The sequence below is a fragment of the Lissotriton helveticus genome, chromosome 6, assembly GCF_964261635.1.
Source record: "Lissotriton helveticus chromosome 6, aLisHel1.1, whole genome shotgun sequence".
In the NCBI taxonomy this organism is placed as follows: Eukaryota; Metazoa; Chordata; class Amphibia; order Caudata; family Salamandridae; genus Lissotriton; species Lissotriton helveticus.
The window spans coordinates 1,583,623,491-1,583,695,579 of record NC_136067.1 but is presented as its reverse complement, the minus strand read 5'-3'; positions in this window follow the sequence as shown (position 1 = coordinate 1,583,695,579).

The window sequence follows — 72,089 nt, the reverse complement described above, 5'->3', positions numbered from 1 at the left end:
TGAGGCGAGAATATCCAGTCAGGGAAATTAATGAGCCGGAGACCTGCCGAGGTGGGAATCGAACCCTGGTCCCTGGCCAGAGCTCTGCATCAAGGTCTGCCTGCTCTAACCATTGAGCCACACTTCTCCTCTCCAAATAGAACGAAAACACTGATGAAGCAGAACCCGGTCTTTCCTGTCTTCTCATAAAATATAAATCAACAAGAACAACCATTTTAAAAAAACAGCCTTCAGTATAGCCAATAAAAATGCTCTCTGGCTATGCTCCAATACTTACATAACTTAAACCTTTGCCCTAAATATCTCTTAACCCAGCTATAGATTAGAAACTTTGAGAAAAAAAAGCAGCCCCTTGCAGTATGATGCGTCCCACTGTACATCCTATTTGTTTACGTGTACCTCTATTAGATAAATGTACTAAAAAAAATAAACACAATCTAAAGGATTACTCATCTGCTTAAATTTCGATCGTGACCCAAGTGCACCATTGCCACCATGAATCAAAGAAGAAAACAGCAATCAGACTAAGAAAAATGCATTGAGTTTGTTCATCAAAAACAAGCATTTGCAAAGTCAATACACCTTTTTTGTGAAGGGAAGGGTTTAGTAATATATGGGTGACTTAGTGGGATGTCCTCAGCTGTCTTACAAGTACAATACAATAATGAATTAACAACTTGGGCTACAACTTACCTGATACTGCCTTTGCTGCCAAGAGGAGGAGGAGGAGGAGGCTGCCACCGGCAAGAGTCACCCACACTATCTTTGAAAGCCGCCACCGGCCAGAGTCAGTACCGCCACACTTCGTGCCGCTGCCCCGGGACCACAACTCCCGGTAGGCTCAGTGGCGGCGCGTACTACTGATGACGCGCCAGCGCCAGGAGGCGCATATCATCGGCGCAGAGCCCCGCCTCGCGGGACGCGCGCGGGCAGCGCCGGGCGGAGCCCGGGCCAAGGGCGGGCCCGTTTAAGCCCGTTCAAGACCGGACAAGAACGGGACGGGCCACCCCACTAATACCTGGAGCTCTAGAATAACAAGGTTAGTGCTCCAAATATATCATTGGGCAGATATATACAATTGGTTGTGCAGCAACACTAGCCTTCCACCTGTTGTAACTAAACATGGCTGCTACGTACGAAGAGGGGACAATTGGAAGGAAATCCACTGGGGGCACACTAATGGGCACTTTAGATAATTTTCTGATCAGAGTGTCATCAGCCTTGGCAAAGGACATAGAGCTCACAGAGAAAAGGCTCTCCCTGGACATTGCCTTTGATAAAAGATCTTCCCTGGGCACCCTGGCAACAAGCAGATCGCCACGGAGTCATCATGCGGACATAGAGGGGACGCTTCCGCCATCGGGAGTGGAGGCAAGATCCTTATCGCCCCAGACAGTAATCATCCTTGATACATGCAAAGCTTTGTTTAATAGTAACGTCTCCAAAGGGGACGAAAACAGAGCCCCAACATCTAATATAAGAACACGCTTAGCATCCCAAGCAAAACAAGGAACGGCACGACAGACTGGGGGTGCACCAGTAAAAAGGAAACGACCTGGGGCACAACCTCATACAGGGGGAAGGAAGGCAAACAGTGCAAAAAACTCTGTTACTAAAGAGGACCCGGTGGTAATTCCACCACACAGCCCTATGCAGCCTGGACCTCATGGTAAAGATGGCCATAATAAAAATTCGATTTCTGTGGGGGTGGATCTCCATCCAGATTTGGGCCCTCTGTTTTGGAAAAAACTGGAGGGCACTATTAAGAAGATATGCCATCTAATCCATGACCGGTTGGACTCAATAGAAAATAGACTGGTATGTCTTGAACTGTCTCTCTCACAAGCTCAAAAGAAGGCAGGACAAAGGAACAGTATTACTGCTGCTCGCCCGATAACATCATCTGTGCATAACACAACTGACCTTAGCTCTAGTGGTACGATGATTGAGGGGGACAAAGTAAGCCAGGCTAGTAAAGGGGTGCCCCCTGCTATCTCTCAGCCTCCGGTACTGGCAGGGGACGGGAGTATAACGCATTCTAATAGATGTCCCCAAGCTAAGAATGTAACTAAAGCCTTACCTCCGGCTCCAAATAAAGTAGGGTCTGAGTCATCATTGATAGGGAATAATAGAACTACTCAGGGCAATGATAGAAGGAGGGAAGTTAGACAACTAAATCCGCCCCACCTACCCCTGGTATATGATGAAGGCCACTTACCCTACATCTATCTCCCTCCTCAATCAGCCCCTTATGTAGTAGTATTGACTGGGGTCCCACCAGTAGCTCAGGGGAAGCAGGAATCTTATCTGGATCTCAAGCATAAGTGTATTTTTTGGCTTAATCAGTTCCGTCCATTACCAACTAATATGCGAGCAGAGATCATGGGTGTTAGAAGAGTCAATTGGATTGGAAGAAGATGTAAGACTGCTGCAGGGGACTGTATTATTATTAATTTTAGAAATTGCGGATGTGTTAATCACATCTGTAATTGGCTTTACAATGAACACTCCCCTGGAATTCAGGCTCTTCCACTTGCTTACTTCTATGGCCCTCCAGTTCCTTCTGAGAGAGATATTTTCCAGCAGGGTACCACACCAAATTACTGCCCATTGGGGAATGTAAGGCTGTTCAATAGATTTGAGGCTCTCTCTGGGCTGGGGGATTGCGACTGACATCATGCAAATTTAAGTTCCACCTTATGTAGTACAGTAGAGATTAACAGGGACTAGGGAGAACTATATCTGAGCCTAAACTTAGTACCCACCCAGGGGAACAACGTAGTGAGGGAGGGCAACGCTGGTTATAATGCTATAGCCATGGCTAATACTGTGGGGGAGGGTAATGCTGGTTATAATGTTACAGCCACTGCTAATACTGTGTTGGATAATGGATCTTGTTCTTTGGAATCCCAGAACATTGTATATCATAGGTCAAGTGATGATTCTACTGGGGGCAACTTGATTTTAGTCTCCAAAGAGCCAGTATACTATACTTCCTTCATCTCATGGAATGTGGCAGGAGTGGGGACTAAACGTATTTCGCCTGATTGGCAGGAATTTATTGACTATTTTGACATATGCCTGTTCCAGGAGGTGTGGGCAACTGAGGCTATATATAAAGTGGGATATTTGAATTTCTTTGTTCCAGCGGTCAAAAAAAGTCAGGGTCGCCCTATGGGGGGTTTGGTCATATGGGTTAGACAGAGTCTCAAATGTCAAATTCAGCAGCTTCCGGTGTTGGATAGTGACATCTTAGTTATTAGACTTAGATTCCCAAATGACTTAACAATTGATATTTATAATGTATATGCAAGGGGACTTCCAGGCGGCAAGAAATCTGATGTGGTTACAAAGTTAGAAGCATTGTTACAGGCTGCTCCCCCTAACATACTGCCATTAATCGCGGGGGATTTTAATACTAGGTTTGAGCCCCTCGGTTTGGACGATACTAACTTAACAGAGGAGGAGGACCGCAGGTGGGGAATTCCACAACTAGGTATCAATCCCATAAAAAAATGGACAGAGGCCGCGATACAGATGGAGGGCCTCTGTATGGGAAATCAGCTAAGGGCTGCTAATGGGCGCACATTGTCAGACAAAATGGGGAAGGCAACGTTCGACAATGGTGTAAGGGCAAGCAATATTGATTACTTGCTTGTCCCACTTAAGTTGTGGTGTACTCTCCTAGATATGGAGGTGGTTGCTCGCGTTGAGAGTGACCACAACCCTCTTTCGGCTTCGTTTAATCTGGGACTTCAGGAAAGGAATGAGGTACCGGGAGGATCAACTTTGCCTGATTTGGTATTGTCAAACGATGAGCGCCACCTTAAGTGGTGCCAGGTTGTGGGGCATCAGGAAATTATTTCTGATATTAATGAGGACCTGGAAGGAGCACTAGAAGCTATTGAGGAGGCCACTTTGTCTGGTCCATCTCATCAACCCCTGATGGGGATTCATAATAGCCTGTTTGCTAAACTAAAAAAATACTTTTGCAAATCTAACTTTTGCAAACCTAATTTACACAGCACACCCCAGACTAGAAAAGAAGAAAGCTGGTATAATGATCTCTGCCGTCAAGCTAGGGGAGATCTAGGTCTTGCTTTAAAAACTAAAGACATAGGGAAAATAAAATTGGCCCGCAGAAACTATAGACAAACTCAATACGAAGCAAAAAAGGAATGGGAATATAACTGGTGGTAAGATCTAAAAACGGCATGTAAGTTCAAAAACCCCAAATTCTTTTGGAACATTTTTAAATGGGACAGGGGAGGGCTTAGAGAGAGCCCTCAAAATAATGTTGACCAAAACTCATGGGTTGAGTATTTTAGCCCACAATATGCCTGCAGTGTAACTGATAGTAGCGAGGGGGTTTTCATCCACGCCTTTTATAAAGAAGCCACTTTCACCTTACGAGAAGTGGACAGGGCACTAGACCTAGTTAATGAGGGTCGTGCTACAGGCATGGACTGTGTGCCCGTAGACGTATTTTTGAATAACAGAGCCCGATGGAGGATGTATATCCTGTACATGGCAAATGCGATAGCACAAGGGATGGAGGTACCCCAATCATGGAAAGGCGCAGAGATAGTGCCAGTGTATAAAAAAGGGGATAAGTCGTCAGCAGCTAATTATAGACCGATAAGTCTGATCGACTCGATCCAAAAGATTGTGGGCCGACTTGTATTGGGCAAAATCCAGTCCTGGATGGATGATGATAACATCCTTAGTCACCTCCAGGCTGGCTTTCGTCCGAAAACAAGCACTATAGATTAGGTCTTTCGGTTTATCATGCTATACTGGCGTACGGTGATCCTGAAGAAAGGCACCCTGTATGCGGTCTTTGTAGATTTTAGGGCGGCTTTCGACCTTGTTCCGCGAAAAATTCTGTGGCAAGTCCTTGCAGGGATGGGGATGACGCCTGAGCTGCTGAGCCTAATCGTCCGCCTACATGAGGATACATTTGCCCGGGTTCGGTGGGGTGGTCGGGGAGAGGTAACGGAAACCTTCCCGGTTGAGCGGGGAGTGAGACAAGGCTGTGTCATTGCACCGACCTTGTTTTCGCTCTTCGTGAACGGGGTGGCTGAGTTCCTCTCCCTGATCCCGACTAATGCCCCGGCTATGTGTGGTGAACAGGTCCCGATCCTTATGTTCGCCGCCGACACATTGATTATGTCAAAAACGCCAAGTGGGCTCCAGCGAGCTTTAAAGCGCTTTAAAATGTTCTGTCTGAAGAGAGGTCTTGAAATAAACACGGCAAAAACAAAGTTTATGGTCCTTAATGGCCATAGACCATCTGGGTCTGCTAAACCTTTCAGAGGAGCGATGTATATGAATGGCGCCCCGCTAGAGCGGGTTGATGCCTTCACCTATCTGGGGGTCACACTCCAGAGAGATTTGGGGTGGACGAGCCAATTAGATATCGCAGTATTAAAACATCACCAACAGGCTGGCATCCTTCTGAAAAAGTTTAGCTCATCAACAACAAAGCCCATTAGCCCACTATTGGAAATCTATAGGATGAAGGTGTTAAGCTCGACATTGTACGGAGCTGAGCTATGGGGATTTCAGAATTTGGAAAAATTTGACGCTAGCAGAAAACTAATTTTTGCGTAAAGCAATTAGCGTCCCGATAAGTACTCCCCTAACACCTCTAATGTGGGATCTTGGACAAAAAGCGGTCCAGGACCTTGCCTCTTTACGGCCTTTGTTGTATTGGCGCCGACTGTGGACTACAGAGGAACTTCAACACTATGCACAGGGCTTAAGGGAGATTATGACAAAAGATGGCTGCCAAAAAATCCATTGGCTGAAGTCCATTCGGTCCCTACTAATCAGGTTGGGACTGAGAGATCTATGGGACGATCCGATAAATGCTGCATTCCCTTCCAACAAAATTCTGAAATTAAGTTATTGGGAGAGGGTAAATGCAGAAGCATGCATAAGGGGCTTTTCCTCACACCTAACAGGCCGTTTCTTAGAGTTTAAGGCCCAACCGAAACTGGAATTGTATTGGGATGCCATAGAGAAAAATCAGGATCGTAAACTCTATTTCCAATTTAGAGTAGGCTCCCTTCCAGTTAGGTCTTTTACAGCCAATTGGGCGGGGGGAAACGGTAGGGATAAATGTCCTAAGTGTGGTGAAGAACGAGAAACAACAAGCCATTTCCTCTTCTTCTGCCCTTTATATTCTGCACCTAGAGCTATGTGGGTCAAGCCTATCTGCAGAATGATTGACACACACAGGCATGCAGAGGCTCTAAGAATTTTGAGTACTGACCCCAGCCCTTTAATTGCTATTGCTATGGCTAAATTTATGAAATGGGCCTGGGTAATTCGTTTGCGCCTTATTGCGGAAGGACTCTGATTACTGATTATTGATTAATTACTATTGATCATTGTTTGTGTAATTCTGTGGTCCTACTCAACTTGTGTAATGTATGTGCAATATCCCCTGTTCCGTTAAAAATGATGGATTCTATTTTATGATTTTAGATTTTATCCATTTATAATAATTGATATTCGGCAATTGTCTATAGTAGTTTAATCTATTCTTAGATATTTATTGAATTGTTCTTATTGATTTTATATTGAAATACTGTGGTTTTATGTACGCTTTTATGACTTAATTGTCGAATAAAGTATGATGAATGAATTATTATGATGTTTTCCACATCATTCTAAATGGGGTTTGATTGGAAATTAAAATTGAGCCAACCTCCATGTTGACCAAATGTTGGATCAAACTTTCCCTTAAGAGTATCAACACCTGGGCTAGGACTAGTGGGTATTATGTGTTTTTTGCCTAGGATGAGGGTGATGCTGACTTGATAGGCCCCTCAACATTGTATAAGGTATTCTTTTAACCTGACTTGCAACGTAAGCCCAATGAAACTGCACAACACACTTAAAAAACATGATCTCACTTAGGTCCCAACCAGTACGAGCCAGGAGTAGAATTCCCCTTACTATTGCAATTAGTATCTTTAGACTCAGACCAGCAATTGTAGCCTGACGAAAGTGCTCAGATCACTCTGTCATCTAGTTGTCCAGATACCATGGCTGGCTCTCTGGCGCTTTAACTCTTAGACCCAATTGTTACCTTAGGTATACTGGCATCAATGGTGCTATTGTGGTATTGTGGTATTTGTCCAATATTCTTTCTTATTATTTAAAGCACATTGCATTTTATGTTTTATCATGAATCTTGCTGATGAGATCCTTGGCAGAACTGTAACATAAGATGTAATGACTAAACGCTTGTGTGTGTCGTATTGTATTAGAAGATGTATGCCTTGATTTGATTATCCGTGATATGAATGACACTGTCCTGTATTAACTAAGTATTAATTACTCTGCTAATTGTTATGGTTGTAAATAATTAGAGCCAATACAATTTTGCCATCTATCTTTCAGGGCAGAATTAAATAATCCCCAGGAATCCAATAGGGAAAATGTAGAAATGGTATTTGTAATAGAGTTATGTTCTTTATGAGGGGTATAGCTAGTGGATACATTTCTGTCAAGGAAAGCATCTAATAGCTGAGTGGGACCACATACATTAATTAATGCAAGAGTAGTATCATCAATTTTGAGGGTGACAATAATCCAATGTCCTTCAGAATCGTGCTCGTGGGATAGGAGTGATATATTTAAATGTTTGTGACTCAATATAACTGCTCCACTTTTTTTAGAAATTGATGGAGAAGAAAAAATCTCACCAATATTGATTTTTTAAATTACAACATCTACTACGGAGAGGTGTGTTTCCTGTAGTAATGCTAGATGCCTCTTTAGCTTGGACAAATGGAACAAAACCTGTTGACATTTAAAAGGATTTTTTTAAACCTCTGACATTCACGTAGATATTCTAAGATTCATTGTAGGTGTGAACATCTAAATACTTTTGACTCAATATAAAAAAAATCTTAAAATATTACTGGAAAGGAGAAAGAAGGAGGAAATGAGAAAGCGAAGACTGATGATAGAGAAGAAGATAAAGAAAGGAGGAAATCATGATAACTGAGAACTTAGTGGAAAAACAGGATATAACAGGGAAAAATGACTAATGAAAGGAAGATAGCAGGCCTTGAGATATGGGGACCAAGATAAGTATTACCAAAAAATGGTCAGAATACAGAAATACCATACATAGTGACACATGTCACAATGGATTGTAGACATACCATTGATGATAGGGAATAGTAAGTGGGTATCTATACACTGGCAACAAAAGGAGTGTGAAGATTGGAGACATAACAAGGAATCCACACAAAAGTCAACTTTTGTAACACAAAAGAAAGAAAAAAAGCATAAACAAAGTCATTGGAAAATAGAAAATCAAAAACAATAATGTAGGGGGCACCTCAAAACTCTAAATACAATGTAGGTACAACCATGAGATAATCAATTAATTGGTCAAATTACAAAAGGAAAAAATCATCATCTCAATACATCTATATTATATTTCTTCAATGTATATATAGCCATTCGTTGTATGGTTCTTGAAAATAGTCAAACAGACTAAGAACAAACCTGAGATAGGAAACTTACTAGTTAACAGTTGAATTGATCATGTTCATAAAAAGAGAAACTATAGTTTTATGTTATCGATGAAGTTTTGTAAATGAGGAGGGACTTCAAATGTATAGAATTTAACCTTGTGTGCTATCTTGAAAGAGCACAGGTATGTCAAACCATATAAAACATTCATTGACTTTAAATGAGGACAGAAATTAAGGTATTGTTGTCTTCTAGCAGCTTTAGAATTGGAAACATCTTGTGAGAAAAAAAAACTTTATTCCCAAACTATTGCAAATTTCCAATCTTTTTGGCAGCCAAACTGGCCTGCATCAGCTCAGTAAACTGCAAGAAAAGAATAACAATACCCCAAGGACTGTGAGAGAGGATAAAGACATTTTAAGCCCAAATGATGTGCTTGCTGAATGCTAAGAGGAACCTGATCCGTCATATGAGCATTGGAAGGAATAGTGTTTTGCAAGAATGATATTATATTGGGGTCTTCAGAGCTTTCTGATATACCATATAGTCTGCCGTTATTTTTCCTATTCCTATTCTCCAAATCCTATGTTTCTTTTTTAGTTTGCTCATTTTCTCGTACCATGTAGGAAACGACTGGTATAGAATCTTCAACTCCACTTAACCTTTGTTCAAAGGCTGAAATTGGATTAATATGAGAAAAACCTTTATCCTCTATGCATTGAAGGTAAGCATTGGTTCCAACCACAACCGTTTTTAGACTTTGGTGTTGATGCAGCGCCCCTATAGAAAAACTGTCTCAACAACGCTACCCAACACCATAATACTCACCATTAATCATAAATTACTCGTAAGGCCCATTAACCAACGAGACAATTTTTGGGCAACTGAATCATGTGACCTAATTAATCAAAACCTATTCACAAACTATTTACACATTTATATACATCTGCAGTTTATCATCTCTTACCATGGTTTTTATGCAAATAACATTTTAATTAAGTCACTTAGGTAAATGGATCAACTGATGGTAACTAGACCATGAATAAACAAGACCAGCTTGTTGTTTCAAAATCTAATTTATTTACTTCATTAATCAAAGAAAGAGCATTTTCGATGTAGTCTTTATTTATTAGCAAATAAGCAGTATTTTAATGAGGAATAAACATATTAGTCTGACATTTCAAAGAATCATTAATCAACATGAATTAAAGCAAATAAAACAGTTTACCCAAACCTAAGTTCTATTTCCCTGTCTAAACTGGCTCCATCTAAAATGAAAAAGTCATTAAGGCCTATTATCCTTACGTGCGCCAAATGTCCGTCAGCACGTCACGCCCTTCAGGATTCAGAAAGCGAGAAGCGCCCTCCTGCCCATGGGGGAAATTTTTATACCTTTCTGTCTAGCTAAAGTAACTAATTCTTGCATTCTTTTCTGAAAATCCAAACTCATGATTGGCTGAGACCTGTCAGACCACCATTAGGTCATTCACTCCTGACCAAGTCCGGGCCTCATCATAAGCCCCTATTGTTCATAAATTCTCCATCCTTTCGGCTTCCTCGAAAATGTTACATTCGCTCAGGCACAAAACATTACTTCCTAATCTTGGCAGGCAATTCAAACTTCCTGTCCTTGGTTTTTTCTTCAAGAACACATTCAACTCGACCAAAACGGCTTCTGCATTAAATGTTGTTTGTTCAGCAAAAAGCTCTTCTTTTCTGCGCATGAGTGAAACTTTCACTCTGTTCAAGTTTTCTCATTCTTTCCAGCACTGCCAACCATTTCTTAGGCCCATTCGAAAACTATTATTTAAACAAACACAAGACAATAATTAATTAAAGAATTAAAACTTATTCTGTTTCCAACCCCCTTTGCTAAATATTAACCCATTAATCAATGTTACCTAGCTGAAGCTGAAGCACATAGAGTTTACAAACTTATGCCACATAAAAGACGAAAAGACATAACATATGCACACAAAATAAGCACATGCTATTAATTAAACAGCCACAATTAATACTGACAAAGACAATAGACAAGATTAATTTATTATTTTACACAAACCTGCAATTTGCAACATAAAGCACATAGGTTAATCCCTTATGTCGTGTAATGCATTTTAAACTAGTTTGATTAGTACATTTCACTCACAAACTCTGAATAATACGGTTATATTATGGAAGTTTAACTTCACGAGTCAGAACAAAATATCATTCTGAACCTCGCTCCATCAGTGTCTTCCATAATAACTTCCAGAGTCACTGGAGAAGATGATTTAGAAGGAGAATCGCGTTTTAGGTCTTTTAATGGAAGTTGAACTTGTGGATTTTTCAAAACAGTGCCTGTGCCTAGAGAAGACACATGGCAAGACCTCCCTGAAACTCTTCCACCATCCATGATGATTGGAAGAAACCTAGTGTCACTATCGTTTGGATGGTGATTAATCCAGATGAGATTTGCTGATCTGAAGAAGAAAGATGAAGGTTTATTGCCACCTCCTGCTTTGCATGATTTCCCCATAACAGTGTGAATATTAGTTATAGCATAGGAGGTGTTAGCAAAACCTAAAGACTTATTTGTGAAGTGATTGCATTTGAACTCTCCCGGAGGCTGAACTGGCTTCAGTAGAAGGCTTAGTTAAAAGGTTGAAAAATGGGTAAACAACCTTTACAACACAACTTTTACCACGCAGTGCCTTTACAACGCAACTTTTACAACGCAAACCATTACAATGCATTGCGCTAGGGGGCGCTCTAGGATAGGGAATAGGTTTAATGTACTATCCAACACCTTCCCTACTATCCACGGGGACTGGAGTTGGAATAGTAAATTAAACAATTCACTATCCAGCGTCTAAAAGCACTATGCGTTGTGCTGGTATGCGTTGTAAAAACCACGTTGTAAAAGCATGCGATGTAAAAGCATGCATTGTAATGTCATACATCCTGAAAAATGGTTTAAGAATCATATAAAGGAACCCATTAAACATAAATTGAAAAACGTAAGTACAGCAATACTATTCTGGTGAACCAAATACCAGTAAAAGAGAAACTATAGAACAATGTGCTAGGTAAATGATGATGCAATTTTATGTATTGTGGTAGAAAACCATCCAGAATTGATTTATAATAAATAAAAATAAAAACATACTAGCAGCATAATGGGATCAAGCCTGCATCTTGTGAAAAAGGTATGATAAAGGCCTCAGAATGAGCATGAGGAAATTACCTCAAATCAAGATGGCTGTACTGTAAAATGTGCACTGAGGGACAAAGCTGTTTCAGTCCACAGTCAGCAAAAAAGGGAGATGGTAATCATCACTCTGTATGACACTCATGTTTCAGTGACCATAGCAGATATGATTTTAAATTAAAGTGGTGACATTTTGCATCTTCATGGTCTTGTGGGGGCGAATCGGGAGTGTCAGAAACCTGTGGCAATCTTGCACGACATGTAGCCCTCTCTTCGATGTTCACCATGAATACATTCAGGTTCAGGAATATGTGCGCATCAGCACAGCAAACATTGTGGGATACCAGAAGCTTCTCATTAATCTTTATAAAACAGAGTTTTTAGCTGCACTTGAGGCCCAAAAAGACGGGGAACTCTTGAGAACTCAAAAAAATGTTGTATCATAATGTTGCCTTCCCTCACAGCGACACTTGATGTAGGTGCTGCATATAGGTTAGTGTAGGTTATGGTCAGCCTAACTGAAAATGAGCTAAGAAGCAGGTAGTTAGGGGAACAGACCATTGCATGGTTGATAGAGGTTTCTGAGACCACATTGTGACATGTAACGGGAGCAATACAGTACTGAAAAGGGAGAGTTCCCCGTAATTTGGAGGATAGTAGGAATTTAGGCCATTTAACAATGCCCTTTGTGGCAAGCATAGTGCACAACCAGGAGACTTGATAGGGTGAGGAAATGAGACATTGAGAGGGCATGGCAAAGGATCGCCAATTGCCAAGGAGATCATTCTGGGCAGGGAAAAGTATGGGGAAAGTCAATGTTCTTGTGCACATCGACAGGGAAAATATATGCATGCATTGCCATATGGGTCTCATCAATGTCCTCTTTGTCAGACACATGGATTCACATTATAGAGTTTTTAATGCACCACTTGTGAAAAATGTCTAAACCACCTCTTCACGGCCACACCATGCTGCTGATCTTACCTTCCCTTATAGTTTTGTCATCATTTTTCTTTCAATTACTGCTTAACGTTCACATTTTTATTGGTGCACGTCTAGAGTGACCCTGTGTGAACATTTTCCTCTGCAGCTATTTGCGAGGGCAAAGAAAATCTGGGTGTCATTTGTGTACATCTGGGAGAACAAATGCCATGTTTTTATCAGTTGTTGAAATGTAAAGTGGAGAAGGGGTTTTGTTTCCTGGAACATGATTATGGCCCTTCTGGCTAATCTCAAATGTAAACTGTGATGAAGAGCACAGTGCAGTATGAATTAAATCATTCGTGTACTGTTGCTAGTACATTCTCACAAGGTCACACCATATATCCAACAGTGACAGGAGGTTGATGCATATAATAGTTTCCCAGCAACAGAACTATATGCAGGAAAAATAAGAAATTCAAGGTAACAGCGATTGTGTAATTCTATTAAAGTGGTGTGACTGTTTTCTGTAAATAGTATGCAGTTTTCGATTTCTTAACATTTCCGTTGCAGAGAGTGTACTTTTATTTTCAAGGATGATCTGTTTACCTTGGAAATCTCTCTAATTTTTAAATCACATTTAACCTTCAGAATTCTAAAAAATGGGCTGAAGGTTTATCCGACCAGTGTTGAAAAACTGACCAATGGAAGGCAAATCTGGTCTAGGGGAAGATTAATATGTGATTTGATGCAAACGTATACAATCCAACTATTAATGCAGCTTTATTTTAGAGAGTTAGTGTAAGAAAGGAACCCATCTGGTATGGCCAACAACAACAACAACAAAAAACAGGATGTAATTCTAACACTAGCCTAAGGGATGTAATGAAAGAGAAATATATTAGAAATCGATCCTGAAACTACTGGGTCATTCTTTGTCTAATAAACGTCTTGAATTACCACTCTGGGCTATGGTACACTTATCCACTTTCCTAAATAAGTAATATAAGTTAACCCTTATAAGGTAATCTCAAATGACTCCAGTCATGTGCTTCCTTCAGACTTATCATCTCTATTATTATACGGGGTTACTTAATGCCCATTCAACAGAATTAATCTCTTCTTACTAATTTTTCTCTTTTCCATTTTCAATGGCTTTTAGTCTGAAATACAGGTGAGTATAATACACCATTCACAGTCATGTCAAACCGAAATATGCATTGTGATAGTAGAAAATACAACACACCCTCATGTTATAAAATACAACACACACTCATATTAATAATCAGTTACCAGATATGAATTTACAATGACTCATAATAGTAATAACATCATAGGGAGTAAAAGAAAGACTCGGAGGTTGACAGAATGTGGTTTATTAGTTATGCTGCTACTGAATGAAATGTTTGAACAATGACCATGTGCATTATGGAATGCTCGGTGTCTGAGGGTCTGTAGATAAAATAATGGCTCTGCACCTCAGGGTATTAAGTGTTATTAAATTGGATGGCTGTCGTACCACACTTCTCAGTGAAGAATTGGCACACTCAATGCACAAGAATGAGACACAGTATGCATTACGCTTTCTGGCGTTCTCATTCCAAATGTTAGTAGGGTGACCATTTTTCATTAGCAGTTTGATAAGATCCCTTAAGGATTTTATTAGTTATAGGTGTTCTTCTATATGCGCCATGATGAATATAAGATCACATGTAGATTTGGGGGCACTACTTAAGAAAAGTGTCAAAAACGTGGCTCTCGCAAAACATAGTACCACCTACTTTTTGAGGCATATTTGATAAAAAGCGTACTGCAGGTTTGATCAAATGCTGGGGTTCAGGAGGAGTTTAGTTTAATGTTATTCTTGGCTGAGAATACACGTACAAGGCGTCTTTATAAAAATAGGTGAAATTGATCCTGTAAAATGAAAGGTGCAAGGAGATTGAACGTGCCCATATCTTTGGTGAATAAAGTATATTCTCCAGAGCTGGAACAATTTAATATACTCATGATTATAAAATTGTATTCTTTCAGGTTGTAGGGCTTATTTACAAGCCAATTGCGCCGCCGGTGCATCACTTATTTTTAATGGCTTTTAAATATGGCCCCCTTTCACACAATACCCTGCGCGGAAGGGCATTCCATGGGTGTTGCTGTGGGTGTTCTCACGCAACATCCATGGAATCTGAAGAATTCACTGATTTACAAGGTTTTGTAAACCAGAAAATGCATCAGATTTCCACGCCGCCCCAGGGGAGGCATAAGGGAGGCGCAACGAGGAGAAATACATTTATTTATCCTCGTGTTTCCTTTTTCTATGTGTGCTTCTGCTTGTGCTTAAGAATTATAAATCTGCCCCTAAGGCCCTTTTCATGCAGGGAACACTTTTGCAGCTGCAAATTTTGCGATCACAGACAAGCAATAGTATAACGTTCCCCAGTTAGTAGGTGTGCAAACTCTGCCAATTTAAACTGGAATAGAGAATCGCACAAATTGTTATTCCTCATTCCTACCCATTCAGGCAACACCCATGCACAATTTACTCCTGCTATTTACATTTAGTTTGTTTCTGTTACAAATTGTGGGTTCAAACTCCCACAAACTGAGGACAGAAAGTAACCTTGTTTTAAGATCAAACATGTTTACACACAAAATAGAATTTAGTGGCTCATAGTAATTGCGCCTAACCACAAAATGTTGTGAAAAAATGTCAAAGGAGCTGGTAAATAGGGACTTTAAAAGGCACATCACATTGGCCAGAGTTCCCAACACAATAATCGCGACCGCCTCTACCTGAAACAGTTATGATACATCATCCTGGCTCATATCACACAAGCAATTTATACATTTCAGGTTTTGAAAATTTGAAATAATTGAAAAGAAAGTTACAGGAATACATCTTATAACTTTCCTGCAAAGCTGCTTCATTATATATTACATCAGAAAGGTAATTTAGAGCAGTCTGTATACATACGAATCGGCCGCAACACAAAAGCTAAAACCGTGTTAGTCACGGACACGGTTCAAGCTATTTACCTCCAGGGATTAAAACTGAATGGCCGCCCATTAACAATCCTCCTTTTGAATGTCTATTTTAATTGCAAAGACAAACCAAGACACTCTGAGAGGAGAATACTGGTAGACACACTTGAAGATTTGCTCAATAATCATTCAAATAGTGGGATCATATTGGCCGGGGACTTTAACACCCAGAATCTGGGGACAGCAAATGATGCCCTACTGCACAAGGATTGGGCTGGGCTCTTATTAAATACATTTTCAAACACATACAGCTTGAGGCCAATACAAAATCCACTACTCACCAACTAAGTCACGAATAATGCTTCAAACGGGAAAACCAAACCTCCAATTGATTACATCTTCATGTGCAATCGTTTGTATGGTCAAGCAGCTGCACTACGAAACCCAGTGCTGCAGACTAGTGACCATCTCCCATTAGCCACAGCTATTTCGCTGCAAACTGCAAGTCTCCTGTACATTCCCCTCGTAGGTCACTCCAATGGGGAGGAAACTCACGTACTTCTGAGAAGGCTAAAATGGAACAAAATAGACACAACTAGCCTGTTAAACTGGAAAAGTAATTGGTCCATGTTTGCGAAAGATTTCATGACTGGCAATATAGCCGAGAACTGGACTAACTTGGCACCAGAGCTATATCGCCTCTTGTCAGGCAAAAGGCCATACCCTCAGCAAGACTATGAAGAAATAGAGTGCTGCCAATTTCAACCAAGATGTGAAAAAATCGCACAAAGTAAGCTGGCCTTGAGACAAACCAACCGTGAACTTAAGAGCGAGGGTAATGACAAAACACTTAAACATCGGCTGCCAGCAAGAAAAGCTCACAGGAAAAACCTATGGGACCACAAAAGGCAACTGCAGGACTCGTAATGGTTGCATATCTTCAGCCTGCTGACGTCCAGTAGACAGGCTGAATTTTGGTCATTCATCAACAGGCTGACAGGTCATGGGCACGACCGGTGCAATGGGGTCGCCAGCCACACATGGATCTCCCATGTGACTACATTGTACTGCAGTGCTCCAGATTATAGACCAGCACATCATCAAAGAGTTCCTAGTAACACCAGTTCGATCAACTGCTGCATAAAGATTACGGAAGAACCATTTGAAACTTTTTAAGTAGGAAATCGGGTATCTCCAATACTAAAAAACATCAGAAAGGACGGGGCCCCGGGACCCAAACGGCCTGCCTGGAAGCCTCTTCAAAGAAGACAGTGATTTTTGGGGAACCTTATTTACTCCGCTTTATCAGTTTTGCCAGTATAACTTAATGGTGCCCGAAGCTTGGAAAGGCTCCTTGCTTCAACCGATTCATAAAAAGGGCGACACTGGAGACCCAGCCAATTATAGGTTGATAGCCCTTTTGGACATTGAGGCAAAAGGATATGCAAGCCTCCTTCTGCAAGACCTGCAAAGCTGGGCTAATGATAATGAAATTCTTCCAGTATACCAGTCCGGCTTTAGGCCAGGAGGTTCGACATTAGACAACATCCTAGCCCTTGCCTACCTGGTAGAACAGTCTGCCAAGGAAAAACAGCCCCCACTCTTTGCATGCTTTGTGGATTATTCTGCAGCATTCGATGGCGTCAACAGGAATTTGCTGTGGAGGAAATTACAAGATTGGGGGATTCTGATTACCCTGTTGAAAGCAATCACTGCTCTCTACACCGGAACTTGGGTACGAGTGAAAGTAACTAAGAACTCTGTGACCAAAAAAATCTACACAGACCGTGGTCTAAAACAAGGGTGCGTACTGGCACTCTTGCTTTTCAACCTCTATACTGCAGACCTCGGCAAAACAATTTCCAAAGCAAATTTGTAATCTCCGAAAGTTGGGTCTACCAGACTGTTTTTACTGCAGTATGCAGACGACATGGTGCTTATGGACCATACCAAAACAGGCATGCAACGAATACTGGATACATTAAACATCTATAACAATGAAAATTACCTAAGAGCAAATGTAGGGAAAACAAAGGTTGTAATCTTTGGAAAGTATACGAATAAACAAAATAAACTGTGGAGAATGGGTAACCTGAAAATAGAAACAACAACTAAATACAATTACTTAGGGGTTTGGATCATCAGCAGTGGGAAGTCTGCAGCACACACTGCATCCATTGAAGCAAAAGACAAAGTAGTGACATATGCCCTTTGCAAACTGAATTCCAAACTAAGCAGTTCGACCCATTAGAAAGGTTATAAGAGCCAAATGACTCCCCTCGATTACATACGGCCAACTAGCATTTCCCGCTGCATCAATCAACATCATGGAACGTGCCAATTGCCGGGCATTTAAACAGATCTTCCATATACCTGCCCATGCCCGGAATACCTTGGTACGCCTTGAATTTGGGCTAAACAAACAGCGCTATGAACATTGGGCATCGTATGTTCGGTACAACCGAGGGGTTTGTGCTGCCCCCCCCCCAACACAATGAAGGCAATCTTGAAGGAAATCTTTGTGAAAAGTAACAACTCGTGGGCCAACGGCCTTCTAACTGCTTGCACTGAATTGCACCTAGACTTGTCCAACTGGCAGGATTTTATTTACCAACCTGGAACCTTAAAAAACATTCTAAAGAAACAAGTTAGATTGCTATCCAAGGAAGAGGACCTGAAGGAACTGGAGTACTCCAGCAGCAACATCAGGCTACTAGCCAGTTCCTTCCACGATAAACTGAGCCAGCCATACCTTGACTCTGCCCTGAATAAGTCAATTTTAAAGCAAATAATGTCAGTGAGATTGATGGTACTACCGATAAAAGACATCAACAGCCCTTGGAAAACATTAGAGGTTGTTACTACTTGCAGATTGTGTCACCAGTATGAGGAATCAATGGCCCACATGGTCTGTATATGTCACCGTTTGAATTATGCACGTCGCGCTTTACTGAAATCCTTGTTTTTAAAATATGGGATACACACCTGTTTAGATGCCATGAAACTTCTCTTTAAGCTGGAGATCCCAATGGAACTAGCAAAATTAGAGAAATTTGCCCACAAGGTGAAAGAACTATTACATAATGACTCAGTCAAAGACTAGAGACAAACTGTAGTTTTAAACGTGCGGTTCCCTTTTTGTCTTTTTTTCTTAGATTAGTAACTACCAGAATGTTTTAAAGAAATGATTATGTCTTATATATTACTAACAGTTCTGTTAAATGAAATTATCATGTTTTATTTATGCTCAAAAAGTGTCTGGATGGAGTGTTCTCCAACAAGCCTTTTTTCTTTTGTCAACAATTTTAATTAATTGAAACAATAAACAAATACTAATACACCAATACTAATACTAATTTAGAGCAGTCTTAGGGCCTGATCCACAAAACTGGCTTCTTGCAGCACATTTACAGCAACAAGCCTCCCCCTTGCACAACAGAGGGCATTCATCACATAAAAAGAATGTCTCCCAACTCACTATTGAGGCAGGAATCAGATTGTGACTATGTGACAACTAGCAAATGCTGGGATGGAGACCCAGTATTCCAGTTGACAGAGTGTCTGAATGGTGACCACGAACCCCTAAGGAGACAGGGGTCACCATAGTAGGGTGTGGCTCTCTGTTACTGTGAACTTAGAGACAGCCTGCAAGGTGTCTGTAGGAACGCTGTCTGCCACCAGCTCACAAAGTCTTCAGGCAGCTCATGTAATTTTGACAGCTTACACTTTGTCAACTTTGACTGCAGGTAGGTGCTAATTATATCATACTTTGGGCCTAGAAAATCCCCACAAATAGCGTGTGCATTACATTAAGAATCACAAGGAGGGGTGAAGCTAAGTACTGTCCCAGAAGCAGCTCCTTTTGGACCTCAGTCTAAGGTGAGCACAACATCGCTGACTTTACCAGCAGTCCCAAAGGCCTGGGATGGAGGAATGCTTCATATGCATTTCCACAGTGGCATAATGCAAAATGATGCCCTCTCCCCTGCAGAATGTTATGAGGTACCCAGGTGCCTCACAGTTCTCACAGATATTTATTATTCATGGGCTTCATGGGGCCCCAGCAGAGGGGTTCCCCCTCCCTAGGCCACAGGGACCTGCATTACGCCTCTGCCATGGACATGAGGACACAGGGTACCTTTTTGCTGGGCCCCCCACACCACAGGGGCTGAGGGGGCCTCTGTTATGCCCCTGGGTGGCGGCCAGCAGACAGCTGTAGCATGGCCTGCAGTGTGGTCTGTCATTCCCAGCAGTGGGGAGGAGCAGAGGAAGTAGGTGTGACCAGACAAGGGTTACCTGCTGGGCCTGGCTAGGAGTCCTTTACTGAGTTGTATCTCCATTCTCTCTAGTGCCTGGGGCAATGCACTAACTGGATGCACCTGAGGGCACTGCACATGCCACATTGAGGGTGAAGCCAAAGGCACCCCTTTCCAGGCTGAGGGAGGTTTGAAGTGAGGCACAGGTTGAGACCTTCTGGGTGGGGAAGGTGAGTGGATGAACACAGGCAAAACAGGGATGGGAGAACCCCCACTTTAGGGTCTGGCAACCTTCACATATAGCAGGGTTAACACGATTAACAGAGATCTCAGGAGAACACTTAAGTGTAAACTCTAACTCCCGACAGTAAAGGGGAATGAAGGGAGAGAGCTGTAATTGTTAGTGACAGGTGAGCGCAGTGGGTACATCAGAAATAAATGTGTTATGGGGTGAGTATTAGACACTCCCCCTTTTAAAGGAGAAAACTGACATAGAGCTTACTGTAATAATTGTTGTAAACTTCAACCCCCAAAGACATTGCAGAAAATGACTAAGGGTAACAGAGACAATTAGAAAATTAACCTATCACTTAAGAAGGACACTGCACATGACATAACTCAAGAAGATCTTGCAACTAACAAAGATCCATTGCTTCCTACCCTGAAAATAGCAATGGATAGAGTAACGCTAAGGATGGGTTTAATGGATATGTTTCAGCTGGTGCTAACATCCAGCAACATAGTTGAGAGGGACTCATATGAGCACCCCTAACACAATGTACTCCCATGTGACCACACTGTTCTGAGATACAGTAAGGACGAAATACCTCAAGTACAAATAGACAATCCCCTCATTAGCTACACTGATGCCTCTGACAAAGCATGTACAGAAAAGGGTAGCTCGTTTCTTCACCACTTCCACCACTCAATATGATAGACTGTTAACTCAACCACCACATTTCAGGATACGTAATCGACTACTACTCCAAGCTTACCAAAGAGGGCCTCCTTAGCAGCCCATGAGCTAAGTCAGGAAGTCAAAGTAAACATGATAAAAAAACTTGCAGTCCTGGACAGAGCTTGTCTTTAAAATAGCTTATTTCCGAAGGGATGTTGACCCTGTAGGAACATTGTTGGATGCCACAACCAAGATTGAATGCTAAGAGAGAACTCAACTGTCTCGGAAATCAGACTTAGCTCCCCTGAGACCTCAAGATGGCAACGTGTACATGAGAGGATTAGAGGAGGAATCACAGGGAACAGAAAATGAAACATTCCGTGTTTAATGAATCCATCAAGTGAGCCCATAACAACCAGGTGGAATGAGATGTCCAAGAGACACTTCCACCAAATCCCACAGTTACAAAGAAAATTTAAAGGTCCTGTTGGCCACAAAGAAGAAAAGAAGAGTACCATTCCAAACTTATAATTGCACTACCTACCAGAACAACTCAATCCACTGACAGAAAAGCTCTGTAATGAACACATCAGAATACTCAAATACTGCTGACGCCTAATGTGCGCACCTCGTTGCTTTTAATGTGGCAATGCACATTATGCACGTTTACTATTTGCACCTCAACGTGTATGAGATTACCAAGCGATAGGAGATATCCCCTGATGAAGGGCCCAGCCCAAAATGCATTGGGCTTGCCAAAAAGGAATGCGTTAAGGACACTTTATTATGAAGGTGTAATGTAAAAAGAACATTACCGACGGTTGAAGAACAAAATAAAACAGGAGAAAAAGAAAAGAAAAGTAAATAAATTGAAAATTAGATCACATTGGATTAACGTTTCATTTCTTTTAACAAAATTGAGAGAGTGTAGATTGGGGACGTTTTCGCCTTTTTAGGAAAACGCATTGCATCTAAATACAAATACATCTTGCGCCTAGGAGGCGATAGCCATCAGCACCCAATAACTAGTACATTTGATTAAAAATTTGATGCAACAGAGAGTGCGATTGTCTTAATATTTTCTGATAATTGTTAGCCTTGTTAAAGGGCACAGAGTCCTAAAGCCCACAAAAACAGCATGATTCCAAAACACAGGAGAAGATTCATTTTTTATGTAATATCTCGAGTGGAGTCTGTGGTGGATGGCATCATTCTAATGGGGGACTTTAATTTAGTTTCAGACTCAAACAAAGATAAATCAGGCTTCAACACTCTTCCTTACCCCTCAGACAGTGGGCCAATAGAATTATCTCTTGCTTGAGATCTTAGAGCAACACCACAAGGAAAATGATTTTTCCATCCTGCTCTATGCAGAGACCTGATTCCAAGAGAAGAACTGAAACCACACATTGTAGAATACTTCCAACTTAAAACCGCTGGGAGAAATGTGTTATTCATGCACATGGGGCACCTCTATATTGGTCCTTCAAAGCATTGGTACTTGGGCATGTGCTAACCTAAAAAGGCTGATAGACAGGGAATACAACTTCTTAGAGGAAAAATTAATAAAAAATGGAAAGGGCCCATAAAGAAAACCCCACTATAACCCTATAATGTAAAGTCTTTTTTTTAAAGGCTAAATTGAATGCCACAATTAACTACACCTTCTTCCTTCGCAGAAAACTACATGTGATCAGGGTAATAAAGTGGGCAGTCATCTTGCATGGTAACTAAGTCATAAACTAGAGAAGAACTATATAGAAGGCATACTACACCCCATTAGAAAGTTTTTCGCAAAAGAAGAACTTAAGTTGGCCTTTGTTAAAGTCCCAAGGAATCACCTACATAGCAAGCAAAGACAATGGGGAATACCATGGCAACAATTTCAAACAATACCGATGCTTTAAATCAACACATCAGTAAAAGTGAAGGGGATGTTGATCAAGTAGTCTCACCAAGAAAGGGCTAAATTAACAATGCTTAGTGGGACGCTTTCGTGAAAGTCTTCCTCCTCCACGTTGGCTCCTCACTTGACAGACCTCTTTAACATACTATTATAAGAATAGATAGTGACCCCTTCTATGGAAGCAGTCCATGTTACCTGAATACCACAACCTGGGAAAGAGACCAAAACGTACCCTTTGTATAGACTTATAGCACTACTTAATGCAGGTACTAAACTGTACACCAAGATTCTGGATACCATACTGAACACTTTCTTTTAAAGTTGATACATCCAGATCAATTGGGTTTTATCAGTGAAGACAGTACAACATTACATCCACAAAATAGTTTACCTGGTCTAAAAGGTAAAATCAAAGGCAATGGTGACAGTACTAGCAGGATTAGATGCTAAAAAAGCATTCAACCAAGTGGACAGGTGGTTCTATTAAAAAACATTACACAAATCTGGGTTTCGACTGACCTTTATCACTATGGTGATGATTAGCTATCAGGCTCCTAACTCTGTAATAACAGCGAATTGGAAACTCTCACATCCATTCAGTTTAGGTCCAGGCACTGCACAGCAATGCTAACTTTGACCCTGCTCTTTTCTCTAAGTATTGAACCTTTCTTAGCTAAACTAAGAAAGAAGAGGAATGTATAAACAATGCTGTTTGTTTAAGAAGTTAAAATCACATTATGAGCTGATGGTATTCTTTTAATCTTGACAACACATATATAGTATAACCAAAGTCCAGAATTGTGGAATGTGAAGCAATTATTGGCTTAAAAAAATATCATAGTCAGAGATTTTGAACCTCACACAGTACATATCGAGGAGTCCAGATAAAGCCAGACCCAGAGGCTCTATATTGGGCATACTACCCACAACTCTTGGCAACTTTTTGCAGTGACTATAGAATAAAGTCTCCCATCTTCCTATCATGAGAGGAGAGAATTAACATTGTGACGATAAATGTATTACCAAGGGTCCTACATTATTTCTAGGTACTTCCAATTATGATCCCTGGAGAAGTATTCAAAGAACTTAAAAGATTACACTAAACTTAGTTTGGCAAGGAAACAAGACCAGATTAGCATAAACAATTATATATCTGCCCAAATTGGCAGCAGGATTAGCCGTAGCAAACTTTCTATTTCTGATATGTTCTGAGACCCAGATGTAATAACGTAAGTGAATTTGCAACCTAGAAAAATGATCAATTCCATTACACCCACTCTGTGACATTGGGTGATGATCTCAAACAACAAAGAATCTGCCACCAACCAGCTATTGCCTATAGAGGAACAACAAAAAAGCTTTAAGTATGAAGGGGCTGATCACTAGCTTATACAATCTGCTTCTAAATGCTACAACACCAGCCCTTTATGCATGCCTCATGTGTATACTACAACAGCATCTTGAGCATAGAGTAAGAGGATGAGCAATAGAAACCTCTATCGCAGGACATCTCTAAAAAGTCCAATAGCATATTTAGAAGGGTAGTGCGCTATAAAGTTGTTCATGGCTGTTATGTTTACCCATATAAATAACACAACTATCCACACATTAGTGAAATATTTTGATGGGGCTTGTTGGAGACTATAACTAAATATGCTGGTATTTCCCACTTATCAAACCATTTTGAGCAGAAATCTTGCCTTCTATGAAAAGGCTATTCTATTGCCTACGATTCGGCCTTTGTGCTTTTAGTCCACTGCTTCCCTGTACTGAAATACCAAACAAAGGTGGACCACCTTCCACTGTGGAACTGTTTTGGGGGTGCAGCAAGAACCACTCAAGCCACATATTGAAAAAAACAAACTAACCCAATCAAATTTAACTATGGCATCTCAGACTATGGAGAATATTAGCAATGGAGAGATTGTTAAATATGTGTTCTGATAATTACAACTTTGAAGTTGATTAGGGCCCTTTACTTGAGTGCCTATCAAAAGGGTTTATTTCTCTTATAATTGTAAACTTAGGTACAAGGGAGACATATAATCATATAATATGTGGAGAGGTCGACAAATAGACGAACACGTTAATATGTTTAAAAACAATGATCGCGAAAAGGATTGTAAAGTAAAATTATTAAACGGAAATGGAAATACATTTAAAACACAAAGGGAAGTCAAATATCAAAGATCAGGAAACAGTAGCCAGTGGCAGGGCATACTGAAGGAAGATTGAAACATACTACAAGATGGTCGCAGCGATAATGGTAAATTGTAGAAATGTGAAAATGTACTTTAGATAATCGATACTAATGGAGCAATTAAGAGCCAATTAAGAATAGTATCAAGAGAAGACTGATAGTTCCAAACAATCAATTGCAGATGGAGAGGAGAGCAGGGTGGATGTATGACGTTACAACGCATACTTTTACCACGCATATTTTTACAACGCGGTTTTTACCACGCATACCTTTACAACACATAGCGCTTAGAGGTGCTGGATAGTGGTAAGTATAATTTTCTATTCCAACTCCAGTCCCCGTGGACACTAGGAAAGGTGTTGGATAGAAAATTAAACTTATTCCCTATCCTAGAGCGCCCCCCAGCGCAATGCGTTGTAATGGTTTGCGTTGTAATGCCAGCGTTGTAATGGTATTGCGTGGTAAAAAATGCGTGGTAAAGGTTATATACCGAGCAGGGTGGATGCCTAGAGAAGACTCCCCTTACTCACAAGTAAGTCCTTAGTAGATATGAGGCGAGTGACCATCCAATTCCTAGGGGGGTCAAGGAGTAGGAGCAGTTTTTCATCAGGTTATGCTTTCCTCATAGCTTATGACTCTACAAGCAAAAGAGGAGGCACCCCAAATTTAGGAAAAAAGGTGGTGGAGAGGATAAGGCTAGAACCTTTCTCATTAAGGTAAGAGTGCCAATAATGATATGGGCCTAAAATTTAAATGTAGGTGAAAAGAGTTAATTTTGAAAAATGATTAGAGGTGATGATTGGGTAACATAAGTTTTGCCCTTTTATAATGCATTTTTATAGTACAAGAGAGGGAGGCGAAAAGGCAGAGACCATTCTGCAAATAATCTTCAGAAAACATTAAGGTAAGGGGCAAATAAGAAATCTAAAATATATACAACATCTGAATCAAGAGATAGACTTGTCTTACCATACAAAAATCTAGTTGGCAGGAAAGAATAATCCTAAACAACGACAGAAGCAAGTTGGCTAAAATTGACAAGTCAGCGACAGACCAAACGCGATTTTGTACCAAGGTATTAAGACCTATACCTTTGATGGGAATTCTTGGAATGACTTAGATGTGCGATAACCTAGATATGAGTCAGTAGGTTCAAATTTGTCTCATAAAATGTAATATAAATTAAAAAAAAATTTTGGCAGCTGGTCGGAACAGAAGCAAGCCATTAATGACGAAAAGTCTAAGTGACACAACAGTGGAAATTATTAATTAAAGGTATTAATTAGAGGTATTTAAAATTACGATTCTTCGCTGTAATAATAACACGACACAGTGTATCCCTCCTATTAAAATAAACTTATCAAGAGACGGTTAATTAACTAGTTTTTCTCTTCTTGTAGTATTTTACCCAAAAGTATTGCAGGACTGCAACAATACCTGTAGCCGATTGATTGAGTCTTGATAACAGTACTTATCCAGGTATGCAATTGTAGTTTATTCAATTGACATATATTAATAATATTTCAACAAAAGTACTATCCAATAGCTTTGTTTAAGGAAAGTGACAGAAACAGGAGAGTCCACAGGTTACCAAATACCAGGATGATTATTTTTGTACATATGTTTAATGTTTAATGTCCTAGATGAGGTTTGACACCAGAAAAGAAACATGTTTAGTATGAATAAGAAATAAAACATTTAAGGAACACATCATTGTCTAGTGAAAATGTGAGGAACCACAGTGAATTTACTTGTCAATGTTGAAGGATTTTGGGGCAATAGAAAAGAATGAGCAACGCAAATGTGGTAGATCACTTTCATGTATCTCTTGAGAGCAAGTAAAGGAATGTTAAAATAAAACACCAGTTGTGTGTAATAATGTATTAATATGTTTACATTTCTGTTTAGATGTTTTTAAACTTGAAATAGTTGTCCTGCAGAAGGTGACGATCTTTTAGAACACCGAAATGCCGCGTCGACAGTCTTTTCAAATAATTTTTATTTTATTTTGTATTTTATGTTTTATTTAATAGAAAATTATGTTTTTAATATTAGTGTATCAATAATGATGATATAAGAACTAACTGGTAATAAAATAGGTAAATATCACATTCCTTTGCATTTGCATTGTTGTTTGGTTCTCTCAACCATGAGGTGGGGTATAAAATTGTTTGTGTAAATTTGATAACCTGTTTTTGACTCTATCCTACGTGTGGGTATTCTCTTTGTAAAAATAGTGGGTCTGGAAGAAATGATCTCTTTCCAACTATAAATAAAGGAAAAGGGAATCTTGTTTTTGTTCCTTTGTTACTGTGCCACTGGATTCATGTTCGCCTGGCTGATGACGGCTGATTAGCCAGAAACCGGTCCCAGAATGCTTGTTTCCGGTCCAGGGAAGACATGGCTTGGCAGTTCCGGCTGGACTGTTCCCATGAGGCACAAGATCAGACTGATTTGCATATGGCCATGTCTGTACTGGGGTGGCGGAGTGAGATAAAGAATTATGATGGATTAAACTCAGATCAGTTGACTGGGGGTGAGTGCTTGCAATGTTTAACACTCCGTCCATCATCCCCTTTGGTTTTGCGGTGGTGACGTGAGGTGGGGGAGGGGCCAGGTGGGGGGTAGTAAGCTAGGGAATACAGCCAAATGCAGGTAAGTAAACATATAAATAAATAAAACGAATTTCGCTGCGTGCACTGCATCGAATTTGGCGATGCAGTGTGTGCAACGAAATTCGTTTTTATTTATTTATATGTTTACTAACCTGCATTTGGCCATATTCCATAGCTCACTACCCCCCACCTTGCCCCTCCCCTGCCCCACATCACTGCCCGGCAGCACTCCCACCACCGACCGCTGCTGGAAGTGAGTCAGCCCGCAATTGCAGAGAAGTGTCTAGTTTTCACATCATTCATAGTCCTACTTATATGTGGTATAATGGCCCTCATATATTTAATACTGTTTGTTGAAATCCACGTTTTGTTCTCTTCAAACCAAGCACATCATTTGTCCCACTCATAATAAATTCCAGGAAACACCAAAACAAAATTATCTGGTAGATCGAAATAAGTAGTCTTACATATAATAGATTCCTCTCAAAAGCATCTCTCACCAACCAGAAAATCAGCATTTATAACATAATTCCTTTCATACTCACTTTTCCCTGCATATTCAGCCTTCCCAATTGTTGTAGGTTCACTACGAACTATACACATCTCACCATCCCTCTCATGTTCTATTCTTAATCTAGAATGAAATTTCAGCAATTTAAATTCTTCTTCAGCTTTACTCTGCTCTCTTATTTTTCTTTCAACGCTCACAATTTTAACTCTTCTCTCGCTGTATTCTTTTACAAACTCACACTCCTGATTACATATAGAACCCACATACTTCAAGTTAGTGCTTTTAGTTTTCTGCTTAATTTGGGCAATTGTATTCCAAAATGTGTCATATTTAAGACTCTTATTTACATCCTCATCTTCAGAAATATTCAAATAGTCAGAAATAGGCCAGCAAAATGCTGAAATCTACCATGTAAAGATACAAAAATATTTTTAAGGTAAAAATATTAGCAGAGACATACACCATAAAATATTAATAGTTGTAAATAGATATGCCCTTTACCAGCAGTAAAGGGAAGAAAGTTGCACTCATAACAGTTTTTAACATTCATTGAGCCTCATTTACGAGGTTTTGGCGCAGGGCAGCGCTGCAAGGAATCTTGCTGCACTGCCCTGCATCAAAAAAAGAGAAGAAATGTGCCATATCTATAAGATACGATGCATGCCTGTCCTTTTCCCCTGAACTGGTGCATAATGGGCTGCCATGCGCCAAATCAGGCACCCTTTGGTCATGGTGCAAGGGTGCCTGTGTTGTTGGTGTGACTATTTTTGTGCAGGAAGGGAAGTGTTTTCCTCTTTCTATGTGTGCTGCAGAATTCAGCACACATAGAAACAGGAAAAAACAAGGAAAAATAAAAGTATTTCTTCTCATTGCATCTCCCCTACGCCTCCCTTTGGGAGGTGTAGAAATATAATACATTTTCAGGTTTAATAAACTTTGTAAATGTGGGAATATGGGAAACCCCACAGCAACACCCATGGAACGCCCCTTTCACACATAAGTACTGTGTGAAAGGGGACCATATTTACAAGGCCAGGAAAAGACACACTTTGTGTGGCCTTCTATATATGGGTCAGCACTATGCGCCACTAGAGCATCTGAAAATGTGACACTCCTGTGGCGGAAGTGGTCTAGTAAATGAGGCCCATAATTGTACTGTTCTTTCAACACTTTATTGGAAAAATTATCATGAAATCCACTAGCTAGATTTTCCCTGCATGTCAGTGCACTATGTTTATTATCATTACGCACTGTAGATAAGTGAACCTTTGTGGAGACATATCTCATCGGAGACTATTAATATCATTGATAGGGTAATAAGATTAATAATATTGCATTATCTGCTATTTGCCATGAGAAAACTCAAAAAGTTAATACACATTTTCTTTAAAACAATAATAAACCTTTCATATTTTCTTCTTTCAAAAGAAAATCAAAATAAACTTCAAAAGAGTTTTGTTTTTTTTCTCAGTTCATTTCAAACAATATTCTCGAAAGATTTGTCTTCTCTATATTTTGGTTGAAAATGCTCACAGTTTGGGTCAGCATTTGACAGTTTCTTAACATATTTAGGATTGTTCTTTTTCAAGTACACGTTCAGGTTCAGTTTAAAAGGTGTATGGCTACAGTTTATTGGACTGTGGATATCTTGCTCTGACTCTTCTTTTTCTTCATCCTCAGACACTGATGCTAAATATACCCATGCATGTGATGCATTCTTTCTATTTGGAGTTCATTTTCTGGCCAGTCATTTGGTAACTGGTGATTTACTTTCACTGTTTTCTGAATCTAGTTCAACTACTTTACATTCTTCATTGATTGGCTTTAATCTTTAAGTGCTTTCTTTTACAGGTTCTCTTTAGTGACCTGTTCATTTCAGCCCTTTCCCTTTATTTTTCCCTACTGCAGAATCTTTTCTACTTACCGATGGGTTCAAACCCTGAACAGCATCAGCAAAACCAATGCTTAATCTGAGGAGGTGGTTACCTGTGCTGGGCACTGACACTTAATTGTCAATGCCTGCAATTATGACAGTCTGAAACATGGTGGTGCTGTCTGTATAGTTTAGAGATGAGCACAAAAGTAGTTATTCATTAATCCAATATACATTCAAAATTACTAATACCTGCTGCCCAAACCATTCTTATAGTGTGAGGGCCTGGATGTCTGCTGCTTAGTAGTTGAGTTGGTAGGGTCATTGGCAGCGTTGGCAGTGAAAATGGGGGTGCAATCTGCAGTGGCCTCCTGGTGAGGGCCCTGACAATTATTTATTTTACAAATTAAACACTGCAGCCTGACTCACTGTGAGCTGTTTTTATGTTCTGTGGTTTTTTTGTGGCCTGAATTTTCAAGGGAAGTCTTTCTTTGTTTGGATAAGAGACCAGGTCTTCTTGCTGCCATTCTTGCCTTTGACTTTGACATTGTAACAGCTCTTCACTCTAATCTTCTCTTTGAAACTAGACATCACTACTACTGGTAACTTCCTTAGGATCTGGATCTTCACTTTCCTCAACCAAAAGCCATAACTTTGTTGTCTTCACCAGTCAAATGTTCATCCCCCTCTGGATCCATGCTGCAAACTTTAGTGTGACTGTCTGAATCAGTAGTTGTTTTCACCACTTCTCCATCCATACTCTTCACTCTTTTGGGATGAGCAGGGTGGATCCACTGTGGAATTTCTGCGCACTTCTCGGCAGTGTCAGTTGCTAGTATCACTTGATAAGGGCCACTTTACCTTTCCGCAAGGCAACACTTGCAAACCTGTTTTTTAATAACTTCCCAATCACCTGGGTTTAATGTTTGGCATTGAGTGCCTTTGTCGGTGTTGTTCCCAAATCCACCTTGTGAGAAACAGATTTCATCATGTCAGCAAGGCTTTACAGTAAACTAGAAGAATGTCATCTGCAACTGAGACAAGTGTTGATGAAGGAGTATGAACCAATCTCATTGCTTTGCCCAGCAATACTTCATGTGGTGAGAGACCAGTCGTTTTGTTATGGGCATGATGCTCAACAAAACAAGAAGAAAAGTATCTGGTCACTTAAAACCTGTGGAAGAACATTCTTTAGCCAATATGTACTATATGGTTCATTAATTCTCTCAACTACTCTGGTAGATTGGGGACGATAACTACAATGGAACCTCTGGTCAATTTGGAAAGCAGTGCAAATCAATTGTAAAATCTCATTTTTAAAATGGGAGCCATAATCTCTCTCAATAGAGATTGGCAAGCCAAATCTTGGTATTAGTTCCCTTAAAAAAAGTTTGACAGCTGTAAGTCTGTCTGATCTCTGGGTGGCTTAGGCCTCAATCCATTTAAAAAACAGGCATCCAACCTTTAAAATGTATTTGAGATCATTGTAAGGAGGTATTTAAACAAAATCTGCTTGAAGAATTGTATATCGGCCCTGTGATTTGCCGGTATGATTTATTATAAGATTTAGGGCCATATATATCAAGCACAATTGCATTTGCAAACGCCGAAATTCTCAGAATTCTGCCAAATGTTATTTATTAAGGCAAAATAAGGAATCGTAAATTTTGCGGTTCCTTAAATGCAATGTAAGAAGCACCAAAAAAGTGCAATTTGGCCTTAAGGAATCGCAAATTACCACCAACTTCAAGTTGGTGGTAATTTGCGATTTCTTTGAAAAATGCACTTTTTTGCATTTTTCAAAGTGCAATGTGAAGCACATACATGCCTTTAGGGCATGTATGTGCACCACTTGTGCACCCATGCTTATTTCAGGGGTGCATCAGGGTGTCCTTTTGACACCCTTGAACCCTTGAAATTATTCTCAATTTGCGATTATCAAATTGCGAATCGCACATTGAGAATAACTTCCCATTCATTTCTATGGGCCTCCTGGCCTATAGAAATGAATGGGAAAGTATTCCTTAATTGCGATTCACATTTTGCTAATTGCAATTAAGGAATAATAAGAAATCTAAAAACAATTGCGATATTTTCCATACATCGCTATTTGCAATTCTCAAATAGCGATTTCTAATAAATCGCTATTTGAGAATCGCAAATCAGGATGTTGATACATATGGCCCCTATTCTTTTTCACTGATTATGCCTTTGACATGGTAAACAATGAACGCACAAATCCTCTGCAGCATTTCTAACATAATGTTACACAGATTCAAGCAATACACACATTCAGGAGTGGAATACAAATCCTAATAATTGTTCTTGGAACCTAATCTTTCCCATTTTCTTTTCACATCCTCTGGAACTTTTTCCTGGAGATTTCTTAATTCATTTAAAGAAGTCTGAACTGACCTTAGCCAGAAACAATTAACATTTTCTGTGTTCTCCATAGAATTTACATTTGCTTCATTTTGTTCTGTTTCTTGATACATTATTTCAGTTTCAAGTGTACAATATCTTGCCATCTGATCAGTGTACTCATTTCTGAGAGTGCCCATACCTTTCCCAGTCTTACGGGCAATGCACCTGACCACACCAATCTCTTTTGGTTGCTGTATTGCTTTCAATAAACTATTCCTGATGGGAGCTCTACTGGAAGTCATAAATCCCCTTGGTTACAACAGTTGCCCAAATCATGGGCCACTCCAAAACCATACTGACAAGCTGTATAAATTGCTTCATTCAAATGTTATGACAGGGAACAAGCTCCTGTCATGGCAACCAACCCTGACATTTGTGCTGAAGTTACATTCGGCAGATATGATGCCTCAAGGAGTTCAGAAGGGGAACATACTGCACAGGCAGTCTGAGTCCGGTGCTCAGGCTGATCTGTAAGCAATCTCTGTAGAGTGGAATAGTGCCAACATGCTGAAAAAAAGCAACATTAATGGATCTCCTGAAAAAAGTCTCACTAGACCCAGCATGTCCAAAGAACTATAGACCTATCTCACTGCTACCCTATCCAGTGAAAATCACAGAGCAACTAGTCAGTAAGCAATCATCTCCCAGTTTCTCAAAGCCAACGGGAAACAGGAGGATGTGCAATTTGGCTTTCGCCCAGGACATGGGACAGAGACAGCCTTAGTGACCGTATTGGATGATCTCCGAATGCGGGTGGACAGGGGACAATTAGCAATTTTGATTTTGCTGGACCTGTCTGCCGCATTTGATAAGTCAATCTTGAGTACTACTGGCCAGGCTCGCTGGAGCGGGTGTGGGAGGGCTGGCACTGGCGTGGCTTCAATCTTACCTCTCAGAGAGACAACAGGCGGTTGCTCTTCCCCCGTACCAATCACAGTTTATGAATGTCCAGCATGGTGTGCCAAGGGGTCTGACATCAGCCCTATTTTCTTTAACATCTATATGAGGCCTTAGGTTGCTGTCATCAAATCACATAATATCAGCCTTGTGAATTATGCTGATGACACCCAATTTATTCTATCTCTAGAAAGCCACCAGTCACTCTCACTGGAAAAATGTCATGAATGTTTGAAAGACACTGCATCATGGCTACAAAATAACCACTTGCAATTCAACTCGGAAAAAACTGAGATCCTGTGTTGCTCAGCTGGGAAGGTCCCCCTTCCACTACCTACTGGGTTTTAGCTACTACCGGTGACAGCTCCACTGATTACCGCCAAGGTAGTACGCAATCTAGGATTCAGCTTTGATGATAATTTGAGTGTAGAGTCTCAAGTAAACAAGATTCTTGGTGGCTCGTTCGCTCTGAGAGAGTGCTCCGAAGGATCCTTCCACTGCTCCCTAAAAAGACCAGATCCTTGTTAGCAGGAAGTATTGTCCTGAGCTGGCTGGATTACTGCAACGCATTGGTGCTGGAGTCTCCTAAATATCTAATAGGGAGACTCCAGAGAATACAGTCGATGGCGGCCAAGCTAGTTTTAATGAGATCACGCCATTCATCGGCTTCTCAGGCCCTCGCTGAGCTCCATTGGCTTCCAGTTATGCAGAGGATACAGTTCAAGTCGCTCTGCATAGTCGTTAAGGCACTGCATGGCCTTGGGCCCAAGCCATTACAGAGTAGATTTGACAGATCAGGAGGAAGGGCTTTCAGCATTGCAGCAGCTTCGGTCTGGAACAAACTTCCAGCCGATCATAGACAGATGGAAAATCTGCTGCTGTTCACGAAGAAGCTAAAGACTTGGCTCTTTCCTAGTGCTTAAGTCTGTGGCTATGGCCTTTTAGTGTCACTGACCCTGTGCCCTTCAATATACTCAGAGGTTGGCTGAACTCACATGTCTAAGCGCCAGGATACCCGTAGGGTCACAGTGCGCTCTATAAATGCTGATTACAATTACAATTACAGTTACAATTATACTACTCCCTAGTGGCCTCTCAAACAAGAACCATCAACAAACAAAGTTAGATTAGCTATTTCAATAAGACTTTCTTTAATATCTAGACTTGGTTTGGTTCATAATTCTGTAACACTGATACAGTGATACAGTAGAGCTCAGGTTCATCATCACAATCATTCCGGTCTCTATCTTCTGTGAGAGCAAAATTGGTACCCCAAATTTTGGACACCACAACATTTACCTCAATCAGAGTTCTCACATTTCACTTGATCAGAGATGGTGTTAAACCTCCATTTCTCGAGGCAATATTTCCCGAGTGAAGGCACCTTCTAAGCACCAAAATCAGAAAAAATAATGTTAATTATAATGTGAAGGATTGAATGGGCCCAAACATCAAATCAAATATACACCCCAGGTTTGTTTTACATAGTACAAAAATAACACAATACAGAGTCAATGCCATTAAAACTCTCAATTCAGAGGTATAGAGAGAAAGTAAACATCTGAACCTATTGTAAGTCCTCCTTAATGTGCAGCAAAATCAGGAAAAAACAGACTGCATTCCTAGTAGAACAGGAAAATCTTTTAGGTCACCCCCAAAACCAACGATGTTTTATACATTATTTTCAAATATTTAATGACAAAATCTGTACACTCACTGTTGTGTGAGCAAATAGAGCATTTCATTAACAAATCAGAGCACATGATAAAAAAATGTCATATTACCTTAACTCCCAAGCACCCCCCCTTACGTAAATAATTATTCAGCACCTTTCATGCTAATGCTAATGTAATGATACTCGAACAAAATAAGATACATTAACAATAATATGTAATATGAATGAGTAGGAAGGTTGTAGCTGAATTAGAGAGAGTTAACCAAGGAGAGAGGCACAATAACAGTGGAAATAAACCAGTAAATTACAGCTTGACTGTGTGCTGTGGGGCATGTGGGGGGTGAAATGTGGGCGGGTGAGGAAAGCAAGATGAGTGACAAATATTAATTCTATCTTGAACAAGCTGTTGTTTCTTATACAATGTAGCCTAGTTAACCTATGTCAGGAGAACACACTTCTACACATCATGGAACGTGTTCCAACAGCCCTTCATCTATATATTCATGTTAAATCAGGTATGAAAATGTATTCAGCATGTTGGTAATGGTGCAGAAAAATATAAACCCTTAAAATTCTTTTACAGAAGCACCTAGCTGGACACTGCATTCCTTAGAGACCTGTATTCTAACAAAGTGATGCTGTTACTTCCTAGTGTTTTAATTTGTTTGGGTTGGGGGAGGAAGAGGGATGGAACAGGGTGAAGGCTGAATCATCCATATAAAATGACCTCCCACAATGATTTTGAGGATGATGTGCTATGCATGGAAGTCATTGTGGATAATGTATAACATTAGGTATGTTCTCAAGCTTCAATACAAATGATATGCTCATAAAAAGTTCAGAATACCACAGTAATTCCCCATTCTGGAAACCTGTAGTATGGAATCCTGAGGTATAGATAATTGTGAAGGATGTTGGCTCATGTTCTCAGTACTCTGTCATCACTCCAAACTCAAAAAAACATATTGTAGTCCCTGAAGACATGTTAAACTGCACAGATATTTCCAAGCTTCATGCAACGCAAGGCCCTATAATCAATCATCTCCTCACAGTTCTTGCTCATTTGTTTAATGACATACGTTTCATGATGCAACATAAGCATATAGCACTCCTGTACTAATTCTTAGTGCTTAAGCATGGCCTCAGACTAAATTAAAATGAATAAAACATACTTAATGTGTCCTGATAGAAAAACATTTGTGCTCGGAAATAGCATTCACTCTTCGCAGCAGACACTTTTGCTAAACTCCAGCTATCATGTAATATCCCTTCCATTAGAGTGTACAAGATAAAAAACTATGGTGGTGGTGTACTTAGATGACCCTTTGTTATTGTCATCAATGGGTATAAATGCACCTCATGTTTTTGCGGACATGAGGTGCATTTATACCCTTAATTACTAACATGCTGCACGCGATGAATGATGTCCTCTTAGCAGTACAACTACACCTGGTATTTATCTCATCATATTTTCCTGATTAGAAATAACCACATCATTGCTCTTGTACTAGTGAGTTGGTCATTGATTCTCTAAATATCGTTCCCATTCTCTTAGCTTGGGACGATCAGAGAAAGAATAACCGTGGGCTTCTGCAGTTTCCAATTGGTTATTTTTGCTGTTCTTCTGTTCATTCCAGTGATAAGGTTGTGGGAATGTTGATTGCTTTGACTGGGCCAACACTGTGTTGATGTGGATCAACATACAATTGTTGTTAGTTTTCGTAGGCCTACTTCCAGGCCTTTTGATTTGTTGAGACCTTGTAATAGTGCCAAGAGCGAGACTACATTTGCAATGTACTATACAGGTGACTAGTTACTAGGACTACAGTGGGCACTGGGACATGCCAATAATCCCTGACTCTCCTGTACACCTTACCTGACGAAAGGCGTTCAGGCCTTAAATGCATTGGGTGGATATTAATCATGGTTACCCAGAACAAACTGTGCAATCTAACGTACATATGAATGATGTCTGGATGGGCATTTCTTGTGCATTTAAAGTTGGCAATTTGGCTGTTTCATTAAGAGTGAATACATCATGATGAACATGGAATAAAAATGGATTACTCAGTTTAAATGTAGGATTCTTGTCCGTTGACTGTTTGCATTTTTGCATTGTGTGGCTTGAATCTGGCTTGTGGTGACAGTCCAGATACTTTTAATATAGGCATACGTGTGCTAACGGGTCAGAGCATGCATCAAGTCTGCACACAAACACTTGCACTAGAGCATTTTTAAATGTGGTCAAGATTGAGAAATTTGGTGTTTATTGTATCACTACGTTTGATAAAAAAATATATTTTGCCAGGTTGTAATGGCAGTTTAAACTGCACACACAGGCTTCAATGACAGGCTTAGTGCTAGTCCAAAGAAGCCCCAGGGCATCCCCTTCCTTCTGGTTCACCAGCAAGTCCAACCTCTTCTGTCCCTGAAAGGGAGGCAGAAGCCTTGTACCACTAGCTCTGGAGACAAAGTTCAGCGAAAGCCTCCAGAAGCTCAGTTTCAGTTTGTCCTCTTATTACAGACAGGAGTTCATATCAGGTGTGGGTTAATTCTTCTCCTTCTTCTTTTCAAAGGTTCTTGCCTATACAGAGATCAAAAAAAATTCCACTTTGTGGGAACCCTACCAAATCCAGAAATACCACATCACACCTCCACCAATTTTCACTCTCTCACACACATATATATTTTTATAATTTTTATTAAAAGTTGGGAGTCGTCGACCTGTCGCAACTTCAGCGTGACTTTGTCAGTAGTGAATCAGATATGTAGAAACTTTAAGAGTTTTGTTTAAGGTAAATAGTTTACTAATAAATTAATAAAAGTAGTATAATTAAAGACAAAAAACAGTTTAAAGGTCATTTTAATAAATTTTCTGGAGTCAAGACTAGTGCCGTCACATACATATATTGACACTTAAAAGTTTTGTTTAAGGTAAGGTAAAAGGTTTACTAATAGGGTAATAAAAGTAGAGAAATTATAGAGAACAAATATTTTAAAGGCTGTTTTAATACATTTTGAGGATTCGCTACGCCACAGCAATGTAAGCACAGTGGCATTGCGAATCACATGTGACACAGTAACAAATGGATTTGAAAGGCTAAACACCTTTCTATAATTAATACAGGAAGGTCCTACCCCATTTCTCCATCTTTTTGGTGTGTCTGTGTTTTTTGACACCTTTGTATTCTGTCTATGAATTGTTCTTTTTGGTGTTTAGCTCCCTATTTTTTGGTGACAAAGATGGCATATGCTGCTCCTGAGACTCCAGAGGACCATGGCAACTCCTCCCAGGAAGATGAGCCTGTGAAACCGAAGAAGGAGAGCAATGAGTAGACCTTCTTCTTCCTACCACCAGGAGAAAAAAAGGTGAATGCAAGGAAAATTACTTACACGATTTTTAATAAGACTTTCTCTAGAGGGTGTGAAAAAAGGTACTCTTTTCGTACTTCATCTATGATAAAGCACCTAAGAACAATCCACTCCACACATCTCGTGCAAGTGGAGAGAGAGAGAGTCCAGCCACCAAGCAACATCTGCTGGAGATGGTGCACAACCAGGCACCTCATCTGCTCCTGCACTTTTCTATGATCCTACAGCCAGTGTTTTGGAGTTTGCAGGTGTAGGACATTTTTTTATAAAATGTAAGAAAATATCCCTGCTCTAGTTGACAGCATTAACACCTATAAGTGTTAGATTTATTTGCCCAGCTGTTGATACCTGTTTTGTGCTTTTTTGTTAATAAGCACTATGTTTCAAACTTTTCAAAAAAACACAACATTGTTAGAAATTACAATTACATGTAATAAAACTTTAAAAATAAGGAAAAAAAATCAATGGTTCTTTTTAGAACCACCAATTCTAGTTTACAAATGATTAATTACATGTTATATGTATGTTTGTAACAGTGTGAATAACCCTTGTTCTGTCTGTCGGTGTGTGACTTAGTGCATAGTTGATTGACTGGGTGTGTGAAAACTTGTTTAGAAAGTCCAAATCCCTACAGGGAATGGACTTTACAGTGGAACACAGACTTGGAACAGATCATGCCAATGCAGATGGATTTTCCAGTTTCTCAGTCTTAGACGATGAAGACTACCTAAGGGAAGGTTAGCTTCATCTTCTTTATGTTTTTTTTGGAGGGGGGTCATGTAGGAAAGTGCCTCTTTTGACATGGTTAGCCCTCATTTTTTGCTTGATGCCTGATGTCATTTCGAGCTGTAAATGTACTGCGTCCCTGCTAACCACATTGCCTGTGCCAGATCTCTTTCCAAAACATGAACCATGATTAGCACAACTTCAAATACCCCTTTAAGTCCCTAGTAAATGGTACACCTGGCTGGTACCTAGGGCATGGGTACTGAATGCCCGACAAATGGGTAGGAATTTTGACAACCCAGTGACCCCTCACTAAGACCATGCAAACTACCACTGCATGCTGCATGTCTTGGTGCAAAGAGACTGAAGAGTCTACATGGCACACAGCCCTGTGTGCTAGGCCCCCATACACTACATGAGGTATAGGAAAGTTACCCCTACTGTAGGCCTTACAGCCCTAAGGCAGGATGCACTATATCCCATGTGTGGACATATCTGCATGAACAGATATGACCCTGCAATATCCAAGCCATTCTTGGATATTGTAAGTGCACAAGGAAGCCACAGAGAGTACATGAGCTGGATACTAGTCATTGCAAGTGTCCTAGCTCCATGATAGCTTCACTGTTCCCTAAGATGCTTGAATCCAAACATATTGTGTTAATAAATCCTCTCTTATGCCAGTGTTAGATTTCTTAATAAATGCACACAGGAGACTTTTTAGAGGGTCCCCTGGAAAACTGCCAAGCACTGGTGCGGTCTGTGACTAGTCATAGCCAGACTGCCACCACCAGACATGTTTCTGACCTAATGGGGTGAGAGCCCGTGCTCTCAGAGGCCAGACACAAAGCCTTCCCCACACCTCCTCCAGGCCGGAATGGTCTTCCAGAGCAGGAATCTTCAAAGGTGGTGCTGCCTTTGAAGTGCAAACCAGTCTTCTCCAAATAGTGGGGAATACCAACCCCCCTGTCCTGCTCTACAAAAAGCAGGAAGACAGGTCATGGAAATTAGTTAGACGAGGAGGAGTGTCCACATTCAGCCAGCACCAACCCTAAGGTGTGGTGTACAATGTGGACCCCTCTCTTTTAATTCCCCCATCTTGAGATGGTGGTAAAACAACCTATAAGGGCTAGGGGAGTGCCTCTTTACACGGGGATTAGTAACTTGGAGGGCATAGACACTCTAAAGGTAGGTATGGCTAATATCTGTGTCTCCCTTTAACACCACAAAATTAAGAATTTCGGTGGCATCCCTGGGCCTTGAACCTGAGATTCAATGGATTCACTTCTTTTATTTCCCTAGTTCAGAAAGTCCAAACTGCAAATGCCATTTGATTGTTTTGTTGGCAGATGGGGCAATGACAGTCCACATGGGTTTTATTTTTTCTGCACTACGATACCCAGAAATCACTGCATTTGGGGTTTGGACATTCCGAACTATGGAAATAAAAGAAGTGATTTTTTTTATTAGTGCAATTGTCATTTGATTCATGGAATGCCTCTGATGAGGGCATTGCCCCAAAACGCGGCACACGTCAAGCATGTTTTGGCAGGGGATGGACTTCCACAAACTGCTTTCTTTGAGGATCAACCAGCTGGGAGAGCATTTCTCTTGGGGCAACCTTTTTTTAAACATATACTGGATGCCCAAAACGCGTCATGGAATGAGGAGTGAGAAATAAAATCTGCCATTGGAATGGTCCTGGTGGTCCGTTTTTCTTCAGTTTGCCGTAAGGAGGTGCTGGGAGTTGTATTGCACAAATATATATATATTACCTACTGGCGGTCGCCAGTAGGTATATATAGTTAGGATTTTTTCTCTATGGGTTTTTTGAAGATTCTATGTCTAATAACTTTGGCGTTTGTGGACGGAATTGGCTGAAATTTTCAGGAAAATGGCACATTTTGTTTCTGAGCAGCCCCTGAAAATTGGGGGGGGGGGTTCGTCCAGGGGGGGTCGAGAAAAAAGGGGGGTCCCAAAACATGTTTTTAACATTGAGTTTTCCATAGGGCGGTTGGCCTCACTTTTAGCCCGAACGGCTGAATGGATTTGCACGAAACTTGGCAAAATTGTAGGGACTGGTAGCCCGATGTGCCTTTTGTAGGTCTCAATATATGTGCTCCAGTGGATTTTGAGAAATTAACGTTTAAAAAAAGATATATATCTGTAACAGCGGACCGGGCAGCGCTCCAGTTCGCGTACTTTTCGCGCAACGGAGCTTTGTGAAGCGAAGCTGATTGGTTCTCCGGCGTCTGTCAACATTCCAAACAGTCCGTAGCGGCCGCCATCTTGTCTCTCGGTAGGATCGAGAGACAAGAGGAGGCGAAAGGGAAGGGGCAAATGACGATAAGGGGGCATAGTAGATCCTCCCTGACCTCTTAGGTTTGATGTACCATTTTGCCAAGTTTGGTGTAATTCCGTTCAGCCATTCAGGCTGTAGACGTATCTAAATGTCAATAATCGAACGGCTGAATGGATTTGCACGAAACTTGGCAAAATATTAGGGACTGGTAGCCCGATGTGCCTTTGCTAGGTCTCAATATATGTGCTCCAGTGGATTTTGAGAAATTAACGTTCAAAAAAAGATATATATCTGTAACAGCGCTCCGCTTCGCGTACTTTTCGCGTTACGGAGCTTTGCGAAGCTGATTGGTTCTCCGGCGTCTGTCAACATTCCAAACAGTCCGTAGCGGCCGCCATCTTGTCTCTCGGTAGGATCGAGAGACAAGAGGAGGCCAAAGCGAAGGGGGAAATTACCATAAGGGGGCATAGTAGATCCTTCCTGACCTCTTAGGTTTGATGTACCATTTTGCCAAGTTTGGTGTAATTCCGTTCAGCCATTCAGGCTGTAGACGTATGTAAATGTCCTATGGAAAATTGCATGGGGAAAACACATTTGAAAGTGTTGAAATTTAGAACCAATTAAAATGTTACTTTGGTTTTGTATTTGTGTGTGATGAAAGTTAATTGGTTATGTATATATGTCAAATGAGAGGAAACCACAGCCATTTTGTGATACTACTGTCTGAGGTACATTTGTGAGGAATTTTTGGTGGTGAATTTCTGGTGTTTGATTTACACAGTACTAACACTTCTCCTACTTTTAAAAAGGTGAGGTGTTAATTTGTAAGGGGAACTATGTTGTACACTTGAAGATAATTTGAAAAAAAAATTCTGTTATTTATTTGCAGTCCTTTCTGTTATACTAAATACTTGATAAAGTTAGTTTTATATTATGTATTACTAAAAACGATAAATGAAAGTGATTCTTTTTTTCTGCAATTTACAGCAAGCAATTTCAAAATAAAATGGCTCACAATGAAGAGACCGTGGCAATTTCTTTTGAATTGTCCACTACATTGATTGAAATTGAGAGCACCAATAATGAAATATTGTTACATGGAGGAGATGACTTGTATGATTCCATTAGATTGATTGAAATGGACAGCACCAATAATGAAATATTGTCACAAGGAGGAGATGACTTGAATGATTCCACTACATTGATTGAAATTGAGAGCACCAATAATGAAATATTGTCACAAGGAGGAGATGACTTGTATGATTCCATTAGATTGATTGAAATGGACAGCACCAATAATGAAATATTGTCACAAGGAGGAGATGACTTGAATGATTCCACTACATTGATTGAAATTGAGAGCACCAATAATGAAATATTGTCACGAGGAGATGACTTGAATGATTCCACTACATTGATTGAAATTGAGAGCACCAATAATGAAATATTGTCACAAGGAGGAGATGACTTGAATGATTCCACTACATTGATTGAAATTGACAGCACCAATAATGAAATATTGTCACAAGGAGGAGATGACTTGAATGATTTTTTTGATCAATCTGTTGATGGCGAATTTATCGAATGTTTGGAGACCATAGAGTTACAAGAATCATCATTGCAGACTTTTCATGAGGAAATTGCTGATGAGGACATGTTACTAGTTCTTTCAAATTTAGAAAATTCTGAAGAATAAATGTATATTTAGAAATCAAAAATTGTTTGAGACATTATTCATTTTTATTTTTAATTTATGAGGTTGTAGCGAAGTGATTGTAGTATAAAATGAGACTTATAGTATAGAGTGCAACATTTTTATGTTACATGGTAAGTTTACTCATATTTACTTCCCTTCTGCCACTATATTATCTCCAATGTGTATTTGACATCTCTTCTTCATCTCCGGCCTCCTTTCTCTCACTGTGTGTCTCCGATGCATCTTATCGCTGCTATTTTGTGTAATTACAGAAGAGAGTAAAATAAAATAGTTCGGAACGTGAAAAGGGGGCAAAGTAGAGTACCCCTCACCCCGTAGGCCTTTTCAGGCGGTCCCAAAAGGATCAGTTTCTGCTTTCCTGAGAGATTACGGTATGAGTTCCATATACCACAATAATTTGCATTACAACATGCAAGATATCTATCTCCTATTACCAACTTTTGGAGATATTCGCGCTAAGCGCGAATATCTCAAAAAAGTTATACCTGCCCTGAGCAGTTCTTAGCCATGTTATCCAATGGGAGGTGGATAACATGGCTAAGAGCATTAGCTCGGTAATGCATGAATATCGCTGACTTTTTAGCGATATTCATGCATTGCGGCCGTTTTAAATCGCATTTGCGATAAACCTTGATAATAGCAAGGTTTATCTTCGATAATTTCTGACGATGCTTAGTGGTAAAAAATTCGTTGGTAAGCATCGTTAGCGATAAATATCGCTTAACTTTGGTAATATGCACCAACGTCTGTTAACGTTCGATTCGAAGGAAATGAGGAAGTGTTGAAAAACATTGTTTGCGCCATCTTGCCTTTTTTGAAATGGCACACTTTTGTCGTGCACGGCAGCCATTTTAGATGCCTTGACCAGACCCACTCTCTGCACGCTGTCGATTCGTAGCATGGCTCCCCACCCTCGCAAGCATCTTCCCCAGGCACTGGTCACCCCCGCTCTCTGTCTTATGCATGGACAATAAACCTCCCCCCATCTGCGCTGCTCTTCCCTGAGAATCACACTCTGTGCCCGCCCGACACCTCCCTTTCGCCCTATTCACTACCGCACCCTCTGACACTCCTCTTCCTCTGTGTCCGATTGTCAGGGCTATCAGCTAGCCCTGCAGATGTAGTTTATGGCTCCAGCTGTAAAGAATCACCCCTCTTTAAAGGAGTTATAGTAGATCAAGGCCCACACCCGATGAGATCCGTCACACCACACGTGTTCCTACTATCTGAAAACCATCCTGTATTGTGATTGTGGAGGGGACCGAGCTTGAAGCGGAAGATTCCAGGAATGACTCTTTGTACATCAAAGTTTTTACAATTATGTGTCACATTAAAAATATATAGCACTCCAACAAAGTAGTAGGAATATAAAACTTTAATAACATATAAATATATACAACAAAACAAAAACAGTAAAAACATTTAAACAACGAAGAGACCGTGGCAATTTCTTTTGAATTCCTGATGAGGACATGTTACTAGTTCTTTCAAATTATGAAAATTCAGAAGATGTTGCCTGGGGGTGGGTCGTCAGTAGCAGTCTGTTGTGCGAATAGTTCCAAGGCAGCAGAACGCGCTGAAATCTAGATGGCACGAAAGTGATGTCTAGTAAGTTGCCGCCCAGCAAATACCGGCGTGGGGCGCCACGGGGGTGAGTGAGTCCAGTAGGCACCACAGCTATTCTTACCGGCATTGCAGAATTACTGCTGGGGACAATGCCTGTGCTGTAGCAGGGTCACAGCAGAAACAAAAAGGATTCTGTTGAAGATGTTGTTGGTTTTCAATTTGAAAACAGTTCTGGTGTCAACTGCTATGCTAATGTAGTGGTTAATGTTTTGTTTTCTCTAGAAAATGTAAAAGAGGGGGAGGCAGTCCAAAGTTCCGTTAAAAGGGCAAAGGAAAGGATCGGTGGTTTGAACTATCAGTCAAAAAGGGGAGGGGGTGCAACAATTTTTCCTACCAGGTCACACTGTGCTTTCACCGGAACTGAGGTCTGCAGGATTCTAGTAATTCAAAGTGAGGCTGGCGCCAGCATGGGAGCGCCGACGTCCCGCGGATACAGTTTCGTCACTCCACGGGCGATTATGGCAGTCATTCCCCATCGGGGGTGTCTGCGGGGGTCGGAGACTCCCGCGGCTCCTGTAGAATCTTCAAGGTCGTGGAGGACTACGGTGGTGGAGTCAACCAGTGACCGGGCCATTTCTTTATGCTGGGCCCGCTCTTGCCAGGTCGACCGCCATTTTGAGAGTTCGGTAGCTACTGGCGATCGCGGGGTCAAATGAGCGGACGGGCTCCACCCTGCCGGGCGAGACGTTGCAGCATCGCCACAGTGGAAGAACCCTTTTCCGGGCGCTTGGAGCGCCGAGGGTGCAGGTGGGAAGCCTCCACTGGGGAGGCGGGAGAGGCCTGTTCGCATCGTCTCTCCCTCCCAGTGCACCCCACGGCGTCTCGCTTGAGATTTGTTATGGCCGGACCAGGCGATGAGGACGAGGGGGGGGGGTCGGAGGCATGTGCAAGACATCCCCCCCCAGTGTTGTCGCAGCCATTATTCAAGAGAGAAGAAGTGTCCCGTCCGTCTTCGGGCCGGGCTTCCGGTGGATGTCGGCCGGACGCCCCTGGCTCTGGCCCCATGAACGGGTTTCTTGGTTTATCGGCTGCAGTCGGATCTCGTCGGCCTCGGCCCCCCGACCGTTGGTGGCCGGACCGGAAGAGCATGTGGCGGGACTACCTGCAACTCTCAAGGGCCACCGCGGCCGGACTGGGAGAGAGAGGGGAGGGTCGAGGAGACATTCCCCCCCCCCTGAAACTCTTCAGCGTTGTAAAGGCAATCCCCTGGCCGGGTCCCGCTGGCCTCGGCCTCTCCTCCGGCTACAACCTACGTTAGGATCTCCTGGCCGAGGCGTGGCAGCAGGATCCGCCTTATATGGGCTGCTCCCGGCTGGGCGTAGCCGCAACCCTGCCCCACCTTGGAAGTTTCCAGAGTGGGGGCGGATGTTCTACTGACTTGCATTTTCCCTAGTCTATCGATTTTTTTGGCGTGGCAGGCGGTGGGACAGCGAGGGGTGATTTGGTTTCTCTTACTGTTTTTCTGGTCTCTCACCACTGGCATATTTCTAACGTTTTCTTGTTTCTAGGACATTAATAGGTTTTATCATTACGTTATGTTATCGTTTCTTTGTTCGTTGTTTAATAAAAGTTTATGTTCATCAGTGGCCTACTGATTTTCGTTTTCCTATTCTTTTTTTCCAGGTTGTTTCATGCTAAAGTTTCTGTTAACAGGATACAGTGATCACTTCGTTATTATTGCATATGTCCTTTTCACTAGGGGTGCTCTCTGGTCGGGCCAGATGACGTATCTCTAGTAAATGGTCCAGGTGAAACAGGTGCATCAATCAGTGGGGAGTAGATGTAAATGTAAATGTAAATGTATTTCGATTTATATAGCGCACTAATCACCCAGGGGTCTCAAGGCGCTTGCTTAGGGAACCCGTCCTGGTATTCCCCTGTGAGATACCCAGGCAGGGTATTCACAAGGTGAAAGCCAGGCATCCCGCCGCGAGGGGCCGTAGTGGAGATTAAGCAAGCTATTGCCCAGAGTCGCAGAGTGTGATCCCGTGAGTCGAGTAGGCACCGGAGCGAGAGAATTGTCGAGTCCGTGGTAGGCATATAGGTAGATAGGCATGACAGATTACAACGGGGGAGAAAGGTCCGCATTACGTACCCTTTCACTATTTGCAAAGATTTTCCTACGTATATTTGCAAACAGGGAATACCTCCAAAAAGAACCAATTCCCAAACAGTCAATGTTTGGGGAAACAATCAATCAATGAGGAACGAAATAGGCATGACGTGTTAAAGGTTTGCGTTACCTACCCTTCACTATCTGCAAAGGGAGAGAGAATATTCCTATTCTTCCTCGTTTGCAGGCAGAGAAGATTCTTAAGAGAACCAACTTCGAACAATTCAATGCTCGATTCAAACAATCAAGAAGGGGTACTGTGAACACAAATGAACGCCGCTTATGTACATACACATTGGTATTATCAACAGGTTGTTCCTAATGTTTCTATTTTAGGGAGGTCAAAAAGAGATCCCATTAGTGGCCTACTGATTTTGCTCGATTCCTTTTCTTTTTTTACACGATTTTTAGCTATCTGCAAAGACTAAACAGAGTATTGCGACTCTGTGCTTGTTTGTAAATAGAGAATGAACCAAAGAGAACAATCAATCAAATGGAGAGAGAAGCAGGCACGACGGATTACAACGGGGGCAAAGGCCTGCGTTAACTACCCTTCACTATCTGCAAAGAGAGAGTACTCCTAATAGAAATGAGGGGTGGGGGGCAGCATTCAAAGCAAATCAGTGTGCATAAACACGAAAATGTTTTTACTTACCACGTACTTGACATTCGACAGCTTATGATATTTGCTATTAAAAAACCATTGAAATTCACTGAAAAAACCATAGGTTATAGACCATATATAGTTAGGAATTAGCATTTAAAAAACCTTATTTTACTCACACAAAACCATTGAAATTCCATATATAGTTAGTTGCACTAACTATATATCGCGCACCCGCAATCCACTGCTGATCATGTCACATATTACATCATTCATGACATGGTCAGTGACATCACTGATGACATCACTGATGACATCACTGATGACATCATCCAGTGACTGTGTGTTTCTGTAAAGTTTAAATATGTTAGATATATTGAAGAATGAGTGGATGTATAAGTGTCTCGATGAAGGATTTAGTAGGTGCGTGACTGACTGTATGAGTGAGTGAATAAATGTGACGTACTAAATGCATGGGTTAGTGACTAAACTGCCTGAATGTTTGCTTCAGTATGTCTGTTGTGATGTAAACTGCTGCATGTGTGGATCATTAGCTATACGAGAGGCTACATATGTTATTGATTGGTTGCCCAAGTATTTGTATGGGAGATTGAGTTTGTGTGGGGGTGGCTGGGAGGTGTGTGACTCTGTGCATAGATGTGTGAGCAGTTGATTCACTAGGTGTATGAGTTCAAGAGTGCATGTGGAAACAGCTACATGGGTGGTTGACTGTGTGCATGAGTGTATTGATGAGTGAATGGATATGTCAATGCTACATGTCATAGTAAGTACATATGTAAAACACAGTACATGTGAGAGTTGGCATATATAAATAACTGTGCATGAGAGCCACTGAATGTGTGAGTGGCTGTATGGATCATTGTGAACTTGTATCAGGGATTGTATAAGAGAGTAAATATGTGTTAGTATATGTTTGAATAAGTAAGGTGTGTATAACTGTATAGTTGAGGAAATAGAGGTGTGATTGATTCTTTGCATGACTGACTAGGTGTGTGAGTAACTCCATGGATGAGTAACAGTGTGTGAGTGTCTGTATACACTGAGTGTATCTAAGGTTTTATTAGAGTCTGAAGAGGTTTATCGTATTAGCACAAGAATGATGTCAAATGAGATGTCATCAGTGATGTCATCAGTGATGTCATGTGAGATGTCATCAGTGATGTCATCAGTGATGTCACTGACCATGTCATGAATGATGTAATATGTGACATGATCAGCAGTGGATTGCGGGTGCGCGATATATAGTTAGTGCAACTAACTATATATGGAATTTCAATGGTTTTGTGTGAGTAAAATAAGGTTTTTTAAATGCTAATTCCTAACTATATATGGTCTATAACCTATGGTTTTTTCAGTGAATATATATATATATATATATATATATATATATATATATATATATATATATATATATATATATATATATATATATATATATATATTACCTACTGGTGATAGCCAGTAGGTATATGTAGTTAGGATTGTTTTCCATAGGGTAATCGCAACATTCTATTGGGAATAACTTTGGCGCCGGTTGAGGAATCTTCCTGAAATTTTCCTTAACTTTGCCTCGCGGCCCTCCGGTCCTTCCCTGAAAGTTTGGGGGGATCCGTCAAGCGGGAGCCGAGATAAAAGGGGGGTCCCAAAACGTGTTTTCCCCATGTTAATTTCCATAGGGCGGTTGGACTCACTTTTAGCCCGAACGGCTGAATGGTTTTCCACCAAACTTGGCAAAATTGTAGGGACTGGTAGCTCGATGTGCCTTTGCTATGTCTCAAGATATATGCTCCAGTGGTTTTTACGAAAATTAACTTTGAAAAAATATATATTGGGCTACATTGGGCTATATATATGTTAGAGCCCAAATGTAGCCCAATGTAGCCCGATGTAGCCCAATGTAGCCCAAAGATGGCCACCAGAGACAAAAAAAAACAAATGTAGCCCAAATATCAGCCAGATGTAGCCCAACTATAGCCCAATGACAGAATGTCACAGAGTGTTCTAAAGAACAACTAGAGCGCTAACAGTCTTACTTATGACAAAAGTAAGGCACACCTAAATTCACTGAAACAAACATAGGTTTCAGGCCTTATATAGTTAGGAATTAGGCACAAGAAAGCAGAAAAACAAACGTGTAGAATACAAAAAGGGGGCAGGGTAGAAACACCCTGAACCCTTAGGGCTGCTCAGGTGGTCCCACTAGGATATTAATATATTTAAACGTTATTCGCTAATAAAATTAGCATTTAAAAAACCTTTGAAATTCACTGAAAAAACCATAGGTTTCAGGCCTTATATAGTTAGGAATTAGCATTTAAAAAACCTTTGCAATTCACTGAAAAAACCATAGGTTTCAGGCCTTATATAGTTAGGAATTAGCATTTAAAAAACCTTGCGAATTCACTGAAAAAACCATAGGTTTCAGGCCTTATATAGTTAGGAATTTGCATTTAAAAAACCTTTGAAATTCACTGAAAAATCTATAGGTTTCAGGCCTTATATAGTTAGGAATTAGCATTTAAAAAAACCTTTGAAATTCACTGAAAAAACCATAGGTTTCAGGAGTTATATATTTAGGAATTAGCTTTTAAAAAACCTTTGAAATTCACTCAAAAAACTATAAGTTTTAGTGGTGTTATAGTTAGCTGGACATTTTACTCCTACAAAACCATTGAAATTGCTCCTATATAGTCAGTTGTACTAACTATATTTCGCGCACCCGCAATCCACTGCTGATGATGTCACATCTTAGATCATTCATGACATGGTCAGTGACATCACTGATGACATCTCAAATGACATCACTGATGACATCATCCACGTGACAATCACATACACCTTTTCAAACACTATTACAATTTTTCATCACTCTTTGTAAAATACAGAGTATCATATTTAAATCCATTGTCACAGCAATACAAGTATCTAAAAATCCACTCAGTGATTCATAGATGTATACACACATCTAATCACTTACCTATGGATTCACTCATACATGCTGTCAATGAACAATAGAACACTATCAAAAATACTTATACATCTATATCGACATTAAACAACAGCACGCATCCTATTCACATATGAAGTCATCCTACTCACTTATGCAAAGAATGGATCATACTTACATATTTACTTAGCAAAACACTTATACAAACACCACTTCTTCTATTCATTTAGATAGTAAGTCATACTTAGTGAATTATAAAATCATTATTACAAGTATACAGTTATCCATACAGTCACTCACACAATCATTGTGTCTTATGTATACTTATTTATATACAACAACTGACACATACACTGCCTTTTATTTTTCTAGTTTGTTGGACATGTACCATTGAGAAATATATTTGCTCATCACCACACCCATAAAGAGATTCATTCACCCAAACAACTGTTAGAACATGTAGTTTTAACTTCATATATCTACTGAATCAACTATTCACACATCTTTGGACAGTCACACACCCCCCACCGAACCACACACACTTTCACACTCCCATACAAATACTCAGTTAACTAATCAATAACTAATATAGACTTTCACATAGCTAGTAACCAACTGTAGAATCAGTTTACACAACAACTGACAAAGTGATACAGATATTCACACAGTTTAGTCACTAACCACTATATTTAGTGAGACATTATAAATTGGTCAAGTAAACAGTCAATTACACTGCTACTAAATCCTCCATCCAAATATTTATTTATATATATCCACTTATTCTTCAATGCAAATTGCTACATATATAATGCATATTTAAATAACGAAGCAAACCACATTCACTGGATGATGTCATCAGTGATGTCATTTGAGATGTCATCAGTGATGTCACTGACCATGTCATGAATGATCTAATATGTGACATCATCAGCAGTGGATTGCGGGTGCGCGAAATATAGTTAGTACAACTAACTATATAGGAGCAATTTCAATGGTTTTGTATGAGTAAAATGTCCAGCTAACTAAAAAACCACTAAAACTTATAGTTTTTTGAGTGAATATATATCACCGTGGACCTGCACCTACTCACGCACTCATACACGGGTGCTGTATGTCTTCTTCCTTCTCCAAAAAGACACAGCACTCATGGGGGAGAGTCATAGATTTTATTTCGACTCTCTCACGCACCATTCTTGAGAGTCATAGATTTTATTTCGACTCTCTCACGCACCAGACACGTTTCGGCATTCACCTTCCTCTGTGTTACGAGGGGGCGCCAGAAACGGCCATCTTTTATTACACCGTGATCACTTGCTCTCAGAGCATAAACATGAAAATAGGACAAATGTATTTATTCAAACTTAGGCGCCATTATGGAACGATGTCTCGTAATCAAAGTATATACACATACTCATTGACAATATGTCATACATTGTCTCATAAATCATATTGATGCTACAATGAACAAGATATTCATTCTGCTACCTCTAATCATGCCCTGGATGGGCTTGATCAAATCATGATCCCGCGCCTATGTCATACATTAAGCCCTGTATGGGCTCCGTCTCTACATTTGTCAACTATACAATAAATAAACGTGCACCTCACCTCCACCCAAATTAAACAACAAATTAACAATACAAAAAGTACAAAGAATTTTTTCAACATTTACTGAGTCCCTTGAGGACAATCCTTCACCATCTTCATACTATCTATTTCATTGATAAACAAAACTTTACGAATAAGGTGCTGATCCCCCATCACAGTATATACACTCTCATCCTAATCTATATCCCCGTACTTCGAATGCAAACTGAATCTTATAATTAGTGCTCATGTTAGTACCTATACCCTCTACACCCTCTCTACTGTATATTAGCCACCTAACTATGTGGAATGAAGAGCCCTTCATCCCAAATGTACTGTCAATTTGGTGCGAGAGAGAGGCGAAATAAAATCTATGACTCTCCCCCCGTGAGTGCTGTGTCTTTTTGGAGAAGGAAGAAGACGAGAAGCGTGATGTATATATATATATATATATATATATATATATATATATATATTCACTGAAAAAACCATAGGTTATAGACCATATATAGTTAGGGATTAGCATTTAAAAAACCTTATTTTACTCACACAAAACCATTGAAATTCCATATATAGTTAGTTGCACTAACTATATATCGCGCACCCGCAATCCACTGCTGATGATGTCACATATTACATCATTCATGACATGGTCAGTGACATCACTGATGACATCACTGATGACATCTCAAATGACATCACTGATGACATCATCCAGTGACTGTGTGTTTCTGTAAAGTTTAAATATGTTTTACATATTGAAGAATGAGTAGATGTAGAAGTGTCTGGATGAAGGATTTAGTAGGTGCTTGACTGACTGTATGAGTGAGTGATTAAATGTGTCTCACTGAGTGCATGGGTTAGTGACTAAACTGTCTTAATTTGTGTATCATTATGTCTGTTGTTCTGTAAACTGCTGCATGTGTTGATCAGTAGCTATATGAGTAACTATATGGTTTATTGATTGATTGCCCAAGTATTTGTATGGGAGACTGAGTGTGTGTGTGGCTGGCTGGGAGGTGTGTGACTCTGTGCAGATCAATGTGTACTTGTATCAATGATTGTATAAGAGAGTAAGTATGTGTTAGTATATGTTTCAAAATGTAAGGTGCTCTATGTTTAACTGTATAGATTAGAAAATGGAAGTGTGATTGATTCTTTACAGGACTGACTAGGTGTGTGAGTAACTCCATGGATGAGTGACAGAGTGTGAGAGTCTGTATAGGTGTATGAGTGCATATGATAGTGTTGTAAAGATGAGTGATTGTATGTCTGAATGATTGTATGGGTAAATGAGTGAATGTGTGTGTAAACATAGGAATCACTGAGTGCGTATGTAGTAACTAGTATTGGTGTGTCAATGGTTTCAAAAATTATACTCTGTATTTAACACTGGGTGTAACAGAGGTTATATTAAAGTGTGAGGAGATGCATTGTATTGTCACATGAATGATATCATCAGTGATGTGGTCATTGATGTCAAATGAGATGTCATCAGTGATGTCATCAGTGATGTCATTTGAGATGTCATCAGTGATGTCATTTGAGATGTTATCAGTGATGTCATTTGAGATGTCATCAGTGATGTCATTTGAGATGTCATCAGTGATGTCATCAGTGATGTCACTGACCATGTCATGAATGATGTAATATGTGACATCATCAGCAGTGGATTGCGGGTGCGCGATATATAGTTAGTGCAACTAACTATATATGGAATTTCAATGGTTTTGTGTGAGTAAAATAAGGTTTTTCAAATGCTAATTCCTAACTATATATGGTCTATAACCTATGGTTTTTTCAGTGAATTTTCAAGGTTTTTTAAATGCTAATTCCTAACTATATATGGTCTCTAACCTATGGTTTTTTCAGTGAATTTCAATGGTTTTTTAATAGCAAATATCATAAGCTGCCGAATGTCAAGTACGTGGTAAGTAAAAACATTTTCGTGTTTATGCACACTGATCTGCTTTGAATGCTGCCCCCCCTCCCCCTCATTTCTATTAGGAGTACTCTCTCTTTGCAGATAGTGAAGGGTAGTTAACGCAGGCCTTTGCCCCCGTTGTAATCCGTCGTGCCTGCTTCTCTCTCCATTTGATTGATTGTTATCCAAGCATTTACTGTTTTAGAATTGGTTCTCTTTGGTTCATTCTCTATTTACAAACAAGCACAGAGTCGCAATACTCTGTTTAGCCTTTGCAGATAGTGAAAAATCGTGTAAAAAAACAAAAGGAATCGAGCAAAATCAGTAGGCCACTAATGGGATCTCTTTTTGACCTCGCTAAAATAGAAACATTAGGAACAACCCCTCATGAGAAATACGAAACTAGTGAGATGAACTGAGCTCCACACCATGATGGCTGCAAGACAGCTCGGCTCCGCCACCCACCCCGCCCAAAATAACGATAAACTCTAAGCAAATATTACAAATATATACAACACCCCAGCAAAGTAACAGGGTAAAACATTTTATTAAATAACTATTTACATAACTATTTTATACTTTTTGTTGCCCGATCCGGCTAGCTCAATCAATCGAGCATGAAACTCATGCACTCTGATAATTCAAAGTTTTGAGGAGTGCTTGTAACACTGTCTGAAGCCTATTTGCACTTGCTACAGCTTCACTATTCTCAATGTAAGTGGGGGCTGTTTGAGGACGTGACTGCATTTGAAAACAATGTGATGCGGTGCCACCCTGAACCGCTTGGCGGAGGCCCCCGAGGGACGGTGTCATGGCGCGGACTCGGAGGGGGCGCTTGGCTCCGGCCCCCTCCGCAAGTCGTGTTGCCCTGGTGTGGCCTGAGATCGCCCCCGACATAGGTGGCCGGCTCCCGGGGTCAAGCGGAACTTTTTGCCTTTTGGTGACTCTTCCATTCTTGACCTTGTCCCACAATCTGTTTCACCTAAAGACACGCTGTAGTGGGGCGCCCCTTTACCGTTTCAGTTGCCATTCCGCCCGCTTTTGCTACACTGTGCCTCTTCCGCTATTCAGCTGTTTACCGCCTGCTCTTTTGACTACAGCATCTCGCTCACCATGTACTTGAGTTGCTCCCGCTCTTGCGGTGCAGCGATAGGCGGCTGCCACAGGACTCTCAAAATGGCGGCCGGCTCTTCAGATTTGGGCGTGGTCCACTAAAATGGGCCTGCAAAACCTTGGAACTCGGACGCTTGTCTGCTAGAGCTTGGGCTCCATTCTCGAAAGCGTCCCCTCAGCCTTGAAGATTCGACAAAAGTCTTGGGGGCCCCCGACTCCCGCAGGCTTCTGGTGGGGAGCGGCTAGCATGATTGCTCGTGGAAGGGCCACGACGGAGCTACGAAATGGTGGTGCTCTCATGCTAACGCCAGCTTCAGTCTGAAACATCCAGAAACACTGTAGACTACCAATTCGATCAGTTCCGGTAGCGCCCCAACGTGACCCGGTAGAGAAAAACTTGCCCTCCCCTCTTTGACTGATGGTTCTTGTTGCCCGTCCCTTCTGTTGTCATTTAACAGAACTATTTAGCCTGCTGAAAGGGGTTGTGTTCCGACCGCTGGTTGGTGGAGACATTTTGACTATATTCTGGACCTGCGTTGTCGCGTAATGCGTCATATGACGCGCCGCGTTAGCGCATCCGGAAGTGCTCCGGTGCGCGAAGCGCAGCTTCCCGGAAGCGATCTGGGGCGCGGCGCGCAGCGCGTAACGTAAGCATAACAGGTCATGTGACTTGTTAATAAAACTTTTCATTGGTTCATTTTACTTTTCTTATTCTAATGATGAAAGGCTTGGTCATATGACCTAAAAATTACGCTTTTTATTACTTTCGAACATTATTTTTTCTTAAACATATGTTATAATGTTCCAGGCTAATGTACTTTCCCGGAAAATTTACAACTGTCCTGCAAGTAAAATATATTCCTTTTTCGAGAAAAAGGGCGTTTCTTCGTCCCATGACGGAGCCGTTGAGCAAAAGAGGCTCGGCCTGCTGTCTTAGTCGCCGATACGCCTGAATATCAGATTCTTATCGATCACTTTATGTTGCAGAAGTAGAAACACAACAGCCCTTGACCATTTATCTTTACTGCGTTCCTGCGTATTATACCTTTTACCCTTCATGGAATTGGACTGCTTTATTTCACTTGCCTTTTACTGATTCTAAAACAGTGACTATTATTAAAAACTTTACCAATGTAAATACTACTACCATGTTTTCTTTTAAAAACCTTTATTGTGAAAATGTCAGTATACAAATACGGGCCTATAACCACGTGGGCCGGCCACGGAGCAAACTGTAATCATATATGATGAGTAGACATTTACACTGTAGAGGAACGTGATGGGCGGGCCATTAGGTTGCAAGAACTAAGGTGTCTAACAGTTGCGGAATCGGTGGATGTACATTTTATAATTAAAATACGACAGAGCCAGTTACAATAAAATTATCTAGATATACATTTGCGGGCAAGTACCATGGGTGACGTTAATTCGAACTTTCAATAGTACAGTAATCAATAACACATCAGAACTTAATATCAATAGGGATGTCGAAATATTCAATCAATTCTCGTCCCCGCCCGCCATGTGCTTCAAAACTGCATACCTATCTCGTGATTTCAAGGTTCAGCAACCAGTACACAACAAGGAGTTACGAGTCCCATTTATTCCGGCGCCATTTTGGGCGAGGACGGGCAGGTCCAGGATATAGTCAAAATGTCTCTACCAACCATCGACTATGATGATGTTCATATGCTGTATTTATTAGAGTAACACTCATCTGTCCACATGAAATTAATTTGCCACAATCTAAACATGTCATTTTAATCTTTCCAAAGTTCTTCTAAATATTTGGGACCGTTTCCCTTGCCTCTGATGCTGTCAGTGCCACTTCTTTGGTGAATGTACTGGCAGGTGGGGGTTCTCCTCCAAATCTCTCTTTTGTGCAGCACTATAATTAATCGGTGCCACCTCTCCATATGACGATGCATGGTATAGTTACCATAACTATATTTTTTTTCGGTTCCTCTGGAGAGTACATCGTGGCAGATGAGGCAGGTAACGTACCGGGCATTTACCTTTTTTGCATGTAGAGGAAAGGAAAAAAAATTCGAGCGTCCGAGTTCTAAGGTGTCCCAGGGCCATTTTAGTGGACCAGGCCCAAATCCAAAGAACAGGCCGCCATTTTGAGAGTCCTGTTGCAGCCGCCTGTCACTGTAGCATCAAGAGCGGCCGAAACTCAGCTGAATGGCAACTGAAACGGTAAAGGGGCGCCCCACTACAGCAGACGAGCCTCCACCTGGGAAGGCTTGTTCACGCCGCCTCCCCCCCCCTTCGGGCACCCCACGCCGTTATTCGGAGCAGGATTGTAGGATGGCCACACCAGTGCGGCAACTTGCTAGACACCACCTCGGTGCCAACCGAATCTCAGCGCCTTGTGGTGTCTTCTATTCAGAAAATATTGTTGTGCTGCCTTCGGCCTATTCGCCGCAAGTGCGCACGCAACTCAGCTGCATAGCGAGTGAAACACCAAGGGGCACCCCACTGCAGCCGAGCAACCTTCATCTTGGGGGCGACGCACAGCATCACATTGCTTTCCAATGCAGTCAGATCCTCAAACAACCCCCACTGACTGACGCGAACTCACAGGCCAACGGAGCGCCCCACGCCGACTTTCGGCGCAGCATTGTAGGATGGCCACACCAGTGCGGCAACTTGCTAGACACCACCTCGTTGCCATCCGGATCTTGGCGCGTTGCGCTGCCTTTGGCCCTATTCGCACATCGGTCCGCTACTGACGCCATCTCACAGGCCAACGGGGCGCCCCACGCCGACTTTCAGCATTGTAGGATGGCCACACCAGTGCGGCAACTTGCTAGACACCACCTCGGTGCCATCCGGATCTTAGCGCGTTGTGCTGCCTTCGGCCTATTCGCACATCGGTCCGCTACTGACGCCATCTCACAGGCCAACGGGGCGCCCCACGCCGACTTTCAGCATTGTAGGATGGCCACACCAGTGCGGCAACTTGCTAGACACCACCTCGGTGCCATCCGGATCTTGGCGCGTTGTGCTGCCTTCGGCCTATTCGCACATCGGTCCGCTACTGACGCGAACTCACAGGCCAACGGGGCGCCCCACGCCGACTTTCAGCATTGTAGGATGGCCACACCAGTGCGGCAACTTGCTAGACACCACCTCGGTGCCATCCGGATCTTGGCGCGTTGTGCTGCCTTCGGCCTATTCGCACATCGGTCCGCTACTGACGCCGCCTCACGTGCCAACGGATTTTCTACGCTTTTTATACCCTATGCCGCATAACAGGTCATGTGACTTGTTTATAAAACTTTTCATTGGTTCATTTTACTTTTGGTTTCCTAATGATGGAAGGCTTGATCATATGACATAAAAATAACACTTTTCATTGGATGAAAACTTTTTTTTTCCCAAACGATGAAAGCCCCACCTTGTTTCTGGATGTTTCAGACTGAAGCTGGCGTCAGCATGAGAGCACCACCATCTCGTGGCTCCGTCGTGGTCATTCCGCGAGCAATCATGGCAGCCGCTCCCCACCGGAAGCCTGCAGGAGTCGGGGGCCCCCAAGACTTTTGTAGAATCCTCAAGGCTGAGGGGACGCTTTCGAGAATGGGGTCCAAGACCTAGCAGACAAGCGTCCGATTTCCAAGGTGTCCCAGGGCCATTTCAGTGGACCAGGCCCAAAAAGGAAAGAGCCTGCCGCCATTTTGAGAGTCCTGTGGCAGCCGCCTATCGCTGCACCGCAAGAGTGGGCGCAACTCAGCTGAATGGCGGATTTTGACACAGTGTACCAAAAGCGGGCGGAATGGCAACTGAAACGGTAAAGGGGCACCCCACTACAGCAGACGAGCCTCCACCTGGGGAGGCCCGTTCCCGCCGCCTCACCCCCCCCCCGGGGCGCCCCACGCCGTTATTCGGAGCAGCATTGTGGGATACCAAAACCAGTGCGGCAACTTACTTGACATCACCTGGGTGCCATCCACATCTCAGCGCGTTCTGCTGCCTTGGGACTATTCGCACAACAGACCGCTACTGACGAGCCACCCCCCGGGACGCCCCACGCCGTTATTCGGAGCAGCATTGTAGGATACCCAAAACCAGTGCGGCACCCAGGCAACATCACCTGGGTGCCGTCCAGAACTCAGGACGTTGTGCTGCCTTGGGACTATTCGCACAACCGACCGCTACTGACCATTGTTCCTTCTTTTTTCCTAAAATTTTTTAAATGTTTTTACTGTTTTTGTTGCGTTGTTTATATTTATAAGTTATTAAAGTTTTATAATCCTACTACTTTGTTGGAGTGCTATATATTTTTAATGTGACACATAATTGTAAAAACTTTAATGTACAAAGAGGCATCCCTAGAATCTTCCGCTTCAGGCTCGGTCCCCTCCCCAATCACAATACAAGATGGTTTTCAGATAGTAGGAACGCGTGTGGTGTGACGGATCTCATCGGGTGGGTGCCTTGATCTACTGTAACTCCTTTGAAGAGGGGTGATTCTTTACAGCTGGGGCCATAAAGTACATCTGCAGGGCTACCTGATAGCCTGGGACCGGCCTGGACAATCGGACACAGAGGAAGAGGAGTGTCAGAGGGTGCGGTAGTGAATAGGGCGAAAGGGAGGTGTCGGGCGGGCACAAAGTGTGATTCTCAGGGAAGAGCAGCGCAGATGGGGGGAGGTTTATTGCCCATGCATAAGACAGAGAGCGGGGGTGACCAGTGCCTGGGGGAGATGCTTGCGAGGGTGGGGAGCCATGCTAAGGATCGACAGCGTGCAGAGAGTGGGTCTGGTCAAGGCATCTAAAATGGCTGCCGTGCACGACAAAAGTGTGGCATTTGAAAAAAAGGCAAGATGGCACAGACAATGTTTTTCAACACTTCCTGATTTCCTTCGAATCGAACGTTAACAGACGTTATCTCTCCCACACTACCGGTCCCCCTGGGCTTAAACGCCGAGATGGTAGGGACTGCATCCCGTGGAGATAGGCCGAGACGTCACTCAGCAGAAAAAAAAGTAAAAAAAAGTCTATAAACATACAATAAGTTAAAAGTCAATCATTCTTGTTTCCTTGTAGTACGCTCCCCAGTCCGCTTCCCGTTACGCTAACCGGGCGCACCCCACCAAAAAAAACGATTTTTTTTATTTTTTTTTGCCACGCGGAGCCCTTTTAAAGCCTCCACATCAAACCTATGGGGTCAGGGAGGATCTACTATGCCCCCTTATGGTCATTTGCCCCTTCGCTTTGGCCTCCTCTTGTCTCTCGATCCTACCGAGAGACAAGATGGCGGCCGCTCCGTACTGTTTGGAATGTTTACAGACACCGGAGAGCCAATCAGCTTCGCTTCGCAAAGCTCCGTAACGCGAAAAGTACGCGAAACGGAGCGCTACCCGGGACGCTGTCACAGATATATATCTTTTTTTGAACGTTAATTTCTCAAAATCCACTGCAGCACATATATTGAGACCCAGCAAAGGCACATCGGGCTACCGGTCCCTACAATTTTGCCAAGTTTCATGCAAATCCATTCACCCGTTCGATTTTTTTTTTTTTTTTGCCCCGCGGGGCCCTTTTAAAACCTCCACATCAAACCTAGGGGGTCAGGGAGGATCTACTATGACCCCTTATGGTCATTTGCCCCTTCGCTTTAGCCTCCTCTTGTCTCTCGATCCTACCGAGAGACAAGATGGCGGCCGCTACGGACTGTTTGGAATGTTTACAGACGCCGGAGAACCAATCAGCTTCGCTTCGCAAAGCTCCGTAACGCGAAAAGTACGCGAAGCGGAGCGCTGCCCGGAGCGCTGTCACAGATATATATCTTTTTTTGAACGTTAATTTCTCAAAATCCACTGGAGCACATATATTGAGACCTAGCAAAGGCACATCGGGCTACCAGTCCCTACAATTTTGCCAAGTTTCGTGCAAATCCATTCAGCCGTTTGAGCTAAAAGTGAGTCCAACCGCCCTATGGAAATTAACATGGGAAAAACGCGTTTTGGGACCCCCCTTTTTTCTCAACCCCCCCTTGACGAACCCCCCCCAAATTTTCAGGGGCTGCTCAGAAACAAAATGTTACATTTTCCTGAAAATTTCAGCCAATTCCGTCCACAAACGCCAAAGTTATTAGACATAGAATTTTCAAAAATCCCATAGAGAAAAAATCCTAACTATATATACCTACTGGCGACCGGCAGTAGGTAATATATATATATATATATATATATATATATATATATATATATATATATATATATATATATATATATATATATATATATATGTATATATATATATCCACAAACTCCCACTCCAACAGGAAACAGGTAGAGGCCACTCGGCGGACAACTTTGAAGGAACTTTAATTGAAACAGCGTTGGCATAATTCATTTCAGCCTTGACGGCCTTCTTCAGATGCTGCTGTGTAACCAAGGTTCACTCTTCCCCCGCCTTTGAATCACCAGGGTTACTGCCATTGGCGGAAGTCCGCTGACCAATGGTCAATTGAATACAACTTAATTGTAGTTTTCCCACAACTACAATTCCCATAATGCTGTAGCTTGGGTGAGTGTTGCATGGCCGTGACTAAGTATACTGGTAAAGTGCAGGGTTAAAATTCTTGAGTCTTGGCACAGATTCAATTGCCGACACCCCTCTGGTCCCCCTTGACGTTCTAACCACGTTGCACGTGTGCCAGCTGTAACGTGAAAGCGGAGTTACAGTGAATACGCTATTCCATATCAGTGATATGCTGCATCCAACAGCTGTCCAGGATACAGGCGTGTGCTTCGGGGTGGGCCGGAGTCTATTCAATCCCTTGAACAAACGACAGGCTGCACGCAGCGGATGCCAGTAAAGCTCCGGCCTCTTTGCAGAACGGGGCCTCTCACGCGTCTCTGGCCGACACGAAAATATCCACAAACTCCCACTCCAACAGGAAACAGGTAGAGGCCACTCGGGGGACAACTTTGAAGGATCTTTAATTGAAACAGCGTTTGCATGATGCATTTCAGCCTTGACGGCCTTCTTCAGATGCTGCTGTGTAACCAAGGTTCACTCCTCCCCCGCCTTTGAATCACCAGGGTCACTGCCATTGGTCGAAGTCCGCTGACCAATGGTCAATTGAATACAACTTAATTGTAGTTCTCCCACAACTACAGTTCCCATAATGCTGTAGGCTTGGGTGAGTGTTGCATGGCCGTGACTAAGTATACTGGTAAAGTGCATGGTTAAAATTCTTGAGTCTTGGCACAGATTCAATCGCCGACACCCCTCTGGTCCCCCTTGACGTTCTAACCACGTTGCACGTGTGCCAGCTGTAACGTGAAAGCGGAGTTACAGTGAATCCGCTATTCCATATCAGTGATATGCTGCATCCAGCAGCCGTACAGGATACAGGCGTGTGCTTCGGGGTGGGCCGGAGTCTATTCAATCCCTTGAACAAACGACAGGCTGCACGCAGCGGATGCCAGTAAAGCTCCGGCCTCTTTGCAGAACGGGGCCTCTCACGCGTCTCTGGCCGACGCGAAAATATCCAAAAAACTCCCACTCAACAGGAAACAGGTAGAGGCCACTCGGGGGACAACTTTGAAGGATCTTTAATTGAAACAGCGTTCGCATAATGAATTTCAGCCCGACGGCCTTCTTCAGATGCTGCTGTGTAACCAAGGTTCACTCCTCCCCCGCCTTTGAATTACCAGGGTCACTGCCATTGGCGGAAGTCCGCTGACCAATGGTCAATTGAATACAACTTAATTGTACACTAAGAAACGAAAGGTTACAGAGACGTTATAGTTAGGCTCAGATTTTACACCCACAAAACCACAGAAATTCAGCATTTAGTTACCTGAACTAACTATAACTTAATCCCCCGCAATGCAGTGCTTATGACCTCACATACTACGTCATGGTCGGTGATATCACTTAGGACATCTCAAATTGCATCACTAATGACATCATTCAGGGAGTGTGTTTCGAAAGCATTTTTTAACTTAAAGATATATATAAAGCTACTGCATACGTTAAATTACTAATATTTCTGTACTATTAACCCCTTAAGTGCTGCCGTCGGCCAACGGTCGTCACGGGCACTACCTCCCCAGTGCTGCGTGCGACCGCTGGACGTCCAGTTCAGCACCGGATAATGGACAGCGCAGCACTGGGGAGGTTTGTTTACTAGCTCCCAAGTGGTTAATGAATGAGGGGCGATGCCCCAAAACTTTTCCCAGGATGCTTGCTTCCGGTCCAGGGAGGATCTGGCTTGGCAGTTCGGGCTAGACTGTTCCCATGAGGAACAGGGTCTAGACTGATTTGCATATGGCTGGGTCTAAAGAGGTGGCTTACAGCGGCAGGCGGCTCAGGTAAGGGCAGTGGGGTGGGGGTGAGGCGGGGCTGGGGAGAGGGGGTCGTCGACAGACAACGGAATAGGTATGATTAAATAAATAAATAATACCTATTCCTTCATCTGTCGGCTTGCCCTCATGCCGCACCCGGCACCACCCCACTGCCCTTACTTGAGCCAGCCACCACTAGTGGCATGGTGAGCAAAAGAACAATAGATTTAACCCAGATCTCTTGACTGGGGATGAATGTTTGATTTGCTCTGCATTCCGATCATCATCGTTGTGTCTTTTGCATTCTATGCTAATGTCATTGAGAGACAGCAAGACAATATAATTACATGACCCACTGCTGCTCTCTACATACACAATTTCAGGGAACGGCTGGAGTGCAGATGTGATATTTAAGACAGTTCTCGTTAGGTGAGGTGCTCCAGAGCAGTTTTACCTGCTGCGAGCAGAGTGATTGAGCAAGTTTCGGCTGGAACCGAGTTCCTGTTTAGTGGTCCTAGTAACTGAAAGGAACGGGACCCGAAAGATTCACTACCAGGTTTGGTCGTAGCTCAGAAGATTCTGTTTGAGTGTTGGTTGCAAGCAGGCATCTGCGGACTCAGGATTACAAAGAGGTGGTTTGGGGAGGAGTCATGTATGGATGCGAATACTATGATGGGACCCTATTTGTAGGTAAGAACCAGCCATTAGAGGTATTGTGAGCTATGTGGGCTTCTGGGGAGATTCAAGAGTGATCTTGTTATCTAGTGAGGGACAACGTATTGGGGCAGACCAACTGCAGTACTCACTAGTGAGTTTAAAGGAAGGAATTTTACTAAAGTTTACTTAGGAAGGAGCAAGCTGAATCACTTGGCTTTTGAAGGAAACGTATGTTAGAGCACGTTTTCATCATATTCAGTGTTAGAAATTTATTGGTTAAGAAGGCACCTATGCTGTATGTAGGTACTGAGGTTCTTTAATTTTGACTCCATCTTACATTTGTCGTCATTTTTGTGTTGCCTTTACACAGGCTGCTCTATTCATGAAGTATCTCTGCCCTTTGGACTGCAACGTGTTGAAAACCTCCCTCTGTCCTTGCTTTGAAATCAATCTCAGACACCAGCTGGCCTAACTGCATACAGACATGTCCTGCCATTACTGATTGACCTATAGGTGCTGTAATTAATTTACTTGTGGGATGGGCAGAAACACGACGTAAGGGGGACGTTCTGGTTATATGATGCCTTGTTCTGAATGTTTTCCTATTGGCTAATATTTTGCAGATCTTGTATGTCCATATTAGGTATTTTTCATGCTTGCAAAAGCTAGGACTGCCCCTTACTTTTGTGTTGAGTTTGTAACTCTAAGCATATAAAAGGCCTCTGTGTTTTGTACTCTTTGGACTGCCTCATTCAGTTGCAAAGGCTCCTGTGTGACGTAGTCTCACTTAATTAAGTTTAATAAAGATGTCTTTTCATATTTCAGCTTCTGTGCCAAGTTCTTTGTATTAGTTAGACCCCTGAGAATGAATATTACAGTTCTTCAAATGGCGCCCAACAACGCGGGCCTCATCAGAGAAGTGACTTTCTGAAGGAGTGATCTTGTCAGGAGACTGAAATCTACTGAGGAGGACCGGACGGGACTCTACTACTCTGTGCACAAGGATTCTGTAGATTCTTTGTCTTTGCAGCCCACAATATTTCTGATCTTTCTGATTTTGATCCTCCACATGATGTCACTCCTGACTGAGAACCTTTTTGGTGTGAGTATTCTAAAAAAGGACCGTTAGGTCATTTAGTGCTTGGCAGTTAGAATTTGGACAACCTTTTGATTGGTAAAAGTAAGGTAGTTTAGTAACGCTTACTGTAGCTTTGGAATTTTGGAATTTGTGTTGGCCAACTTTTGATTTGTATGGGTTTGTATATGCGAATTGCAATTTGTGTAGACAGGTAATGAGGAGATTTTTCTCTATTTGGTTTTGTTGAACGGTGCACGTACGAAAAGTACATTAAGCACTACTTTGATTATAATATTGTATATTCTGCAATATTTTTGCATGCCTGTTTTCAAAGCTCACATAGAAGAATGTGTTGCTTTATTTGGAAGGTACCATAGTGTGATGTAAAATAATTAGCCGGCTCTCCTAGAAAGAATACCTAAATAGGTTTAGGTATACAAACATATTTCTTCCTTGGTGATTCTGTATCCCCAGGGAATTAAAATATGGACATAATACATACAAGGATCTTTTGTTCTGTGCAATTTTATGAATGAGATATGCAGAGCGATTTGTGGTGTTCTGCTAGCCAAAGCTAATGAATTGAGTGTATTTTCGCTTCTTGGACATACATCAGTCTGTTGGGCTGTTTTTGCAGTCTTTTGGAACACAATTGAGAAGCGCTTCTTGTAAATATGACTTACAACTAGTATTTATAAATGGTTTGGTTTAAGTACAGTCTGTGGACTGTCCTTTGTTTCTGTTCTGAGTATTGGTTTGTGGGTTAAATGTGTGTTTAAATGTCTATGTGGTTTTCCCATTAGTACAATTTCTGTAAGTGAATAGGGATGGCGCTATTCACGAAATAAATGGCTAAAGCGCACCGTATTGGGTGTCCTGAGTGTTTGACCCCTTTCTGTTTATGTCTGAAATGAGCTCAATGTCTGGTTGTGGTTTTTCTTGATGTTTTCAGTCTATTAAGCAAAATGTCTAAATGCTTAAAAACTAAAATGTAAATTCACATTCACTAGGAATAAAAAAGCCCCCAAAAACGAAATTGGGTGTTTTGCAAAAAAATAAATAAACTTACAGCATTTTCCTTAGATACATTGTATTAGATATTAACAGGCAAACACATCATCTGAATACATTGGACCTTGCTGTATTGCACACGCATTTTGAAACTTGAAATGTCTTAGTTTTAGTTTTAAATAGACAGCCACCGTGCTCATGTTACAAACATTGAGAGACAAGCTAAATAAACAGGAATATTTATGCAGCCAGGACTTTGCCCTCAGTTGCACGGGTGAAACTTTGCATTTCAGAATGTTGTTTTAAAAAGGTTCCAAAACTAGGGTTCATTCATTTGTATTATAGGAAGACATTTCAATTAAGGGTTTTCCTTTCTTTAAGCATTTCTGTAAGCATATTCTTGGCTCTGTTGCTAAACAATAATTAACCCATGTAATGAAGAAACATTTAAAAATAAAGAAACAGTAACAGATGCTGAAACAAGATAAGGCAAGTGCAAGGAAACTAAAAAGTTAACGATGTCTTGAACATTGATTGGCAATCTCAGATAAAGATCAATCAGGGAAATTTGCTTTGCGAGGTCAGTTTCGGGTGAAGAGGTCAACTTCTTACAGTTTATTTCAGAGTAAATCTGGTTAATGTGTACATGACCTGGGGAGGCCAGGCCACCTTGTTCGTCAGGCTATCTTTGCAGGCCTACGTGGCACAGAGCAAAAAAAAAAGAAAATGAAGTCAGATTCAAGGAATTACAGAACCTTATTATGTGGAATTATCAAAAATGATTGGGTTTATTACAAATAATTATTAATTAAGCAAAATAATTATTAAAAATAAGTGCTACAAAATTCGTTTTTTACTATTCATGAAGCTTAATACTTATACTGTGACCTCCTAGCATTATAATTAAATTTAAGTTATGTTATACTGCATAATGAGGACATTAGCATATAGAATTTCTCTTGGCGCAGGCGTGATAAACTCATTTTTTCAGGATTTGCATGACATATTTCTAATGTCCAATCTCTGCAATTTGTGAAGAACATTCTGAGGATGATTAATAAGTAATGCAACTGTAGGATCTTTATTTTTAAGTGCCCCAAATATCAAAGTCGAATTTGGGTAACATTTGGGCATTTTTGCCATTTACAATAGCTTTAAAATGCTTTAGGCTTCAGCAAATGCATACATTTAGGTATAATACAAATTTGCAGGTTGTTCCCATTTGGGTTTGCTTTTAAATGGCTCAGTGAGCCAATGTGCCTGGTGCAGAGGTTTGAGTTTAATATCAGGGTGGAAGGTTTTAACTTTGGCTGGACATAACTGAGACCTTCATCCATTTAAGGTTGATGAAATGAGTACCATTGCAAACAAGCAATTGTTCTAAAAACTGGTATGTGTGCTATTATGTTCTGCGAATTATTCACAGTAACTGTTTTAATAATCTAAGTATAGAAATAAATTGTAGCCCCTAACAGGAGTAATATATATATCATGTGTTTTAAATAGGGTTTGGTTATTGCAGGTTAGAAAGAGTTGGGAAGGTTTTTTGTGTTTTTCAGCCTTAGAGTGAGGAAGAGGGAGAGGGCTGAGGAGCCCGCAAGGCAGATTTTGACCTTAAGGTCAGTGAGGTAGGATAGGAGTAAGTGTAAACAGATGGAGAAATCATTGCTTGGAAAAGCAGGGCCTTAAGGGGTGTTGGCGCACGGGACACGCAGAGTGTCTGTGAAAGAGTTTTTGGGACGTCAAAATTAAGGTGGTTTAGCATGTTTTCAAAAGATGGTTGGTTACAGTTGATATTTTGTGTGTTATGTGCAGTGTCAGCAGTATGTTGAAAAAGATGTGTTTTTTTTATTATGACTTCTTTTGAAAAGAAATGTTCGTGCGTTTTACATATTTTTGCATTTTATCCTTTTATGAATTGCTCCTGCTGGTCCTGTGTGTCAGAAGCGACACAGTACGTTGTGTTTGACAGCCAAATCTCCACTAACTGGTGATCCGCTGTCAAAAGGAGGGTGAGGATTTTAAGCCTGACAAATTAAGCAGGCCTGAATATTGGGTTTTGGGCTGCAGGTTCACAGTGCGTAAAGTGCGTGCAATGGTGTTGTGTGTTACCGCTTATTTACATATGCTATTGTACTTTGTCTATGCTTTTGTGCTTGATATACAGCGCGTATATCTGATGGCTTGGCATGTGTGTGTTTTTTCTTTTATTTTATGCATGTTTTTGTTTTATGTTGCTGCTTTAGATACTATTACAAGTTCACCTGTGTTGTGAAGGGTTCTACATGACGATGTATATCGCTGCACAACAGTTGGGTGAATTTGTGCTGATACTAAATTTCACAGATATGATTTACAGACAACACTTCACCAGTGTATGTCAAATTTGGCTATATAGTATTGAAGTAAAATAAAAGAGATATACAGGATCAAAGTGTGTCACCTGCTGTTAGTCACGATACTGTCCTCTTCCTTTAAGGAACAGGCAGCCCTAAATTTATGTTTCCTTGATTGGATCTATGGATTAAAATTATAGATTTGTGGGTCTTGCTAAAGGTGACCTAAACTTTTCATTTTTTCCCTGAAAAAGGAACTGGAACATTAGCTGAGAATACCGTATATGGTGTAGCGGCCAGCGGAGGAGCTAACATTTGTGTACTATTTGGACTTTTGTGCATCACCCATACTCTTGGTATTATGTCACAAACTTGACTATCACCCAAGTAATTCCTTGTTCTTCCTATAGATTTTTCTTTTGTTACTTCTCCCCTGACCGATGTCACATCGTGCCTAGCTATTGGAGATTTTAGCTGTGTCCTAGTTCCATTTCTCGTTTCCATATTCCTTTCACCAGTTAGCCCTTTTATTATTTTTGTATTGTTCAGGTTCACACTTCCAGATTGCAGTAATGTACCAGAGACACCCATATTATGTATAATTCCTTTTGTATGACCAGACTGGTTTTCAAGAATTTTCTTTAGGCCTACTTTGATGTTTTCCAGTCTGACTGTCAGGGTAGTGATGGACTGGTTAACTGACTCAATACTATAGTAAGATAAGTTTTCCACCTCAATAGGAGACACCTTACATTTTTTTGAATATGACAAATTCAATGGGTATTCAAATTTGGTTTTTAGTTCCTTTTTTCTGCTGCTTTAATTTTTGGTGGATTAGATGTGTTCTAAATCATGGAGATACCCAGGACTCTCTAGTTCTTGTCTTTTGTTTCCACATTTTGATCATTAGCCTTTGTATTGTATAGTGCACCGGATGCACAGTTGTTAAAAGGGAGGTAACTACATGTCCCTGATAATCTGTATCATGTAATTTCTCTTTAGAGGTGTTCTAGATAAGGAATTTAGGAACACCTAGACGTAATCATTGAGGGAAAGAAATGTTTGCCCCATTAGACAATGCCACTATGTGTGAGGACATCTATTCAGATAGAATTCCCATGTAGCTATCTACCCTTAGATGGTAGAGGATATGCTCTCACATGGAAACCAAATTAAAGAGGCTAGAGGCACTGTTTTGCCTACTGCCTTTGTCTTTGTATTGCCTTTGAGAATGACAGTGTATTTTAGATCACAATAGTCCCATGGCGTATGGCCATTCCTTTGAAGATTGCAGGCCACTTGCTTGCAGTCCCCTTGTTATACAATGAACAGTTTTTTGTACTTAATTGAAGGAAACTAACAACTGCGTCACTAGGTTCTGCGGGATTAAGTCATAACAACCTGCGGAACTCACCCACAATCCCATCAGTGACAGCTATAGATGAAAATTCCCAGCACCCAGAAAAGTAGCAAGACTGGACAGCGATCGCCAGCGCGCCATCTAAAGCATCGCACTTGCTCTATCAGACGGCATTGGACATCACAGAACCAGAATTTCAGTCCAAAAGAGCGCAAGAGAAGGATTCTTGTTGTTTTTGAGGCTTAAGTTTTCCACCTGTCATGTGCTGGTAACCTCTGACAGCGTGCAGTCCCTTGAGCCCCTTGGCCTGAGTTTTGGCCACACACCCCCTTTTCTTTGCTCCAACGGAAGTGCAGTGCACCGGAGGATCCAAGATTGGCAAAAGGCACTACATTGTGGTACCTATGATTAAATGAAAGAGCAGCCCGAGCATCCTCTGACACTGAATAGACAGTGTTGGAGCCTGAAAGTGTTGCTGAGTGTGACAGTCTGTTGCTCTTTCCCGATTAATAGTACTTGGTCTGCATGAGATGATCTGTGCCCATGACTAACGAAGAGCACAATATCTGTAGTGCCTGCAGCACAGGAAATATTGGTGCACTGCATTGAGACATTGAGACTTTTAAGTGAGCTGTGAGTGTTTGCCAGGAGGGCACTCCAATAGATAGTGAGAAACATCATTTTCATGAAAGGCCTGAATGAAGAGGCCCATGCGGAAGAAAACAACAGAAGCAGATTTGATGGACAATAGAAGCCTGCCAGAGAGGCTTCGACGGACTCTGGGTATTTCCCGTGCGATTGCATAGAATGGGTGTTTGGAGACTGATTCTTATTGTTTTACTGGCATTGTCAATAGTCGCTGAAATAACTAGGGGCCTTGAAAATGTTAGCAAAATAATTTTAGGATTTGCCTGTGTAATGGCAAAAGGAGGGCCTGAGGTTCTTTAATTTTGACTCCATCTTACATTTGTCGTCATTTTTGTGTTGCCTTTACACAGGCTGCTCTATTCATGAAGTGTCTCTGCCCTTTGGACTGCAACGTGTTGAAAACACCCCTCTGTCCTTGCTTTGAAATCAATCTCAGACACCAGCTGGCCTAACTGCATACAGACATGTCCTGCCATTACTGATTGACCTATAGGTGCTGTAATTAATTTACTTGTGGGTTGGGCAGAAACACGACGTAAGGGGGACGTTCTGGTTATATGATGCCTTGTTCTGAATGTTTTCCTATTGGCTAATATTTTGCAGATCTTGTATGTCCATATTAGGTATTTTGCATGCTTACAAAAGCTAGGACTGCCCCTTACTTTTGTGTTAAGTTTGTAACCCTAAGCATATAAAAGGCCTCTCCGTTTTGTACTCTTTAGACTGCCTCATTCAGTTGCAAAGGCTCCTGTGTGACGTAGTCTCACTTAATTAAGTTTAATAAAGATGTCTTTTCATATTTCAGCTTCTGTGCCAAGTTCTTTATATTAGTGAGACTCCTGAGAATGAAGATTACAGTTCTTCAGTACATCAGTGGTGTAACAATAACCACTGAAGCCCCGCGTGTGGGGTTGCGCCGAGCTCCATGGGGCCCCTTCCAGCACTGTGCATGGACGGCAGCCCCCGCCTAGGAGCTCCTGACTGGGTCAGGAGCATTGGGGGCCCATGCACTTTGCAGGGGGGCCCCCTCAAGTTTCATTATGCCACTGCCGCCACCTGACACTCAGTCACAGGTGCAAGCTGCTGCACCAGACATTTTGGGCGCTACAACTCACAGGGCCCCTTGCCCCCCAGGCTACTGCTAACGTGATTTGAAAGGTCTCTTCTGGGATCGCTCCTTCCGCTTTTGCTAGCAATGGTCCCTTGCACTAATAATTCAGATCACCATGCAGCGTGCCTGACTCTCTCGAGCTGCATTGATTTCAAACATCTCTCTGACCCCAGGATAGCGATACCTTCAACTAAGTTAATCTGTTTTCATGTCACACAGTGTTTCATTCCACTGGACCGATGGGTCATCTCAGGAATGATTTTTATGTCATTTTAGGAGGTTCCATTCAGCCATCATGTCAACAGACCTCCAGATTTTATATAACTAATCTGTCCTCAGAACAGAGGACATATTGTTACTGCATAATGCTCATCTCAGCAAGTCTCAGATTCGTCAGAATTCTTCACATGTCTCAGATTCCTGATTTGCTTGATATCTCCTATCAACAGCTGGATCAGGAATGTGCCAGCATCTGTCGCCATCAGTTTTTACTTCACTGCCATACTGGAAAATGCAAATCTGCTTCCTTGGCAGGTGCCCTCCAAAATAGTGGGATCCCAGACATTACATATTCTAATGACAGATTTATTGCAAAGTGGTAAACTAGATTACAGTAGCTGTAGTCAGTGACAGAACCTTTTGACATGCACAGCAAATGTATGTTTATTGACCTGTTTCATGAAT